This window comes from Oncorhynchus gorbuscha, linkage group LG11 (genome assembly GCF_021184085.1).
Source record: "Oncorhynchus gorbuscha isolate QuinsamMale2020 ecotype Even-year linkage group LG11, OgorEven_v1.0, whole genome shotgun sequence".
In the NCBI taxonomy this organism is placed as follows: Eukaryota; Metazoa; Chordata; class Actinopteri; order Salmoniformes; family Salmonidae; genus Oncorhynchus; species Oncorhynchus gorbuscha.
Window position 1 is genome coordinate 29,374,143 of NC_060183.1, and position 59,911 is coordinate 29,434,053.

Here is a 59,911-nt window from a genome sequence, read left to right on the forward strand (position 1 = left end):
CTTTTGTCATTTACTGGAATAAAGACTCTGTTTTCGTTAAGTCGCTTTTGTCACAATGCCCTGACCACAATCCTATAGGAAACGTGTGGGCAGAACTGAAAAAGCGCGTGCAAGCAAGGAGGCCTACAAACTTGACTCAGTTACACCAGCTCTGTCAGGAGGAATGGACCAAAATTCACCCAACTTATTGTGGGAAACTTGTGGAAGGCTACCCAAAACGTTTGGCCCAAGTTAAACAATGTAAAGGCTACCAAATTCTAATTGAGTGTATGTAAACTTCTGACCCACTGGGAATGTGATGAAAGAAATAAAAGCTGAAATAAATCATTCTCTTTACTATTATTCTGACATTTCACATTCTTAAAATAAAGTGATGATCCTAACTGACTTAAGCCAGGGAATTGTTACGAGGGTTAAATGTCAGGAATTGTGAGAAAAAAAAGTTTAACTGTATTTGGCTGAGGTGTATGTAAATTTCCGACTTCAACTGTATATCCTGTATTTTATACCATCTACCTTGCCTATGCCTCTCGGCCATCGCTCTTCCATATATTTATATGTACATATTCTCATTCCCCCCTTTAGATTTGTGTTCATTAGGAAGTTGTTGGGGAATTAGATTGCTTATTAGATATTACTGCACTGTCTGGAAACGAGAAGCACAAGCATTTCGCTACACTCGCATTAACATCTGCTCTCACCTTTTTATCTCTATAGCGGTTATCTCATCTGGGTACTACATCAACCAATTGAAGCAACTGAACATCTAATCTTCTTCGCCATCCACTCTTGTCTTGATTCTACATGAAGCTAGCCTGTTCTCCTCAAAACATTATTAGCAAGCTAGCTAACTTCAGCCATCTTGAGCAGAGATCTCAGCTTGCTAACTAGCAAAGCCAACCAACTACTTTACACACCAAATATACATAGAGCAAGCAATTATTTTCTAATCTAATGTTAGTCTTAACCAAATTAAAATACATACTACATACTTTTGCTCTGTTAAACAATGTAAGAACCACTAGATACAGGCTAGCCAGAAGGTTCTAATGCTAGCTTGTTAACCAGCCATGCAATTTTAATTGAAAAGAGGCTAGCTAGCTAGCTAGCATCAGCTTTGTAACGGTTTTGCTATGTTGGAACACTATTTTGAATTCTTCCCATCATTTTTCTCACAAACACCTTGCTGTAGTTTTCAAATTCTTTGCATATCATTTTGTAATTTTGTAACTAATTTGATACATATTAAGCGAAGTCCAAAGCATGCTTCTAGACCGGAACCCTGGACCCCTGTTTGAAAGCACATTCCAGAATGACAACACCTCAGCTGATTGGTCAGAAGAAAGAGCCCTTACCCACCAGAGCTGTCCTATTTTTCTCTGCTTCTTCTTCTTCTTCTTTGGTATTGTTATGGAAATGTTACGCATGTGACCCTCGAAGTCAATCTTAAATGAATCATTGTTTATTACGAGCAAGCTGGAGAGGTCACAATCAAACTTGGATACATAAAGTACCGGTCTGAAATCAGCTCTCCCGGGGCCGTCCAGTTAGATCTCTTATACACTGGTTACAGACACGTTACATAGTTCAGAGGGTTGGTTCCGGCACCGTCTTCTATCTCAACTTATAGAACATGTTCTGGGCATTCTGCTAGATGGTCGTCGCTCCCCCCTCATATCTTCACCTAGCACATGCAGGAACAATGGATTATTTATGACACAAAAGACAAGATGAACATTTTCAAGGCTGTCTCCCCACAAGGTAAAAGGTAAGCTTTAAATATTTGCTTATATCAAAAGGTTCTCTACTTCTATTATAGTAAGGGAAATCAACATGTAAAACCAGACACTTCATCATTTCAAACCCTTCATTCTGGGTGATACAATCAAATTAGTATGGTAATACTATCATCATAATAAAGGTTATACTTCCATTAGTGGGAGTGCATTTATCAAAAATACACACACATGCACAGCATGTTAAATAACACATAATAACACATAAACTAAGCAAAAAAAGACGCTGCAGCACATTTGGCAATTTGGGATCCCCAACTTCCAAACAGTGATTCCTACCAAGTTGAAGGCTTCCACTGGTTGTGGGGAATTATTATTAGCAACAGTGGCAATGTATTCGGTGAGATCAGTCATATTAGAAGAGTGATCTGGGACCAATGTGTAATGGGTGCGTGCTGGTGGCAGAGAAGTCAGGCGCAGGAGAACGAACTTGGTATAAAGTCGTTTAATAAGTGCTCAAAAACTCTGAAAACCAACATATACAAAATAATAAACGTGGGTACAAAACCGGTCGCACACCAGAACACCAATACATACAATGAACAATCACCGACAAGGACATGAGGGGAAACAGAGGGTTAAATACACAACAAGTAATTGATGGGATTGGAACCAGGTGTGATGGAAGACAAGACAAAACCAATGGAAAATGAAAAATGGATCAGTGATGGCGAGAAGGTCGGTGACGTCGACCGCCGATCAACGCCACGAACAAGGAGAGGGACCGACTTCGGCGGAAGTCTTGACACAATGATTGCACAAGTGCCCCCTTGACCACCCGAAAGAGAGTCAAGAGTCTCTCTGTTTTACACAGCCAATTTACGCAATTCTTTTAACATTGACAATTTTCTCTACATCTCAAGAGATCTCCCGAATTTGATCTAGGGCACATTGTTGGTCATAGTCTTAAAATGATTTTTTCATATCAATGCTATAGTAAAGTTCACCACTTAACCGGACTCAACCCAGGAGCCAGCAGGCCTCCTCTTCCACGATGACCATCTACTTCTGGGCAGCTACTCCGGGCCGGCGTTGATTCCTTTCTCTCAGGATCCCTTCTACTTTGCCTCCGGCCACAAATACATTTGCACATAAATCATTCCATCTAACCCATAACACATGAATTGCTCCACTTATATAGTTAAAAACACACTAAAAACTTGCTCAAGTCAATTAGTCAGTTTCAAAAAAATGTGTCCGTTTCCAACAATCCCTCATCTGGAACAATGATCACTCACATGTTCCACACAACCTAGAAACCATGTTGACTTTCACAGGGAAGAGAGAGAACACATGTTATAACAGTTTCACACCAACCTTGATAAGAATGAGATTGGGGCAAGGTTAGCCAAAGCTACAATCTAGTGGCTCTCCTCACATTTTGGTGCCATCTTTTTGTCTCTCGAAACCTCGCCTTTCCAAATCATTAGAACTATTGATAAGTTATCCAACCCAAATTTAGAATGACAGCCCTTAGTGCTTCACGTTGGGTCTCTCACTTCGAATTTTAAGACCCTCAATTTAGCACACACTGATACTGTCAGAATGTAGATTTACATTGATATACAGTACTTTTCTAATCACAGGCCCCATTTGCAGGGTTGGGTATGTTACTTTCGAAATGTGATCCGTTACAATTACTAGTTAATTGTCTAAAATTGGAATCAGTAACAACTTTTGGGTTGCCCGAACTAGTAACATAATCTGGTTTCCTCTTAAGAGGCATTAGAAGAAGACACAAATGTATGTTACCAATTGAACAACATCTATTGCAGGATGAATCAATGTTAAAGTTTACCATTTATGGATGTCAAATTTTACTTTATGGGTTGGTTATGAAGGCTTCTTCTAACCCATCGCTTTCTACTACATATAATATGATTCAATTATATCTTTACATTCACAAACAAAGTCTATCAGAATTCCAGTCATTCCAATAAATGTTATTTTAAGAACGTGAAATGTCAGAATAATAGTAGAGAGAATTTTTTCTTTCAGCTTTTTTTTCTTTCATCACATTCCCAGTGGGTCAGAAGTTTACATACACTCAGTTATTATTTGGTTGCATTACCTTTACATTGTTTAACTTGGGTCAAACGTTTCGGGTAGCCTTCCACAAGCTTCCCACATTAAGTTGGGTGAATTTTGGCTCATTCCTCTTGACAGAGCTGGTGTAACTGAGGCAAGTTTGTAGGCCTCCTTGCTCGCACACGCTTTTTCATTTCTGCCCACAAATTTTCTATACGTGTTTCTTCCATTTGCGAATAATCGCACCAACTGTTGTCATATCTAAATGAGAAAGCAGCAGCGTGATTCACATTATTGCGCTATGTAGATATTAATAATAAGTGATATCCATTGTCATGTTTTGTCATAGATTGTCATGTCTTGTCCCTGTGCTTTCTCTTCTATTCGTTTCCCCCTGCTGGTCTTATTAGGTTCTTTCCCTCTCTCTCTCTCTCTCTCTCTCTCTCTCTCTCTCTCTCTATCGTTCCGTTCCTGCTCCCAGCTGTTCCTCATTCTCCTAACTACCTCATTTACTCTTTCACACCTGTCCCCTATTTTGCCCTCTGATTAAGTCCCTATTTCTCTCTCTGTTTCCGCTGCTGTCCTTGTCGGATCCTTGTTTGCTGTACTGTGTTCTGGTTCCGTCCTGTCGTGTTTTTGCCTTCATCAGATGCTGCGTGTGAGCAGGTGTCTCTATCAGCTACGGCCTGCGCCTACCCGAAGCGACCTGCAGTCTGTGGCCGCTTCTCCTGTTATTCCCCTCTACAGACTAGAGGATTTCTGTTATTCCACGTTTGGACATTTCCTGTTAAGGATTCAGGATTTGTCGTTTTCTGTTTGGACTTGAATAAACTCTGTTTCTGTTAAGTCGCTTTTGGGTCCTCACTCACCTGCATAACATCCATATCGCCGTAGACATCACCACTGCTGCCATCCTTACCTCTAAGTGTTTATTCAAGTTGAATAATCTTTGGATGCCGACAGCAGTTCCACCATTGGAAGAAATAGCTTGGACTGTAGCCTAAAAAGCCTATTCTTGATCTTTTCCGGCGATACATCAAATATATTTGGTGTGTCATCATAGTTGACTTATGGTCAGACTTGCTCAGGTGGAACAAACTTAAACTTGCGCCTTTTTTCAATGCTGATTTGAATGTCCTCTCAAGCTCTGTCAGGTTGGATGGGTAGTGTCGCTGCACAACTATTTTCAGTTCTCTCCAGAGATGTTCGATCGGGTTCAAGACAGGGCTCTGTCTGGGCCACTCAAGGTTTCCTCTAGACATGACACTGGCATTAAGGCCAAAGTGTTCAATCTTGGTTTATTTAGACCAGAGAATCTTGTATCTCATGGTCTGAGAGTACTTTAGGTGCCTTCTGGCAAACTCCAAGTGGGCTGTCATGTACCTTTTACTGAGGAGTGGCTTCCGCCTCGCCACTCTACCATAAAGGCCTGATTGGTGTAGTGCTGCAGAAATGGTTGTCCTTCTGGGAGGTTCTCCCAACTCCACAGAGGAACTCTGGAGCTCTGTCAAAGTGACCATCGGGTACTTGGTCACCTCCCTGATCAAGGCCCTTCTCCCCCTATTGCTCAGTTTGGGAGGGCAGCCAGCTCTAGGAAGAGTCTTGTTGGCTCCAAACTTCTTGCATTTAAAAATCATGGACGCTACAGTGTTCTTGTGGACCTTCAATGCCGCAGAAATGTTTTGGTACCCTTCCCCAGATCTGTGCCTCGACATAATCCTGTCTCAGAGCTTTACGGACAATTCTTTCGACCTCATGGCTTGGTTTTTGCTTTGACATGCACTGTCAACTGTGGGACCTTATATAGACAGGTGTGTACTTTTCCAAGTCATTTCCAATCAATTGAATTTACCACAGGTGGACTTATCTAGTTGTAGAAACATCTCAAGGATGATCAATGGAAACAGGATGCACCTGAGCTTAAATTTGAGTCTCATAGAAAAAGGTCTGAAAACGTATGTAAATAAGGTATTTCTGTTTTTTATTGTAATACATTTGCAAACATTTGTAAAAACCTGTTATCACTTTATCATTATGGGTTATTGTTTGTAGATTGATGAGGAAAACAGGTAGAGACGATGAAGTCACCTTCTGGACAATCACTGGTACGGTTGATGAGCTGTCCTAAATAAAGTATCTAGAAAAGCTCATTTAAGTGGCACAATTCTACTACTCTATTCAAACGATTGTATTCTTCTACTCTTATCACCACTGAGAACCATCGACACGGCTGGCTAGCCTATCTTCAAATGAACGTCTTCCAGAGAGAGTGGAGGTAGAGTGAGCTCTGTAGTTCTGTTCAGGACTACACAAAAGGTCACCGGATGCCAGGCCACGGCAGAGGAGAGCAACAGTACGAGACAAGTCGGGACCACTTTTGGACAATGAGAGCCTTTACAAACATGCCGCAAACTGGCCCAACAACCTTTCCAAGAAAGCCTGGTTCCGACTGAAATCCACAAAGAACCAAGACAATTACACGTAAATACATTTATGATTTCTTATTCCAAATGGGTTCGAGTGCAAAGTATATGATTACTGTATCTAAATGTATCAAAGTATTGTAACGGTTCTCTTCTATCTCCTCCTCTGATGAAGAGGTGGAACAAGGATCGGACCAAAATGCAGCGTGGTTAGTTCGATACATCTTTAATAATGAAACCACGAACAAACAACAAACGGAACGTAAAAACCTATACAGCCTATCTGGTGACAACTAACACAGAGACAGGAACAATCACCCACGAAATACTCAAAGAATATGGCTGCCTAAATATGGTTCCCAATCAGAGACAACGAAAATCACCTGCCTCTGATAAAGAACCGCCTCAGGCAACCATAGACTTTTCTAGACAACCCTACTCAGCCACAATCCCTACTAAAACCCCAATACAAAAACACACCACAAAATAAACCCATGTCACACCCTGGCCTGACCAAATAAAGAAAGAAAACACAAAATACTAAGACCAAGAAGTGACAAGTATTATGTCTCTGTCTCTCTCACCCTCTCCTTGTCTTTTGTAACAAGCCGCCAAATTGTGTCAATCCGCTAGGGACCTGTTTCTAACGTATTAAGTGTGTATGTTTATCCTGTGTTATCATTTAAATTAAACCTATTTGTCTAGTACTGAATCGTAAGTACTCATTCAAGGTTTTTACTTTTTTTAAACTATTTTCTACATTGTAGAATAATAGTGAAGACATCAAAACTATTAAATAACACATAAGGAATCATGTAGTAACCAAAAAAGTATAGTCCATGTCTGTCGGGAGCTCTCCTGGGGCAGTCCTGTTAGATCTCTTACATGCTGGTTACACACACATTACATAGGCATAACTCATAGGGTTGGTTCCGACATGTGTCTGGCACCATCTCCTATCTTAACTTATAGAACATATTCATGGCGTTCTGCCAGATGGACCTAAGGAGTGGGTCATGTCACCCCCCCCCCCTCCATATCTTTACCAAGAACAGGCAGGAACCAAGGATTATTTATGACACGAAAGACAAGATGAACATTTTCAAGGTTGTCTCTTCACATGATAAAATTTCCTTCACAGTGTCATGGCTTTGCACATTGTTTCTGCATGCCGCTACCTACTGTGTGGTAGTGTGTGGTCGATCACGTTACATTCTGTCATACAAAAATAGAAAAGCACCACCACCAATATTTCATCAAATAAAAATATCACCACCCCATTCCACTACTTTGACCCTAACTAATCCTACACCAGGCAGACGGCCTGGGAGGACGGGACTCTTTGATTCAACACACCTTGTAACTCTCCTGCAGTAAAACCATGTACACCCAAGTACTTCTCTGCAGCTGCCACCACAACATTCTCTGTGATTTACGTTCCATTGCTGCGGTACATTTGATAACAATGGCAATGAATGAATGCTAAGAAGCCAATCTAACTGAAGCACAAATTCATATCACTCTCTATTGGCCTGAGCCTACTACTCACCATTGACCCATCATCCTCTACTCTCTTCACTGTCTCAGCATATGACCCCCTCTGTTCCACTCTGACCCTCACAACCCCAACCTGTCTCTCTCGCACCGGACAATTGTGATCCCCAGCAACATGGGCACCCCCACAATTGACACACACAGTTTTCCCCACTAATACTACACATTCCTTTGTCCCATGACCTCCTGCACACTTCTCACATCTCAGAATCTCTCATCCTACACTCTGCTGCTACACGTACATGGCCATAAGCGTGGCATCTGAAATCCCTTAAGTGGGTTTTGCACAAAAGCTCTCACGGGACAACTGACCTATCCTAACAAGACTTTATCAGGTAAAGACTTCAAAACTCAAAAGGACAGACCGTGTCTTGTCAGTTTCACCACGTTCGCCACTGGGTATGCGTCGCACCAAACGGCGTGGGTCACTTTCAATGGCACCCTGCTCCTGAGAGCAAAACAATTCGCAGGTCTTGTCCCTAGGCGAGTGACGCGAAGCACCCGCTCCCTCTGGATGGAATAATCAATAGAAATCCACTTTGAGCTACCTTCACATGATACAAAATTCACTTTTAAGTGTTTTGTTCACAGAATAGTAGCTGTTTTCATCAGAAGAGAAATGTATGCAATTTTCTTAATTTAACCTTTATTTTGACAGGGAGTCAATGTTGCAACCAAGGTCTCTTTTCCAGATGAGCCCTGTATACCACCACAATACAATAAACACATTAAACAACACATTCATAAACACAATAAAGTACACGTTAGTGTACGCAGTAATAAACTAAAAGCAAAACACAATCATAAAAAACAGACGCAATAAAATGGTCTCCTAACAACCGTTTGAAATGCTCGAGACGCACCAATTCCTCACATTTTAAAGTGTATTGTAGATCATTCCACACATAAGGTGCAAGGAAATTAAAGGCTGATTTGCTTGACTCTCTAGACACCAAAGGAGTGTTCAGAGTTAACCAACCCTGTGAACAGGTTTGATCACTTTTTTTTATATAATTTTAAATCTTAACAGTGATGTTAGGTAATCCAGAAGTTTGTGGAGCAGGGCTTCGTAAACAAAGATAACATAACTATTTGATCTACGGGATTTCAAAGAGGTCCTGCCAACCTTTTGGTAAAGAATACAGCGCTGAATAATACAACTGTCTCCTGTGATAAAACGAAGGGCACAATGAAAAACGACATTCAAGGGTTTAAGAGTAGAAGCAGCTGCACTTTGATAAATAGTATCACCATAATCAAAAACAGGTAGAAAGGTTGACTGCACAATATGCTTCCAGATCTGTCTCTGTTAAAGTGTGTTCACTGTTTCCAGCAATCAGTCAATACTATTGCACAACATTGTAAATCACCCCATCAGTGTCAAACCATGTACAATATAGGGAAAGATCACTAGGCAACGGGGACTCTTATTTTTACGTTGTTGTTGTTTTTTTTACAATATTGCAGACACGCGGAGATGCCGAGAATGAAGTTGGGTTACTTCTAAGTGACTTTGGTTTACTCCTAAGTCATCCTCTCCAACATTGTGACCTTCCATTACAATGGTGTCATGCCGATAGACGGGTTGGTTGTTTAGCAACAAACCGAGGTGTGCACCACTATGGGGCAAAACAGATTGGTTTGACTTAGATTGTTAACAACATGTAAGCTATATTTAGCCTTCAATGTTTATTGAAAACATAAATGTGAGCAATGAGCACTTGTTGTCTCTCGAATACATTGCTACAGTTGTAAGTTAGCACGCTAGAGAATTTTAGCCATATTACCATTGACATTAAATCAGTCAAAACACCTCAAAACAAGATATGGTTTCAATAACAAGATGAAATGACCCACTTACGATTCCCCACGTGGCAGTTTCTTGTCGTCCTTGCTAACAATCTGTCCATTCAGAATCACAACAACACGCTGACCTCTGCCCCATGGGCGCGCACACATTGTTTCCGTGACATTTTTAGCTAACCCATCTTTAGAGGGCACAGGGTCGCCTGCCTCCTCAGATTTGTCCTGTTTAAAAAAGAAAAAAATAATTGTTTTCTCTGCAATACTAATAACCACTTAGTAATTTTATGAAGCTGGCTTTATCTAGCCCGGATAGGTTCCCCATTTCCCAACCTCATAACTAGGTACCAAGAAGCCATTTCAGGCTATGAATCGAGTTAAAGTAGCAAGCTTGTCTAACTATCGTATCTGGCTTGCCTGCTGGCAAAGTTAGTAGACTTTAGTAAAACAATCAATAACTAAATGTACTGAATAAGACTCACATTCCCTTCGATCTTTTATCCAGATTTGAGCAAAGATGCGGACAAGCATCTTTAGTTTCTTTTCAAAAAGAACCACCAGTCAGGAGGATACAGAAAGCTCAAGAGGTATGCTTAGAAAAATATACTTAAAAAAAAATAAACTCAGAAAAAAAAAAACGTCCCGTTTTCAGAACCCTGTCTTTCAAAGATAATTCGTAAAAATCCAAATAACTTCACAGATCTTCATTGTAAAGGGTTTAAACAGTGTCTCCCATGCTTGTTCAATGAACCATAAACAATTAATGAACATGCACCTGTGGAAAGGTCGTTAAGACACCAACAGCTCACAGACGGTAGACAATTAAGGTCACAGTTATGAAAACTTAGGACACTAAAGAGACCTTTCTACTCACTCTGAAAAACACCAAAAGAAAGATGCTGTGAGATGTTACCCCACTCATCCACCAAGAACATTTCTGGAGGGAATGGCCCTAGCCCTAACCTTCCGATCCAACAGGTCAGAGACATGCTCAATGGGATTGAGATCCGGGCTCTTTGCTGGTCATGGCAGAACACTGACATTCCTGTCTTGCAGGAAATCACGCACAGAACGAGCAATATGGCTGGTGGCATTGTCATGCTGGAGGGTCATGCGGGGTAAGCCTGCAGGAAGGGTACTACATGAGGGAGGAGGATGTCTTCCCTGTAACGCACAGCGTTGAGATTGACGACAATGACAACAAGCTCAGTCCGATGATGCTGTGACACACCGCCCCAGACCATGATGGACCTTCCACCTCCAAATCGATCCCGCTCCAGAGTACAGGTCTCGGTGTAACGCTCATTCCTTCAACGATAATGCGAATCACCCCTGGTGAGACAAAACCGTGATTCGTCAGTGAAGAGCACTTCTTGCCAGTCCTGTATGGTCCAGCGACGGTGGATTTGTGCCCATAGGCGACGTTGATGCCGGTGACGTCTGGTGAGGACCTGCCTTACAACAGGCCTACAAGCCCTCAATCCAGCCTCTCTCAGCCTATTGCGGACAGTCTGAGCACTGATGGGGGGATTGTGCATTCCTGGTGTAATTCGGGCAGTTGTTGTTGCCATCCTGTACCTGTCCCACAGGTGTGATGTTTTGATGTACCGATCCTGTGCAGGTGTTAATACACATGGTCTGCCACTGCGAGGACGATCAGCTGTCCGATCTGTAGTGCTGTCTTAGGCATTTCACAGTATGAACATTGCAATTTATTGCCCTGGCCACATCTGCAGTCCTCATACCTCAGGCATGTTCACGCAGATGAGCAGGGACCATGGGCATCTTTCTTTTGGTGTTTTTCAGAGTGAGTAGAAAGGCCTCTTTAGTGTTCTAAGTTTTCATAACCGTGACCCTAATTGCCTCCGTCTGTAAGCTGTTAGTGTCTTAACGACCGTTCAACAGGTGCATGTTCATTAATTTATGGTTTATGGTTCATTGAACAAGCATGGGAAACAGTGTTAATAAACTCTTTACAATGAAGATCTGTGAAGTTATTTGGATTTGAACTATTTATCTTTGAACGACAGGGTCCTGAAAAAGAAACTTTTTTATATTTACCTAGGCAAGTCAGTTAAGAACAAATTCTTATTTACAATGACAGCCTACCCTGGCCAACTGTGCACCGCCCTACAGGACTCCCAATGACAGCCGGACATGATGCAGCCTGGATTCTACAGGATTCTACAGGGACTACAGTAACACCTCTTACACTGACTTAGACCGCTGCGCCTCTCGGGAGCCCTATGGAGCAGGGATTTCAGCAAGCATTTGATACATTTTCCCTGCGCTAGGCAATCATCATCAATCAATCATTTACCATATTTCTTCATCTATAATGATCCATTAATAAATAATGGAGAAATTAATATAATCTACTCAGGACATTGAAAGGGTAAGCACACTTGCACTCTTCATCAAAAGAGTACTGGTGCTCCTCCCTGAACTTCAGTTCCCCTCCTTTGTCCAGGCATGTCAGCAACTTGTTTGGGTCATTTGGGCTGGACATCTTTCCTGAAGATATAAAGGTCTGCAGCATCAAGTAAGATTATGACAACAATCCTGCAGACCTCCAGAGACAACTCAATGTCAAAGAGGATGACCAGCCTTAGAAGTCCTCTTTTGATGGAGACTGAAGTGTGCATTCCCTGATAATATCCTGAGCCACGTCTTCAGCCAAGATGTCTTGAGTTACCACTCATTGCCGGCTTGATGTTTCAGTGTGAGCAAAAAACATTTCTGCTGAAACATCATTACAATATTATTTAAGTAGAGTTGCGTCACCATGTCTTTCTTCAGTGTGTTCTTCTTGGCTTTAAAATGGGCCAGGTCTCCCCAGGGGCAGTGCAAGCTATTTGGAATTTGATTTGGGGCCCTCTCCCAACCTCCTCCCCTTGGTTAACACATTGGACTCAGAGAACTCTTGCAGTTGGGACTCTTTGCACAGTATGGAATCTGCTGTTGGCCTTCCCAACCATCTATCTATTTTAGGACTAGCCTCACTGATGGAGTGATTTACAGTCTCCGTTGAAATATTCCTACTATGAAATGAATTAATCTGTCCTAGAATGGCAGTAACACAGGTCACATGAATCCAGTCCACAACAGTATTTGGATGCCACTTTTTGGGGTCTTTTTTTGGCTTCCTCACATTCTTCTCTGCAGATCCTCTCAAGTTCTGTCAGGTTTCATGGGGAGCATCGCTGCACAGCCAGGCATTCATAAACTCCTCACCCGTGGAGAAAAGCATCAAAACATTATTTCCCCATGCTTCTTGCCTAGCATAGATTGGGTTCAAGTCTAGGCTCTGGCTGGGCAACTCAAAGACATTCAGAGACTCTTCCCAAAGCCACTCCTGCTTTGTCTTGGCTGTGTGCTTAGGGTCGTTGTCCTGCTGGAAAGTGAACCTTAGCTCCAGTCAGCGATCCTGAGCTCTCTGGAGCAGGTTTGCATCAAGGATCTCTCTGTATTTTGCTCCGTTCATCTTTCCCTTGATCTTGACAAGTCTCCCAGTCCCTGCCGCTGAAAAACATCCCCACAGCATGATGCTGCCATCACCATGCTTCACAGTAGGGATGGTATTGGCCAGGTGATGAGCGGTGCCTGGTTTCCTCCATACGTGCCGCTTGGCATTCAGGACAAAGGGATCAATATTGGTTTCATCAGACCAGAGAATCTTGTTTCTTATGGTCTGAGAGTCCTTTATGTGCCTTTAGGCAAAGCAAGTTGTCATGTGCTTTTTCCTGAGGATTGGCTTCCACCTGGCCACTCTACCATAAAGACCTGATTGGTGGAGTGCTCCAGAGATTGTTGTCCTTCTAGAAGGTTCTCCCATCTCCACAGAGGAACTCTGGAGCTATGTCAGAGTGACCATCGGGTTCTTGGTTGCCTCCCTGACCAAGGCCCTTCTTCCTCATTTGCTCAGTTTGGCCAGGCAACCAGCTCCAGGAAGCGTCATGGTTTTTCCAAACTTCTTCCATTTAAGAATGATGGAGGCCACTGTGTTCTTGGGGACCTTCAATGCTGTAGAAATGTTTTGGTAAACATCGCCAGATCTATGCCTTGACACAATCTTATCTCGGAGCTCTTTGGACAATTATTTTGACCATATGGCTTTGTTTTTGCTCTGACATGCACTGTCAACTGTGGGACCTTACATAGACAGGTGTGTGCTTTTCCAAATCATGTTCAATCATTTGAATTTACCACAGGTGAACTCCAAGTTGTAGAAACATCTAAAAAAAACATATCAATTTGAACAGGATGCACCTGAGCTCAATTTCAATTCTCATAGCAATGGGTCTAATTACTTACATAAATAAGGTATTTCTCTATATATTTCTCTCATAAAATAGCAAACATTCATAAAAACCTGTTTTCGCTTTGTCATTATGGGGTGTTATGTGTAGATTGATGGGGAACATTGTTTATTTAATCCATTTTAGAATAAGGCTGTAAAGTAACATGTGGGGAAAAAATGTGGAAAAAGTGAAGGGGTCTGAATCCTTTCCGAATGCACTGTATGTATGATAGAATGAAATGTGCCTTGTTAACCTTTTACTGCAATGGGCTACATCAGGGTCACACAGTGTTCCTTGGTAGTCTTAAACAAGTCTACTTTGACACAAAAATATACACCTCACACACATGGTTATGGGGTCTAAAAAAATAAGACACCAGTATCATGTCAAATCAAATCAAATCAAATTTTATTTGTCACATACACATGATTAGCAGATGTTAATGCGAGTGTAGCGAAATGCTTGTGCTTGGTCTGATATAGACTTGAACTGTATTACATTAGAATGTATGCACACATGACTGTAAGTCGCTTTGGATAAAAGCGTCTGCTAAATGGCATATATTACAATTATTACAAATTTGGAGTTTGTATCCCAGTACTACACTTTGTATACATCAAAGAAGACTGAACTATGACATAATCGTTTGAGAAAACACTGGATTATATTAAATATTAATAACATTCCACCCATGTGTCCACTGGAGGGCGATTTGGTCATTTGACTGCAGGAAGGGGCTACATAAATGTGTTTGTACAGCATAAAGTGATGTTTAGCTGATTGTTAGTTCTTATAGATGACATTATTTTAAAATAAATAGGACCGTTATCTTTTCTGCATACTTTATGTCTGGTTTTAATATATGCCATTTAGCAGACGCTTTTATCCAAAGCGACTTACAGTCATGTGTGCATACATTCTACGTATGGGTGGTCCCGGGAATCGAACCCACTACCCTGGCGTTACAAGCGCCATGCTCTACCAACTGAGCTACAGAAGGACCACAGGTTTTTACTCGTTTTAATTTTTTATTCAGAAATGTCATTGGGAAAAAAAGCTGAAAACATTTTTTTTTACACTGTTTGGACTCGGTGACCCGAAACGGCCCACCCAGGGATTTCAATGGCAGAAATATCCCTGGCTCTTTTGATGTCAAGAAATTCCTATAGAGGTAGAGCACAGCAAGGTGGATGAGGCAGTGGCTGTGCTTCAAACTCGCCAGGCTAAAGCTGCTACACAGAAATCTGTCCACAACACAGCTGGAGCTTGAACCCAAGAAAGGGACCACGATCCTTGAAACTTCCTTGAAAAAATAAGACATCAGTAAAAATGTTAGAAAACATTTTTACGTTGAAAAACATCTGGAAACACTGCAATATTGATATAGAAGCACTTCTTTACATACATGTATTTATACAGAATTAAGTGTACCATTAAGCAATATGATAATCATTCATCTGAGTGTGATAATACATGTACGATCTGTGTCCTCAGGGTTTTTTTCTGGATTAAAAAAATGGCTTGGATGGTGGGCGTGGCAGGGGGCATGGACAAAAAGTGGATACAATTTTAGAGATCCCCGCCCTTAGCGGTTTGGAGTAATTTTGGCATTTTTAAGCCAATGTCCTTCTATTCTACAAATTTCTCCTTGGAACTGAGAAACCATTTTTCCATTTTAAAATAAATTTCCTGCAATTCTACACATTTTGCCATGGAGCTGTGAAAAACTGTCTAGCTTTTACTCTCAGAGATTAAATTATTTAGAAATATATAGGTCCATTATCTTTTCTACATACTATATATATCTGGTTTTACTAGTTTATGTTTTCACTGAAAGCGTTTTTTCATTCTGAAATTTTACTGGGAAAAAAAGTTATATATATATATATATATTCTTTAAAAAAATATTACACTCTCTGGCCCAAGGATTTCAATGGCAGAAAAATCCCTAGCTCTTTTGATGTTGTCACGCCCTGACCTTAGAGATCCTTATTATTCTCTATGTTTGGTTAGGTCAGGGTGTGACTCGGGTGGGAAATTCTATGTCTTCTGTTTTTTTTGTTTTTGGCCGAGTGTGGTTCCCAATCAGAGGCAGCTGTCTATCGTTGTCTCTGATTGTGGATCATACTTAGGCAGCCCTTTTTCCCACCGTTAGGTTGTGGGATCTTGTTTTCTGTTTAGTTTCTGTAGCCTGACAGAACAGTGCGCGTTTGTTTTTTGACCTTGTTATTTTGTTTGGTGTCATCAATAAAGTTACAATGTACGCCTACCACGATGCGCCTTGGTCTTCTTCTACCAACGAGAGCTGTTACAGATGTCAAGAAATTCCTATAGAAGGAGCGCACAGCAAGCTTCTCGTTCATTACAAATGTAACTGAGGCACGCTTTGGTGTCCTTGGGAATCATTTCTTATATCTTCCCCCATCCAGGAGTACAACATTACAAAGCAACCCAATACCCACAGCTTTCCATATTCAAGTCCAGGAGCCTCTGATGGCCTCTGTGCTGGCTGCTGCTCTTCCTCCTCAGGAACAGAAGCAAATGCTGGGTGAGAATCTCTTCACCCTCATACAGAATATGCACCCCTGCCAGTCTAAGAAGATCACAGACATGCTGCTGGAGACTCTGAGTTGCTCCACATGCTGATGTTCCAAGAATCCCTGTGGTCCAATGTGGATGAGGAAGTGGCTGTGCTTCAAGCTCACCAGACTAAAGGTGCTACACAGAAATCTGTCCCCAACACAGCTGGAACTTGAACCCAAAGGAGGGACCCCAATCCTGGAAACTTTCTTAAAACTTGCTTCACTGAAACATTTCTACATTGAAAAACATCTGGAAACATTGCAATATTGATGAAGAACTACCTCTTTACTTTTTGAATGAAATGAACACTTAGAGTACGTGATTGACCAGAAAATGTGTGTGTGTGTGTGTGTGTGTGTGTGTGTGTGTGTGTGTGTGTGTGTGTGTGTGTGTGTGTGTGTGTGTGTGTGTGTGTGTGTGTGAGAGAGAGAGAGAGATGGGCAGAGACCTAGCCAATCACATTTGTTTCAAATAATGATGCAAAAGACCACTGCAAAAGACCACTTAAACTCAATATTCAGAATGTTGTAACTTCTATCATCAGAAGCCCATCTGCATTTGTTTAATCTACAGTTGCAATGATGATTTACCTAACAGGACTACAATTTAACCACAATAAAATAAAACAAAATATAGTGGATAATATTCCAGTCAACAATATCGACCTGACAGTGGAAAAGGATGTTGTGACCTTAGGTCACACTAGCCATCTCTAGGGTACTGCAAGTCTGCAGTAACTCTCTTGCCTGTCTCCAGTCGTCACTAGCTTCTATTGCCACAAAGGCATAAACCCAGCATATTCATACAATATATCTTCTTAAAATGTAATTTTAAACCTAACCCTAACCTTATATCTAACCACACTGCTAACCGTATTCCTAACCTAAACCTTAAATTAAGTTTTGTTTATTTGCCAATTTGGGCTTTGCAGCTGTGGAATCTGACTTTGTGGCTATCAAAGCTAGTGGAAAGCCCATTGCTTTCCGGGTTCGATGAGAAATCCCTACCTCATTGAAGTTTAAATGTAAAATTGTTAAAGGTAAGGGTTAAGGTTTTTGATTCACGGTATGGACGTCCCAAGGACCCCAGATAGCGCTGACTCTAGGGGAAACCCCTGTCTCCTCCCCTATCAGGACCCGTCCGCTCGCTAGACCCATAATTCCCCGCGCCAAGACAAGATGGAAGAAAGCAGGGGCCCCAAGACAACAATGTTTTGGCTATAAAACCTAAAAAGAACGAGAAAGGGAAGAAAATACTAACGTTTAATGCAAATAGCGGTCATGTGTAGGTAAATATACATTTCCATTTAATTTGGAGTATTTGTTTGAAATTTGTCGAGTTACGTGGAAATGTCAAACGCCAATCGTTTCTACCAGCGAGAGATTCACTCAAAGCCGAGCATCATTGTTTCTCTGTTGCATGGATCATAGTAATGCGGGGTTTCAGTTAGAGCGGCTAGCTCGTTAGCAAGCTGGTATGCACTCATTTGGCTCATAGCATCCGTAGTTACTATTTGCAGAATGCGGTGCAATTTAACTTTAGATCCCAAACAGTACATAATGTATTACTAAATGCAGCGGTAATTGCTAGTTATAATTAGCTACAGTTATAACTAACTAGTTAAGTAGTAGTCTGATAAATATTACTCGAACGCCGGAGATGACTAGAATGTATTTCTCCAGCCTGGTCCCAACCAAGGACAAGCAAACAAATCGTTTTTCATAAATTGGTTAATAAAAACCTGAGCTAATGTCAGTATTTGAGTTTTTATTAAGGTCGAGCTGTAAAGCCATTGAATCCCAGGGTAATGTTTTGTCAGTTTGAGATTAACGTTACTTGGATTTAGCTAGCACAACGAGCGAACGTTCACCACTATTTATTGAGCCGTCGCCATCTAGGTTCTATTTTCATAATGTATGAGTCGATTTGTTGTCCTGTGTTATTGTGTTTTAATAGTATTGCATTTGTGTGACAGAAGTGTGTTTTGTATCAGCAAAGCTGGCGAGGACATCTAGGTAGGTAGCTAACGTAAATCGTTTCATTGTAGCCAGCTAGCTAGCTATGCATCACAAAAGCCCATCCGCTTTCCGTATAATTCGATGTCGCGTAGACAAATGGTAGGCTAGACTAAACAATACAATTGCGCCTGAGCCGTTCAGGATCCAGCTGGAATAGTCAGCCAAATAGTAGTTTTAACGTTATACTACATTGTTACAGAATTCAAGGTGAAATATGGTTTGTTTTAGACTAGTGGACCGTGTAATTTGATGTGTTTATCACAGGTAGTGACTGAAGCCTGTGGTTCTTCTTATAAATTGTCAAGGGCAGCAAATTCAAGGTGTTCACATCCCGGGTAATACATTTTAATCGATTGTCAACCAGACGGTGTAATTTGAAATGGAGAACATGAAAGTGCACATTTTTACATTGCACCAACGAATTTTGTTTGGCTGCATGTGATATACAAAATGTCGCACGTAACACGTGATTTGGATAATGTTTCAGAAGTAGCTAGCCTACATTTGATTGGTGATGGCTGGCTACACTGTTCTTCACGGACCTAATGTTATGGTGATGTCTAATTGGCAATGGGCGAGCACAAGGTCATTTGAGAGGGTTAGAATCTTGGGCAACGTTTTATTATGATGCATTTAGGACCACAATAAGGAAAATATCATCAATAAGGGGCTGCTAGCGCATCGAAGGAAAACAACTTCCGTCATGGAATATTTTCTATAGAACACATAGAGCCCTGAGCTGATTATTAGGCAATAATACACGAGGGGTGTGTTATATTGACCATATACCACAAACCTCCAAGATGCCTTATTGCTATTATAAACTGGTTACCAACGTAATTGGAGCAGTAAGAATTCATGTTTTGTTAAACCTGTGGTATAGTGCCTGATATACCACGGGTTTCAGCCAATCAGCATTCAGGGCTCGAATCACCCAGTTTATAATCCCTTTTATACCAATGGTATAATTCTTAATTTGTCTGTAGAAATGTGTTCAACATCCACTCAAGTAGTTAGCAAGTTTACAAGATAGATATAGTAGTTGCCTGGGTAACCAAACAGACTCGCTAGTTTAGCTAACCAAACCATCAGCTTGCTATTATGAAAATCCAATTCAGCAATGCCAGTAATGTTTTTAATTTGACTTTTGCTATCAAAAGCAGGTCAAACATAGAACAAGTAAGCATGAACTATAGCCTTTGAATTCTACTGTCAGGGTATACCTTTCATGCATGCTCTATAAAAGCCCTTCCAGCCAATCAGAAATAGGCCTAGGAGGTGTACCTCATAGTGTTTGGAAATAGCCACAGGATTAGTTTTCAATAATATCAATACTGTGAAGTTTAAAAAATATATATAATATTTGTCGCTACTTTAAGTAAATACCTACAGGCAACTTGTGTAATGCGTTAGATGAAGCAGATTGTGTTCTTATTTCACCTGTCACGTTATTTTACATTTTGAATTACTTAGTTACTTACTTAGTTCCCAAGCACAGTTGAGCCACATCTTTGTTTGTAATTATGAGCTGGGTGGTTCGAGCCATGAATGCTGCTCTTATTACATTGGTAACCAGTTTATAATAGCAATAATGCACCTCAGGGTTTTGTGGTATATGGTCAATATACCACGGCTAAGGGCTGTATCTAGGCACTACGTGTTGGGTCTAATGTTGATTGGTTAAAACCGCATTTCAGCCGATGTCTATTTCACAACTTACTACCAGGCTAAATCTATAATGTTAAAATGCCTATTTACTGTGTTCCATCTGACTGTGCAATCCACTCTCATACTCCAATATAAAAAGCATCTAGACATTATCTCTCATTTCTTTTAGTTTTCAACTGCTAAGATTTTTATAAACCTTGCTATCTGTGTTTGACATTTGTAACATTGTTAGACAGTCGAAACCATGAATCGGCTGGCGTAATTTTTATGGATATATATATACAAAGTCATGTAAACTAGTGCAGCTAGTTTGCAGTCATTCCAGCTTCAGTTTGAGGTGATTGTGTTAGCTGTGTTGTAGGCTAGCTCCTCTGACCACCGGTTCTCTGACGAGAGAACACATTTTCTATGCCAGGTATAATCGCGCCTCATTAGACTGTATCTTGTGGAAGGATGAACTAGTAAGAATAAATTCCTCAACATAACGTTTTTGTGAAAATATGTCAATCATACATTTACATTTACATTTAAGTCATTTAGCAGACGCTCTTATCCAGAGCGACTTACAATTATTTGAATATGTTAACCCGTTGAATAAAAGTGATAATGCCATTGATGCCGACGTTTGGAAGATAAATCGGCACTGTTTGCCAGCCCTTGGCTTCGTCTCGGGCCTGACACCCGTGCCAATATATCCTCCAAACCCCGGCTTCTCGGCATTATCACTTAAATAGCACAACAGGAGAAAGCGGGAGCAGATGATTCCAGCTGTGTATTGACAGGGGGTCAAGATTTATATTGAAAGTAGTGTTTTATTGCTTCACTGGGGTAATCAGGGATGTGCAACTATCGTTTTCCATCACAGAAAATACATTAGTGCAACACATTCGACATAAAATGGCTTCCATTTTCATCAGATGACAACACTATTTGGCTGGCAGCCACACAAGTAAATGAGCTTACAATAAATAAATAAAACTATGCATGGTCATCATATTTCTAATGTTTGAAAAACACTGAATTATGCGTAAACACGACCCCTGTTTTTTTGCTATCTAAAAGTGGCTGAATTAATAAGGTGACAGGGAATCATATTGTGTTAGCTTTCTGCCGTGTTTAAGATGGTAAGCCCTTTTGGATGAGTTATTTGTACAGCTGCCATTGCTATCTTGATTTCCTTGTATTTTCTCTTCTCTGTTCTCAGCCCGTCTGCTCCTCCCCCCTCATCTTAGAGCAGGCAGGCCAGTTACCCTAGCGACTCCAGACTCCACACATCTTGTTGACATGCTGCTGGAGCGCCAGTGCTGCAATTCGTCAAAATTTTGTTAATTTGCACAATGTCTCATTCACATTCGCTTGTAATGTCCAAACTCAACAAAAAATTACATTCGGTAGCTCCTACCTAGATATGTAGTACTTTTTGAGCTTGATTACCCGTCTTTGCATATTGTTTGCATATTTAGCTAGCAGCCCCCATGCAGCTTCGCTATATATAGACGCCAAATTGGCTTTTTCGTGTTTTTTGGTGCCCACTTGTGTACTAAACCGCTTATACCAGAAATCACGGTGTGAGAGAAGAACGGTATGACGATATGACAATCTAGATACTGCAACATAGGGACCGGAGAAATTCTAGTTCATCACTCACCACTTTAGGCTATCAAATACAAAAAAAACACATCTTTGCTGAAACATCAATACTAGCTAGCTAAGGTTTTCCTCAATGGATCTGCATTTACAATGTAGTGTGGTTGTTGGTTTAGCTTTCTGTAACTTTGTATTTAGTATGGTCTGCATGTGTAGGTGCATATTGCGTCAAGATTGCAAGGTGTCCCAATATCTTTTACAAGTGTCCCGTTACCTGGTTTTAATGTCCATTTCAGAATGCCCTTCTAACCAATCAGAAATTAGTATTCTACAATGCTGTGGTATAAACATTTGTAACATTTGCGTAGACCATGGATAAACAAGTAGTCGTTGCCAAATGACTCAATTCCTCGACTCCTTACCCATCGTAGTTAACGTCGGCTACTTCCATGACAAACTTTTTTGTCTTTCTCAGCAAATAAGGAGCTGGGGAAGGGGCATAGATAAGCAAGTCGACAACCAGGCAGACAGTCCTAACCATGCGTCGGTATTCAAATTCTGTTTCTTGCAATGCTGTATCTGTCAATTTCTTGACTTGAAATGTCTCAAGTTCACAAAAGTAGGCGTTATCAATGAGTAAGCTAAGGTATTCTAGACGCAACAGACCGAAGACTGAACACACACTTGCATCTTTCATAGCTAAGATAAAGAGCAGACAAGGGGGAGATAGTCAGTCGTAACTGTGCGCGTAGGCTATATCTTTAATTTGTATCTCGCAATGTCTTATCTTGCAATGCCATGTACATTTACCAAGAGTATATTACGTATAGATTATGCTATTAATGATTATGGATAAGCTATTCTACAATGCTCAAGTGGAATTGAAGTTCATCATCGCCAAATGCGTCAATTGAATTAGGCCAAAATGGGCAAAAAGTGCTGTGCCTACATATCTTCTTTAATGAATTCCTGGCTGTTGATGTCCTAGGCAATAGATCGCAACGCAGAGCATCCCCGATTCCCCGCTGTGCAAAATTTATTGAAAAGCGCAATTTCACTTTCTCATCCATAAATGCGGCTCATGTGCAAATACTGTTCAGCAGGATGGGAAGCATTTTTATTAGGGGGAGGGCATATACCATGAATTGCTAAAATAATGGTTATCACAGTTCCTTAATTTAAATATTATGGGGACATGTATACGTTTGGCAGTCAAGCATGAGTTATCAGTGTAGCCTATTATTGTTCTTTCGACCAATCGATTGGTCAATTTTTTTTGCCGTGTACAGTGCCTTTGTAAAGCATTCAGACCCCTTCACTTTTTTACGCATTTTGTTACATTACAGCCTTATGCTAAAATGGATCAAATACAACATTTTTTTACAACCCCCCCCCCCCACCTTATTTACATAAGTATTCAGACCCTTTGCTATGAGACTCGAAATTTAGCTCAGGTGCATCCTGTCTCCATTGATCATCCTTGATGTTTCTACAACTTGATTGTAGTCCACCTGTGGTAAATTCAATTGATTGGACATTACATTTACATTTACATTTAAGTCATTTAGCAGACGCTCTTATCCAGAGCGACTTACAAATTGGTGCATTCACCTTATGACATCCAGTGGAACAACCACTTTACAATAGTGCATCTAAATATTTTAAGGGGGGGGGGGATGAACGCAGTGCCCTTATTTGGGTGTAGGGCCTGATCAGAGCCTGGAGGTACTGAGGTGCCGTTCCCCTCACAGCTCCGTAGGCAAGCACCATGGTCTTGTAGCGGATGCGAGCTTCAACTGGAAGCCAGTGGAGAGAGCGGAGGAGCGGGGTGACGTGAGAGAACTTGGGAAGGTTGAACACTAGACGGGCTGCGGCGTTCTGGATGAGTTGTAGGGGTTTAATGGCACAGGCAGGGAGCCCAGCCAACAGCGAGTTGCAGTAATCCAGACGGGAGATGACAAGTGCCTGGATTAGGACCTGCGCTGCTTCCTGTGTGAGGCAGGGTCGTACTCTGCGGATGTTGTAGAGCATGAACCTACAGGAACGGGCCACCGCCTTGATGTTAGTTGAGAACGACAGTTTGTTGTCCAGGATCACGCCAAGGTTCTTAGCGCTCTGGGAGAAGGACACAATGGAGTTGTCAACCGTGATGGCGAGATCATGGAACGGGCAGTCCTTCCCCGGGAGGAAGAGCAGCTCCGTCTTGCCGAAGTTCAGCTTGAGGTGGTGATCCGTCATCCACACTGATATGTCTGCCAGACATGCAGAGATGCGATTCGCCACCTGGTCATCAGAAGGGGGAAAGGAGAAGATTAATTGTGTGTCGTCTGCATAGCAATGATAGGAGAGACCATGTGAGGTTATGACAGAGCCAAGTGACTTGGTGTATAGCGAGAATAGGAGAGGGCCTAGAACAGAGCCCTGGGGGACACCAGTGGTGAGAGCGCGTGGTGAGGAGACAGATTCTCGCCACGCCACCTGGTAGGAGCGACCTGTCAGGTAGGACGCAATCCAAGCGTGGGCCGCGCCGGAGATGCCCAACTCGGAGAGGGTGGAGAGGAGGATCTGATGGTTCACAGTATCGAAGGCAGCCGATAGGTCTAGAAGGATGAGAGCAGAGGAGAGAGAGTTAGCTTTAGCGGTGCGGAGCGCCTCCGTGATACAGAGAAGAGCAGTCTCAGTTGAATGACTAGTCTTGAAACCTGACTGATTTGGATCAAGAAGGTCATTCTGAGAGAGATAGCGGGAGAGCTGACCAAGGACGGCACGTTCAAGAGTTTTGGAGAGAAAAGAAAGAAGGGATACTGGTCTGTAGTTGTTGACATCGGAGGGATCGAGTGTAGTTTTTTTCAGAAGGGGTGCAACTCTCGCTCTCTTGAAGACGGAAGGGACGTAGCCAGCGGTCAGGGATAAGTTGATGAGCGAGGTGAGGTAAGGGAGAAGGTCTCCGGAAATGGTCTGGAGAAGAGAGGAGGGGATAGGGTCGAGCGGGCAGGTTGTTGGGCGGCCGGCCGTCACAAGACGCGAGATTTCATCTGGAAAGAGAGGGGAGAAAGAGGTCAGAGCACAGGGTAGGGCAGTGTGAGCAGAACCAGCGGTGTTGTTTGACTTAGCAAACGAGGATCGGATGTCGTCGATCTTCTTTTCAAAATGGTTGACGAAGTCATCTGCAGAGAGGGAGGAGGGGGGAGGGGGAGGAGGATTCAGGAGGGAGGAGAATGTGGCAAAGAGCTTCCTAGGGTTAGAGGCAGATGCTTGGAATTTAGAGTGGTAGAAAGTGGCTTTAGCAGCAGAGACAGAGGAGGAAAATGTAGAGAGGAGGGAGTGAAAGGATGCCAGGTCCGCAGGGAGGCGAGTTTTCCTCCATTTCCGCTCGGCCTTCCGGAGCCCTGTTCTGTGAGCTCGCATTGAGTCGTCAAGCCACGGAGCGGGAGGGGAGGACCGAGCCGGCCTGGAAGATAGGGGACATAGAGAGTCAAAGGATGCAGAAAGGGAGGAGAGGAGGGTTGAGGAGGCAGAATCAGGAGATAGGTTGGAGAAGGTTTGAGCAGAGGGAAGAGATGATAGGATGGAAGAGGAGAGAGTAGCGGGGGAGAGAGAGCGAAGGTTGGGACGGCGCGATACCATCCGAATAGGGGCAGTGTGGGAAGTGTTGGATGAGAGCGAGAGGGAAAAGGATACAAGGTAGTGGTCGGAGACTTGGAGGGGAGTTGCAATGAGGTTAGTGGAAGAACAGCATCTAGTAAAGATGAGGTCGAGCGTATTGCCTGCCTTGTGAGTAGGGGGAAGGTGAGAGGGTGAGGTCAAAAGAGGAGAGGAGTGGAAAGAAGGAGGCAGAGAGGAATGAGTCAAAGGTAGACGTGGGGAGGTTAAAGTCGCCCAGAACTGTGAGAGGTGAGCCGTCCTCAGGAAAGGAGCTTATCAAGGCATCAAGCTCATTGATGAACTCTCCGAGGGGACCTGGAGGGCGATAAATGATAAGGATGTTAAGCTTGAAAGGGCTGGTAACTGTGACAGCATGAAATTCAAAGGAGGCGATAGACAGATGGGTAAGGGGAGAAAGAGAGAATGACCACATGGGAGAGATAAGGATCCCTATGCCACCACCCCGCTGACCAGAAGCTCTCGGGGTGTGCGAGAACACGTGGGCGGACGAAGAGAGAGCAGTAGGAGTAGCAGTGTTATCTGTGGTGATCCATGTTTCTGTCAGTGCCAAGAAGTCGAGGGACTGGAGGGAGGCATAGGCTGAGATGAACTCTGCCTTGTTGGCTGCAGATCGGCAGTTCCAGAGGCTACCGGAGACCTGGAACTCCACGTGGGTCGTGCGCGCTGGGACCACCAGATTAGGGTGGCAGCGGCCACGCGGTGTGGAGCGTTTGTATGGTCTGTGCAGAGAGGAGAGAACAGGGATAGACAGACACATAGTTGACAGGCTACAGAAGAGGCTACGCTAATGCAAGGAGATTGGAATGACAAGTGGACTACACGTCTCGAATGTTCAGAAAGTTAAGCTTACGTAGCAAGAATCTTATTGACTAAAATTATTAAAAATGATACAGTACTGCTGAAGTAGGCTAGCTGGCAGTGGCTGCGTTGTTGACTTTGTAGGCTAGCTGACAGTGGCTGCGTTGTTGACACTACACTAATCAAGTCGTTCCGTTGAGTGTAGTAGTTTCTACAGTGCTGCTATTCGGGGCTAGCTGGCTAGCTAGCAGTGTTGATTACGTTACGTTGCGTTAAAAGAACGACAATAGCTGGCTAGCTAACCTAGAAAATCGCTCTAGACTACACAATTATCTTTGATACACAGACGGCTATGTAGCTAGCTATGTAGCTAGCTATGATCAAACAAATCAAACCGTTGTGCTGTAATGAAATGAAATGAAAAATGTGATACTACCTGTGGAGCGAAGCGGAATGCGACCGGGTTGTTGAGTGCGGAAGTTCTATTCAGTAGACGTTGGCTAGCTGTTGGCTAGCTAGCAGTGTCTCCTACGTTAAGGACGACAAATAGCTGGCTAGCTAACCTCGGTAAATTAAGATAATCACTCTAAGACTACACGCTCTAAACTACACAATTATCTTGGATACGAAGACAGCAAAGACAACTATGTCGCTAGCTAACACTACACTAATCAAGTCGTTCAGTTGAGTGTAATAGTTTCTACAGTGCTGCTATTTGGTAGACGGTGGACGTTTGCTAGCTGGCTAGCTGCTGGGCAGATAGCAGTGTAGACTACGTTAGGACGACGAAATACGAAGTTGCAATAGAAGTGCTGACTGTTTCACTTTGTTGTCCTCTTTCTTTTCCTTTTTCTTCTGTCCTTCTTTTGTCCTTATTTTGTCTTCCTTTCTTCTGTTAACTAGATATTTTTTGTTGTTATTCTTTGTAAGCTAGCTAGCTTCTTCCAGGAGAGTCCCTAGCAACTGCTTAGCAACAAGTAAACAATTCTGCTAGCAATTCACCTAGCTAAGATAACTGTACAATTTTATGAAAAAAAATAGTTAATTTTTCAAAAGCCTGTCTTGTTTAGTTTGTTCCTTGTTTTGTCTTCTATTGAATCTTGCAGTTTTCTCTTGATTTTTTCGATGTACTTCACTCTAAAAAAACATTTAAATCTCAATAAATACAGGAGCTCATTATTCAGCAGCTGCTCAATTTAGAACTCCCATGATTTGGAAAGGCGCCTAACACCTAGGGTCCCACAGTTGACCGTGCTCGTCAGAGCAAAAACCAAGCCATAAGGTTGAAGGAATTGTCTGTCGAGCTCCGAGACCGGATTGTGTCGAGTCACAGATCTGGGGAAGGTGTACCAAATTCTGCAGCATTGACGGTCCCCAAGAACACAGAGGCCTCCATCATTCTTAAATGGAAGACGTTTGGAACCAACATGACTCTTCCTGGAGCTGGCTGCCCAACCAAACTGAACAATCAGGGGAGAAGGGCCTTGGTCAGGGAGGTGACCAAGAACCCAATGGTCACTCTGACAACACTCCAGAGTTCCTCTGTGGAGATGGGAGAACCTTCCAGAAGGACAGCCATCTCTGCAACACTCCACCAATCAGGCCTTTATGGTAGTAGACAGAGGAAAAGGAAAGGCGGATACCTAGTCAGTTGTACAACTGAATGCTTTCAACTGAAATGTGTCTTCCGCATTTAACCCAACCCCTCTGAATCTGAGAGGTTTGGGGGGCTGCCTTAATCGACATCCACGTCTTCGGCACCCAGGGAATAGTGGCTTAACTGCTTTGCTCGGGCAGAACGACACATTTTTACCTAGTCAGCTGAGGGATTCGATCCAACAACCTTTCGGTTACTGGCCCAACGCTCAAATGGAAGCCACTCCTCCCTCAGTAAAAGGCACATGAAATCCCGCTTGGAGTTCGCCAAAAGATTCTCTGGTCTGATGAAACCAAGATAAAACTATTTGAAATTAATGCTAAGCGTCACGTCTGGAGGAAACCAGGCAGCACTCATCAACTGGCCGATAGCATCCCTACGGTGAAGCATGGTCGTGACAGCATCATGCTGTGGGGATGTTTTTCAGCAACGGACTGGGAGACTATTCACGTTAAAGGGACAGATGAACGGAGCAAAGTACAGTGAGATCCTTCATTTAACACCTGCTCCAGAGCACTCAGGATCTCAGACTGGGGCGGAGATTCACCTTCCAACGGGAGAACGACCTTAAGCACACAGCCAAGACAAAGCAGGAGTGGTTTCAGGACAAGTCTCTGAATGTCCTTGAGCTAAAGCCCGGACTTGAACCCAATCCAACATCTCTGGAGAGACCTGAAAATAGCTGTACAAATTTCTACAGTCCTGTTTTTGCCTTGTCATTATAGGGTATTGTGTGTAGATTGATGTAAGGGAAAACAATTGAATCCATTTTAGAATAAGGCTGTAATAAAATGTAGAGAAAGTCAAGGGGTCTAAATACTTCCCGAATGCAATGTACACTGCTCAAAAAAATAAAGGGAACCCTAAAATAACACATCCTAGATCTGAATGAATGAAATAAACTTATTGAATACTTTTTTCATTACATAGTTGAATGTGCTGACAACAATCACGCAAAAATGATCAATGGAAATCAAATTTATCAACCCATGGAGGTCTGGATTTGGAGTCACACTCAAAATTTAAGTGGAAAACCACACTACAGGCTCATCCAACTTTGTAATGTCCTTAAAACAAGTCAAAATGAGGCTCAGTAGTGTGTGTGTGGCCTCCACGTGCCTGTATGACCTCCCTACAACGCCTGGTTCATGCTCCTGATGAGGTGGCGCATGGCCTCCAGAGCGATCTCCTCCCAGACCTGGACTAAAGCATCCGCCAACTCCTGGACAGTCTGTGGTGCAACGTGGCGTTGGTGGATGAAGCGAAACATGATGTCCCAGATGTGCTCAATTGGATTCAGGTCTGGGGAACGAGCGGGCCAGACCATAGCATCAATGCCTTCCTCTTGCAGGAACTGCTGACACACTCCAGCCACATTTACATTTACATTACATTTAAGTCATTTAGCAGACGCTCTTATCCAGAGCGACTTACAAATTGGTGCATTCACCTTATGATATCCAGTGGAGCAGCCACTTTACAATAGTGCATCTAAATCTTTTAAGGGGGGGGGTGAGAAGGATTACTTTATCCTATCCTAGGTATTCCTTAAAGAGGTGGGGTTTCAGGTGTCTCCGGAAGGTGGTGATTGACTCCGATGTCCTGGCGTTGTGAGGGAGTTTGTTCCACCATTGGGGGGCCAGAGCAGCGAACAGTTTTGACTGGGCTGAGCGGGAACTGTACTTCCTCAGTGGTAGGGAGGCGAGCAGGCCAGAGGTGGATGAACGCAGTGCCCTTGTTTGGGTGTACCACATGAGGTCTAGCATTGTCTTGCATTAGGAGGAACCCAGGGGTCTGAGGATCTCAGGGGTCTGAGGATCTCATCTCGGTACCTAATGGCAGTCAGGCTACCTCTGGCGAGGCCCCCCAAAGAAATGCCACCCCACACCATGAATGACCCACTGCCAAACCGGTCATGCTGGAGAATGTTGCAGGCAGAAGAATGTTCTCCACGGCGTCTCCAGGCTCTGTCACGTCTGTCACGTGCTCAGTGTGAACCTGCTTTCATCTGTGAAGAGCACAGGGCACCAGTGGCAAATTTGCCAATCTTGGTGTTCTCTGGCAAATGCCAAACGTCCTGCACGGTGTTGGGCTGTAAGCACAACCCCCACCTGTGGACGTCGGGCCCTCATACCACCCTCATGTTTCTGACCGTTTGAGCAGACACATGCACATTTGTGGCCTGCTGGAGGTCATTTTGCAGGGCTCTGGCGTTGCTCCTCCTTGCACAAAGGCGGAGGTAGCAGTCCTGCTGCTGGGTTGTTGCCCTCCTACGGCCTCCTCCACGTCTCCTGATGTACTGGCCTGTCTCCTGGTAGCGCCTCCATGCTCTGGACACTACGCTGACAGACACAGCAAACCTTCTTGCCACAGCTCGCATTGATGTGCCATCCTGGATGAGCTGCACTACCTGAGCCACTTGTGTGGGTTGTAGACTCCGTCTCATGCTACCACTAGAGTGAAAGCACCGCCAGCATTCAAAAGTGACCAAAACATCAGCCAGGAAGCATAGGAACTGAGAAGTGGTCTGTGGTCCTGCACAACAGCATGTGAAATTTATTGTCAATCAGTGTTGCTTCCTAAGTGGACAGTTTGATTTCACAGAAGTGTGATTGAATTGGAGTTACATTGTGTTGTTTTAAGTGTTCCCTTTGTTTTTTTGAGCAGTGTATAAGAAGCATACAAATGACATGACGTATTATGATGATCATAATAATTGTAATAACAATTAGTTAAAGAAAAAGGAGGGTGTAGGAGAAAGAGCTGCGTGCATATAATCGACCTGTTGACTCGAATGGCGTCAGCCCAAGTCGCATACTCCTTTTAAAGACCTTCGCTTGAAAAACTTGAGAAAACCCACAATAGCACGGTTTATGTCTCTTGAGACACCAGTGCCAGTATACACTTCCCCAAAAAAGTCCAAATTAATCTAAGATAACTCAAGAAATCTGTCATTACTTTTGATGTTTTTTGCAGAGGAGATCTTAGTCGCACAATTTTACATCTATGATGCAGTTTTTCTGAAGTGGACACATTTGCATGAAAATGAGTATCGTTGAATTACAAACACTTAATTGAAGAATGCCTACTGTTGACCAATGAACCAACAAAGGGCCGCAGACTTCAGCTCCCGAACTTGGGCTTGCCTCGAGAAAAATGTTTGTGCACAAAATCCTTGCCAAAGACCAAAATGTTGTCATAATAATTGCACAAAATGTTTGGATGGGAGCATGCAGACAACTTAAAGAATCCTCCGAAACCATTAATTCCTATAACTTAGTGTTACACTAATATGTGAGAACAATATTTTTTGTGAAATGTTTCATTTTGTTAAGGTTGGAAGCAACATGAACATTTGTTGTGGAAGTCTGTTGCAGCTCAAGTTGACTACAAAACCCACAATGCTCTCTCTATTGGCTGGCTAGCTAGCTAGCAAATGTTGCGGCTCACAGTAATACCAAAGTCAATATCACCATGTGACGTGGCTAGTTAGCTGTAAAATCACCTGAACAAACTGCACTATTAATTTAGGAGTCTACAATCTCACCATGTTCAACCTGGAGATCGATGTGCCTCAGAGTGGAGTCTGACATTCGCAACAACAACAAGCAATGCACCCTGGACTGAAAAGGCATACACATGAAATGACCCAGGGAATCAATAGTTTCACTCAGATTCACAAAAACAATATAACTTTCAAACTGGGTGAATCTTTTTCGTAAGTCTCTATCAATCTACATTCCTATTTGATATGAAGGTCCGGCTGCAGGGGATGTCCACTGTTTGGGAGTCTAGTGGCTGAAAATTGGTGTGCAGGTCGTATGGCAAGCGCTGATTTATTGACGTTTCTAAACATTAAAACAGAGCGTTAGGATTGTATTTCGCATGGCCCCACCGGTAAGCAGTGCTTATAGCTGAGAACCCATGGGATAAGGCAGAATGCCTTTTTAATGTGTTGGGTTTTCGAGAACAAAATCTTCAGCACCATTTATTAGGCAGATATTCCATTCAGACTGCCACAGCTGCTGGCCTTGGTCCATTGTTGGGTGTATGCTGCCTGCAGTCAAGGGGTTAAGCTTTGCTTTAGCTTAAGTCATTTCTTTAATCTTTGTTGACCCGGTGAGAGAGACTTAGCATGGTTAGTAATGGCCTTGATTTTGCTGCGGTGCTGTGAACCTTATGTGACATTGATATAACGCATGTCGCTCCGCTAGTGCTTTGCATGATAGCCCTGGACTAGGCAAATTAGTCCCTGCTTTAACAGCATAGTTATTTTGCCTCCTTTAATCATGGCCATTTGATTTAGCCATTGCCGCCTGGCATTTGGAAATGTGAGCTATCCTACATCGAACATTAGACCATTACATTGCTTCAAGTGAACAAGAGGCAGGATGTTTAAAATGTCTTCAAAGGAGCCACAGAAGGTTTGCTTGATAACCATAACCCAGCCACTATATCATAGCCTCACTCCATAGAAATAGAATTGCTCATATGCATCCTGTTCCAGATAGGCAAAGCCCAATAAATCCAATCAAGTAATTAATGGATGACTGGGGAAATGGAGGACACACTGACTCCACCTGGGACCAGTCTAGCCCTGAGGTCAGGGTTACAAGATTACTTTACAAGATTGCAGGCTTGCAGCCTATATCTTCCTCGGAATAACTGTCCTGTTTTTTTTTTCTTGCGCAAAAAAGCCAAAGGAGAAAACAACTTTTCTATTATATTCTCTCAACTCAAGATATAGAAAAATCTGTCAACGTGTTCTCAAGCAAGGCATTTAAAGGGAAATTTCACCAGCACCACCCCAACATCAACATGTGCTAATAATACATTTCTAATTTCTGTAGTCAAAAAGATAGAAGAGAAGGGTTTCCAATGACGTCGACCAATTAGTAGGCAATGCCTATTCATTGGTTAAAGTCAATGAGGTCATTGGAAACATCCCTGCTGGAGATGATGAATATGAAGTTGAACAATTGTGAAATGCCCCTTTAACCCTAATTAATCCTTTGACCCTTTTAGGACAAACCCCCTCGACAACATTCCGCTGAAAAGGCAGCACGCAAAATTCAAAAATATATATTTTTAGAAATGTGTAACTTTCACACATTAACAAGTCCAATAGAGCAAATGAAAGAAACATCTTGTTAATCTACCCATCGTGTCCGATTTAAATAAATAAATAATAATAATAATAATATTTTTTTTAATGCTTTACAGCGAAAACACAACATATGATTATGTTAGATCACCACCCAGTCAAAAAAACACAGCCATTTTCCCAGCCAAAGATATGAGTTACAAAAAACAGAGGGAGAGATTAACTTAATCACTGACCTTTGATCTTCATCAGATGACACTCATAGGACATCATGTTACACAATACATGTATGTTTTGTTCGATAATGTGCATGTTTATATCCAAAAATCCTTTTACATTGGCGTCATGTTCAGAAATGCCTCCAAAATATTGCAGAGAGCCACATCAAATAACAGAAATACTCACCATAAACTTTGATGAAAGATACATGTTTTACATAGAATTAAAGATACACTTGTTCTTAATGCAACCGCTGTGTCAGATAAAAAACTTTACGGAAAAAGCAAACCATGCAATAATCAGAGACGGCGCTCAGATAGAAACAACATTTCTCCGCCATGTTGGAGTCAACAGAAATATGAAATTACATTATAAATATTCCCTTACCTTTGATGATCTTCATCAGAATGCACTCCCGGGAATCCTAGTTCCACAATAAATTGTTGTTTTGTTCGATAATGTCCATTATTTTATGTCCAAGTAGCTACTTTTGTTAGCACGTTTAGTACACATATCCAAACGCTCGTGCAGGTCCAGGGGAACGTCGGACGAAAACTTCAAAAAGTCATATTACAGGTCGAATAAACTTGTCAAACTAAGTGTAGAATCAATGTTTAGGATGTTGTTATCATAAATATTCAATAACGTTCCAACCAGAGAATTCCTTTGTCTATAGAAGTAATGGAACTGCAAGTTGATATCATGTGGAAGGGGCCTGACCAGGACCTGGCTCTGTGCCAGACCACTGACTCATTCGCCTCTCATCCGGCCCCACATCAGAGTAGAAGCTTCATTCAAGGTCCTATAGACTGTTGACATCTAGTGGAAGCTGTAGGAAGTGCAAACAGATCCATATCCCACTGGGATTTCAATAGGCGATGAGTTGAACCTCAGATATCGACCAACCTCCAATATCCCACTTCCTGGTTGGATTTCTCTCAGGTATTCGCCTGCCATATGAGTTCTGTTATACTCACAGACATCATTCAAACAGTTTTAGAAACTTCAGAGTTTTCTATCCAATAGTAATAATAATATGCATATATTCTCATCTGGGACAGAGTAGGAGGCAATTCACTCTGGGCACGCTATTCATCCAAAGTGAAAATGCTGCCCCCTATCCCTAAAGTTAAGTTGCTCTGTATAAGAGTGTGTACTAAATAACAATTGTAAACTGTAAAACTGATAATGTGGTTCTATACTTAGCCTCTTCTCCTCCCTTCTCTTCCAGGACATCCCCACCTGGCCCCATTTAGTGTTTCCCCTTTCTACACGTGCTGACCAACCATGAGTATTATCCAAGACAAGCTAGGCAACGAGTTTCTGCGAGGCAATGGGGGCATGGACCCAAACTTTGCCCCCGGCATGCTCATGTTCAGCCACCTGCCGCCCGTCACCAGCTTCACCCGCCTGACCTCGCAGTCGGTCATGGGGGGCGACCTGCCACAAGAGATGATCCTGAAGAAGGAGCGCGACTCGCCACCCAACGCCCACGGCTTCCTCCACGGCATGGGCATCAAGCAAGAGCGGATGAGCGAGCTGGACTACCGCATGCCCCTTTATAGCGGAGCTGGCGGGGGAGGAGGAGGGCTGGGTGGCAGCTGTGGCGGAGGGAGCGTGGGGAAGGGAAACGAGATGCTGGAGATGCAGTTTGGTGGAGGCCACCACCACAACCATCAGAACATGCTTCTGCACGACCTCAGCCTCGGCAATGTCCGAATGGGAGAGCCGGTGAGGGACCCATGTTTATTTGTAGCGTTGTAGTTTTAGTGGCTGAAAGGGGGCCTCACTGAATAGATATTTTCTGTAGAGTTATCATGTGTGCTTTGATATTTTTGTCTTTGGTACTGTAATCTCTCTGTGAAGATCAAAATTAGTTATCAGTATAGCACCTATCGCTCCTTTGAGGATATTCACACTGTGTGTGTGTAAGCACGTATCTGTCTACATGGCCAACCTCCTCTGCTTTGTCCTCAGATGTCTGGAAGACCAGAGAAAGGGCCGAAAGAGACGTCGGGAAGAAGACGGAAGAGCAACAGTGATGGGGAGGGGAAAGCCAGAAGAAAACGTGGAGAACCCAAGGTAGAGCACATCTCTAGCATTTTCATTAATAAGCCTTTTTAGAATCAAAGCTACCAAAAAGTCGCACAGCAGATCAGTTTTTCTGTGGTCAGGTCATGTTAACAGCAGTTTGTCCCCTAAAACAACATGTTTACACTTTGACGCAAAATTGTATTCGGGTTATACTGACCTTTCATTCTGTCCCGCGCCCCGCACAGGCCATGATGTTGGACGGCGAGGGGACCGGCCTCTCTCCCAACTCCAAACCGCACATCTGCGAGCACTGCAACGCTGCCTTCCGCAGCTCCTACCACCTCCGCAGACACGTGCTCATCCACACAGGTGAGAGGCTTTCAGTGCTTTCTGCATGGGAATTATTTTGGGGTGGCTGGAGTGTGCACTTTGTTTTAGTTCATTCTATTGATCCTAAAGTGAAATCCTCACCCACCCAAAGCACAGGGTGAGCTAAAACGAACACACCCAATATCACTGACATGAGTAGCATGGATGACATTTGTTTGATGCTACAAATGTCCTGTAAATGTTGAGGTAATCTAAATGACAAACATTTCTTGCAGGTTTGACTCATTGTCTCCACGGTGATGAATTCTGTTTTTATGCTGTTTCTTTTTATGCTGTTTCTTTCAAGCGAATGTTCAGCCAAATTACAAATGTCTGTGTGTGTATATATACATTTCTTTACCTTGAAAGTAGTCTATGGACAAGGAGAAAATGCGATCCACATTGGTTTCGGCAAAACAAGACACTGTTCCCGCAAAGTGTTTTATTGCTGATTCTGTCCAGAGATTGCTTTCAAGTTAAGGGAACAAATATAAATGTGTTATTTGGCTGAACTATCCCCTTTAGGTTTTCACTCTAACTTACCCTAGCGTGTTTGCTTCATCTGCAGTGTTTATCCAAAAAGTTTAATTTAATGAATTGAGACTTGAATAAAGCCAACTTCTGCTTTCCCCCACTGATAGTCAATTAATGTGGAGAGTGGGTGATTGTATTTTTGATCGCACAGGTGAGAGGCCTTTCCGGTGCAGTCAGTGTAACATGAGCTTTATCCAGAAGTACCTGCTGCAGCGGCACGAAAAGATCCACAGTGGTGAGTCTTGACCTATGACAGCCAGCGCTGTGGTCAATTCCATTTCAATTTAGTCAATACAGGATGTAAATGGAAATTCAGAGACATTTTGAATTTGAAATTCAGTTTACTTCCTGACTGGAAATTAACCCAACCCTCATGCCTGAATGCCATTTTTTTGTATGTATGTACAGTACAAGCCAAAAGTTTAGACCTACTCATTCAAGGGGTTTTCTTTATTTTTATATTTCCTACGTTGTAGAATAATCATGAAGACATCACAACTATGACATATCACAAATGGAATCATGTATTAACCAAAAAAGTGTTAAACAAATCTAAATATATTTTATATTCTTCGAAGTAGCCACCCTTTGCCTTGATGACCGCTTTGCACACTCTTGGCATTCTCTCAGCTTCATAAGGAATGTTTTTCCAACTGTCTTGAAGGAGTTCCCATATGCTGAGCACTTGTTGGCTGCTTTTCCTTCACTCTGCAGTCCATCTCATCCAAAACCATCTCAATTGGGTTGCGATCGGGTGATTGTGGAGGCCAGCTCATCTGATGCAGGACTTCATCACTGTCCTTGGTCAAATAGCCCTTACACAGCCTGGAGGTGTGTTTTGGGTCATTATCCTGTTTATAAACAAATGATAGTCCCACTAGGCCCAAACCAGATTGGATGGTGTATCACTGCAGAATGCTGTGGTAGCCATGCTGGTTAAGTGTCCCTTTAATTCTAAATAAATCACTGATCGTGTCACCGGCAAAGCAACCCACACCATCACACCACCTTCATGCTTCATGGTGGGAACCACACATGTGAATATCATCCGTTCACCTACTCTGCGTCTCACAAAGACACAGTGGTTGGAACCAAAAATCTCCAATTGAACTAATCAGACCAACGAACAGATTTCCACCGGTCTAATGACCATTGCCCATGTTTCTTGGCCCAAGCAAGTCTTTTCTTCTTATTGGTGTCTTTTAGTAGTGGTTTCTTTGCAGAAGTTCGACCATGAAGGCCTGATTCATGCAGTCTCCTCTGAACAGTTGATGTTGAGATGTGTCTGTTACTTGAACTCTGTGAAGCATTTATTTGGGCTGCAATCTGAGGTTGGTAACTCTAATGAACTTATCATCTGCAGCAGAGGTAACTCTGGGTCTTTCTTTCCTGTGGCGGTCCTCGCGAGAGCCAGTTTCATCATAGCGCATGATGGTTTTTGCTACTGCACCTGAAGAAACTTGCAAAGTTCCTCATATTTTCCAGATTATCTGATCTTCTTATCTTAAACTAATGGACTGTTTCTCTTTGCTTGTTTGAGCTGTCTTGCCATACTACGGTCTTTTACCAAATAAGGCAATCTTCTGTATATCAACCCTACCATGTCACAACACAACTGATTGGCTCAAACGCGTTAAGAAGGCAAGAAATTCCACAAATGAACTTTTAACAAGGCACACCTGTTAATTGAAATGCATTCAAGGTGACAACCTCATGAAGCTGGTTGAGCGAATGCCAAGAGTGTGCCAAGCTGTAATCAATGCAAAGGGTTGGCTACTTTGAAGAATCTCAAAATATAAAATAGATTTTGTTTTGTTTAACACCTTTCTGGTTACTACATAACATATATTAAATTATTTCATAGTTTTGATGTCTTTACTATTATTCTACAATGTAGAAAATGGTACAAATTTAAGAAAATCCCTTGAATGAGTAGGTGCATCCAAACTTGACTGGTAGTGTGTGTGTATCTACACACACACACACACACACACACACACACACACACACACACACACACACACACACACACACACACACACACACACACACACACACACACACACACACACACACACACACACACACACACACACACACACACACACACACACACACGCACACGCAGTGCATTTGGAAAGTATTCAGACCCCTTAACTTTTTCCTTATTTTGTTATTTTACAGCCTTATTCTAAAATTGATTAAATTGTTTTTTTTCCACTCATCAATCTACACACAATTATCCCATAATGACAAATAATATTTAGCAAATGTATTAAAAATAAACAACTGAAATCACATTTCCGTTAGTATTCAGACCCTTTACGCCTTACTTTGGCAGTGATTACATCTAGTCTTCTTGGGTATGACGCTACAGGCTTGGCACACTTGTATTTGGAGAGTTTCTCCTGTTCTTGTCTGCCGATCCTCTCAAGCTCTGTAAGCTTGGTTGGGGAATGTCGCAGCACCGCTATTTTCACGTCTCTCCAGAAATGTTGGATCAGTTTCAAGTCCAAACTCTGGCTGTGCCTCTCAAGGACATTGAGACTTGCGTTGTCTTGGCTGTGTGCTTACGTTCATTGTCCTTTTGGAAGCTGAACCTTCGCCCCATTCTGAGGTCCTGGAGCAGCTTATCATCAAAGATCTCTCTCTGTACTTTGCTCCTTTCATCTTTCCCTTAATCCTGACTAGTCTCCCAGTCCCTGCCCTTGTAAAAAAATCCCCACCGCATGATGCTGCCACCATCATGCTTCACCTTAGGTATGGTGCCTGGTTTCTTCCAGGTGTGACACTTGGCATTCAGGCCAAAGAGTTCAATCTTGGTTTCATCAGACCAGAGAATCTTGTTTCTCATGGTCTTAGTCCTTTGGGTGCCCTTTGGCAAACTCCAAGCGGCCTGTGCCTTTTACTGAGGAGTGGCTTCTGACATGTTGGTTTCAAACTTCCATTTAATAATGATGGAGGCCACTCTGTTCTTGGAGACCTTCAATGTTGCAGAAATGTTTTGGTACCCTTCCCCAGATCTGTGCCTCGACACAATCCTGTCTCGAAGCTCTACGGACAATTCCTTCGACCTCATAGCTTGGTTTTTGCTCTGACATGCACTGTCAACTGTGGGACCTTTTATATAGACAGGTGTGCTTTTCCAAATCATGTCCAATTGAATTTACCACATGTGGACTCCCAAGGACACCACATCACTATAGTACCCTCCAAGTTCATCATTAAGCTTAAGTCCCTGGGTCTGTACCCTGCCTTGTGCAATTGGGTCCTGGACTTTCTGACGGGCCGCCCCCAGGTGGTGAAGGTAGGAAACATTGAGTCGAGACAGCCTACAGGGAGGAGGTGGGGGTGCTCGGAGTGTGGTGTCAGGAAAACAACCTCTCACTCAAACCTCAACAAAACAAAGGAGATGATTGTGAACTTCAGGAAACCACAGAGGGAGCATACTCTATCCACATCGACGGGACATTAGTGAAGGTGGAAAGCTTCAAGTTCCTCGGCGTACACATCACGGACAAACTGAAATGGTCCACCCACACAGACAGCGTGGTGAAGGAGGCGAAACAGCGCCTCTTCAACCTCAGGAGGCTGAAGAAATTTTACTTGGCACCTAAAACCTCACGCTTTTACAGATGCACAACTGAGAGCATCCTATCGGGCTGTATCACCGCCTGGTAGGCAACTGCACCGCCATCAACCGCAGGGCTCTCCTGAGGGTTTTGAAGTCTGCACAATGCATCACAGAGGGCAAACTACCTGCCCTCCAGGACACCTACAGCACCCAATGTCACAGGAAGGCCAAAAGGATCATAATGGACAACAACCACCCGAGCCACTGCCTGTTCACCCCTCTGTCATCCAGAAGGCGAGGCCAGTACAGGTGCATCAAAGCTGGGACCGGGAGACTGGAAAAACAGCTTCTATCTCAAGGCCATCAGACTGTTAAACAGCCATCACTAACACAGAGGCTGCTGCCTAAATAGACTCGATCATTGGCCACTAATAAATGGATCACTAGTCACTTTAAATAATGCAACTTTAATGTTTATATATCTTACATTACTCATCTATTATGTTTGTACTTTATTTTATACTATCACATCTTGCCTATTCCGCTCGGCCATCGCTCATCCATGTATTTATATGTACATATTCTTATTCCATCCATTTACAGTTGTGAGTATGGATGGATGGATGGATGGATGGATGGATGGATGGATGGATGGATGGATGGATGGATGGATGGATGGATGGATGGATGGATGGATGGATGGATGGATGGATGGAGTAGTTGTGGAATTGTTAGATCCGACAGTGCAGTACTATTTGCACAAGCATTTCGCTACACTCACATTATTAACATCTGCTAATCAAGTTGTAGGAACATCTCAAGGATGATCAAAGGAAACAGGATGCACCTGAGCTCAATTTTGATTCTCATAGCAAAGAATCTGAATACTTGTGGAAATAAGGTATTTCGTTTTTTAAATTTATTATATATATATATAAATTGGCCAAATATACCCTGCTTTTGCTTTGTCCGTATGGGGTATTGTGTGTAGATTGAGGAAAAATGCATTTCATCCAATTTAGAATAAGGCTGTAATGTTACAAAATGTGGGAAGTCAAGGGGTCTGAATAATTTCTGTGTGTGTGTGTGTGTGTGTGTGCACGCACAAAAGTTTGGACAACTACTCATTCAAGTGTTTTCTTTTCTTTTTGCTATTTTCTACCTTGTAGAATACTGGTGAAGACTTCAAAAACTATGAAATAATACACATGGAATCATGTAGTAATCAAAATATATTTGATATTCTTCAAAGTAGCCACACTTTGCCTTGATGACAGCTTTGCACACTCTTGACATTCTTTCAACCAGCTTCATGAGTTAGTCACCTTCAATGCATTTCAGTTAATAAGTGTGCCTTGTTCATTTGTGGAATTTCTTTCTTTCCTTAATGCTTTTGAGCCAGTCAGTTGTGTTGTGACAAGGTAGGGGTGGTATACAGAAGATTTGGTAAATTTGGTAAAATACCAAGTTCATATTATTGGAAGAACAGCTCAAATAAGCAAAGAGAAACAACAATTTGGTTATGTGTCAATGTTGTCCCATTCTTTCCTTAGGAGAGAAGCCCTTCAGCTGTGACCAGTGTAACATGTGCTTCATCCAGAAGTACCACATGGAGCGACACAAGAGGACCCACAGCGGAGAGAAGCCATACAGATGTGACACCTGCCAACAGGTCAGTCTGTCAGTCAGTCACAAGGGTAACTCTGTTTTACTCTCAAAGCAGAACAGATTGAAATTTAGTATTTCAATTACTTTCAAACACATTTCGAGGTAAGTATTTTTTTTAATGTAGTTGAATGTATTTTGAAATACTTGGAATGTGTTGTGTATTTATTTAAGTATTTTCAAGTACAAATATGTAGCCTTTAACACTCACAACAAATGTGGTTACTGATAAGCTCCTAAAATGGAACGCAGTACCTGTACAGTAAGATGTACATGAAGTCAGACTTCGGGGTCTCCGCCTTTTCAGCTCTGTATGGGATTCAACTGACAGCCTTTCTAAACCTGAGCACTACTCGCAACAAGAATATGCCCCCAACCCTCCCGCTAATTGGGCTCCTTTTACAAATGTTTTGTCTGAGTGAGGGCAATGCTGTAAATCAATGTGTTCTGAGACGTTGAGAATTATTTAAAAAATACCGCTTTGACGTCATGAAAGCAAACCACACGTCCAAATGTGCATTTCACATTTCCATATGATAAAACTTGTCATTTGTATATCAACATTTATGATCGCTTTGTTTGATGTACAGTTACGAGGATGACATGGCGTCATACCCTGGGTTCTTCTGAACAGAATGAGCCTGTGTTGGTCATATTGTAAAGAGAATGATCATGAGAACAAGCACCCAAATGCACTCATGACTCTATTCTATGCCCAACAGAAATACGATGTGCCTCCTGAAGTTCTTTGTGAAAGTCTAGCACTGTAAGATCATATTTTCTAACTTCGCTAGTAGCGATGGGCATTTGACATTTGGGGGGGGGGTCTAATTATCTATATGCCAACAGTGCGCAACAACGCCTCATTTATTACCATTACAGATAACGAATCCTAATTGCTAAATTGCCTCAGACTCTGAGTGTACAAAGATTTAGGAACACCTGCTCTTTCCATGAGACTGACCAGGTGAAAGCTATGATCCCTTATTGATGTAATTAATTAAATCCACTTCAATCAGTGTACATGAAGGGGAGGAGATGTTAAATAAGGATTTTTAATCCTTGAGACAATTGAGACATGGATTGTGTGTGTGTCATTCAGAGGGTGAATAGGCAAGACAAAAAACATTTTTGCCTGTTAACGGGTATGGTAGTAGGTGCCAATCACACTGGTTTGAGAGTTTTAAGAACCACAACACTCCCGGGTTTTTCACGCTCAACAGTTTCCTGTGTGTATCAAGAATGGTCCACCACCCAAAGAACATCCAGCCAACTTGACACAACTGTGGGAAACATTGGAGTCAACATTGGCCAAAATCCCCGTGGAACGCTTTCGACACCATGTAGTGATGCCCCAACGAATTGAGGTTAAAGGGGTGCAACTCTATATATAGGTGTTCCTAATGTTTTGTACAGCCAAGAAAAGAAAAGTGCCATTTAAGATTCCCTTATTCAAACCGTAATATCAACTGGTTATATAATGCAACACGATCTTCACAAAGGTAGTCCCCTCAGTGGCGCTTGCTTGTAGAAGCCTATGGCTGTGCAATGGCATAGTCTTGTTTTGTTAATTTAGTAGACAATACCCTCTTATTTCCCGAGCCCATATTGCAGTCTAGACGCATCTGTTTTATAGTATAAAAAACATGATATAATATAACAGAATGAAATAGAACGGAATAGTGCGAGGTGACGCGCATCTCCTGTCTGGAACAGTTATTCTCAGAGTTAATTTGAAACGGGTTGAAAGACCAAGTCTTTCAGGGTTACAAACAAATGTCTTTTTCAATATACCGTTGTTCGATTTGGCCTGTTCTTTTGGAATTTTCTAAATGGAATAACAATTCCACTTTGAACTGGGGGGGATGAAATATGCTGGAGTAGGCCTAGGGATAATGATTCTGATGAATATATGCTCTTTGTCAAACTAATGTTTTTGTATAGGGGGTTAAAGCTTAGGCTAACCAATTCTAAATGGCACTAGCAGTTCGCAAAGTAGGGTCCCTGGCTTTTTGAACCCAGGGACCCTACTTTTTAAACCCTGGCTTTTTGTACGATTTCTCTTAAAAGCTGATTTTAAATCTAAGTTTAACCACATTGTTAAATTTATGCCTAATCCGAACCTTAAATGAAGAGCAAAAATGTAATTTTTGTTTCTGTATAATTGAAATAGGCCATTTAGACTTTGTGGCTGTGGTAACTAGTGACAATTTCAATTATTCCAAAAAATGCAGCTCATTGTTGAAACACATTTCCTTACTTCAGTCAACCAGTCCATTTGTGTGTGGCTACATGGAGACACTAGTTAGACCTCTCACTCAAACCCTTGTCATTTTTTTTGTTTGATGCACCTAACCCCAAGTCTCATGAATATTCTTACCATGTTACTGAATGTAACCAGTGTTATTTCAGATTTCTTTCATTGACAAATGCTGCAAAAAGTACAGTAAATGGAAAATGCACATAAAATCAAGTGTAATGTTTGGATTCAGTCTTGAAGTCCGGTAATGTGAACTGTTGTGGATTTCCAAAGTGTTCTCTTTCATTTGCTACCATGATTATACATATGCTCTTCATATTACTTCTGTTAACGTTTCTATTTGCATATTTCTTCCGGTAAAACATTGTGCCCCTATCCATATAGGCCAATGGAAAAAGGTTTAAGTACTAAATGCACTTGAACCAAGGTCTGCTTGGTCCTAGGTGTATTTGATATAATATATTTGGAATTAAGTATTTGAAAATAGTTTTGTCCATTTTATAGGAATTTATTTGAAAATACTACATAATATGTCAAATAGAAGTAGCTGATTTGGCCACATTATTTGAAAATACTTAAATACACATGTTCTATGTATTTTAGTAACATACTTGAATACGCATTTATTTGAACCCAGGTCCGATTGACAATAGTTATTGATGTCAGTTCTTGATGTTTGCAGTTTCTCTCAATCTAGCATGTGTTTGCTCAAAATGTCATGGGTGTTCCACACTGTTGGACGCTTGCTATGTGCTCTGTTATCAGACATTTCAAGCCATAACACTTGGTCAAGAGCCAAATCCAATTTGATTTGTCACATACACATGGTTAGCAGATGCTAATGCGAGGGTAGCGAAATGCTTGTGCTTCTAGTTCCGACAATGCAGTAATAACCAACGAGTAATCTAACCTAACAATTCCACAACTACTACCTTATACACACAAGTGTAAAGGGATGAAGAATATGTACATAAAGATATATGAATGAGTGATGGTACAGAACGGCATAGGCAAGATGCAGTAGATGGTATAGAGTAGAGTATATACATTTGAGATGAGTAATGTATGGTATGGTATATAAACATAAAGTGGCATAGTTTAAAGTGGCCAGTGATACATGTATTACATAAAGCACTTTGGGTGCATCTAACAGTGGGCCGATGCATCTTGCTGTCGTTGAGCCATTGGCTCAATCCAGTGACTAGAAAGTTTTCAAATACTCTGCACCCCCCCCCTGTTCCCCTGTAGTTTTTCTCGAGGACAGACCGGTTACTGAAGCACAAGCGGACCTGCGGAGAAGCCATAAAGAAGGGCCCGGACCCCAGCATGTTGGAGCTTGCCCACGGGGACATGGGCCAGGGCAACTACTCACTCACTCAGGGAAACGCTACCGCCACCTCTGCATGCAAGAGGGGCAAGTCCAAAAACGCAGGCGAGGGCGGTGATCGTAAGCGTAAGAAGGCTGCTGCCACCACCGTGTCGTCCGGGGGCCTGCAGGACTACGGAATGGAGTGTTCTGACCCCAGCCTGCAGGGCCGCACACCCAAGCTGGTGTTCAAGAAGGCTAAGAAGGGCCTCGTCCCCATGGAGGACGGGGGGCAGAAGCTGCTGTCTCAGAAGCAGGGCTCCATGGAGCTGGCGGGGGGCTCAGGGCTAGATGCCATGGTCCTCCTCCAGGGCTCCTCCAGTGGAGGGGCAAAACGAGGCCCATCAGCCACAAGCAACAACTACGATGACGCCATGCAGTTTGTGAAGAAGCGGCGCTACCTCCAACACGTGGCCAGCAACGACTATGCGGCGCCCTCCCACCACATGGGCCAGACCCATGCCAGCAGCGTGATCCAAGGCTCGCTGGGACACCACAACGAGCCCACCCTCACCATGCTGGACACTTCACCCCTGGACCTCAAGCACCACGACAAGTCGGTCATCCCGGACGAAGTGCTCCAGAGCCTGCTGGACCACTACAGCCACAAGTCGGATGGCACGCACCACCACCACGACGTGACCTTTGACCTCTCGGACCACAGCGTCCCGCACCACGTGACCCTGCAGCCAGCGGCCCCTGTCACCCCAGAGCTGGACGACGACTCGCCCAGCGGCGGCGACAAGCAGGTGGTCATGAGTGAGTACTCCAAGTTCCTTCTGCAGGCCCTGGAGCGCACCAGCCACAGCGGGCCCTTCTCCACGCTGGGTCCCAGCGGGCCCTTCCCTTTGCTCTCCAGCCCTACGGGTCCCCTCTTCTCCGATAAGCATGTCTACACTACGTCTCCGCTGGAGTGTGGCTACCCGCCCGCCGACTCCTCGCCACTGCCCATCCCCTCCATCTCTTCTTCTTCCTCCTCCTTGTCTTCCTCTAAGTCTCACTACAGCATGGTGGTGGGCTCCCCCTCCCAGCCGGCCTTCCACCTCAGTGGCCTGGAGGCGGCTGGCCACCAGCAGCTCATCCCCTCTCAGGAGCTCACAGAGCAGCTGGAGAAGCAGCACCACTCCCCTGCGTTCCAGCTTACGCCCCAGGAGCTGACGGCCGCCGGTGGAGCCCCCAAGGAGCAGGGGGCCAAGGGCAACGGGAGAAACGGCAGCTACTCCGACCTGGACACGCCCAAGGAAATGGACCTGCGGGCCACCTACCAGATCGAGAACTTCGCCCAGGCCTTTGGTTCCCAATTTAAGTCGGGCCGCCGCACCCCGCTGGGCTACGGCACTGGGGCCGAGGTCGACCACCGAATACGAACTCCCGTGTCAGAATTCTCAGGGTATACCAGTTTGTTAGCTGACGTCAGCGAGCCAGTAAGTACAGGATCGAAAACCCCAACAAGCCAAAGTTTCAGGTAAGGGTTCAAACGAGGTGAACCTAGTTGCGGGTCTTGTGTTTTTCTTTGTGTCCCTATACCCTTCTACATTTTGTTCTTGTAGCGAGGTCAATTTATTTTTTAAACACTGCCATTAAATGTTGATAACGAGAACTCTACCAGGGGAAGGTCTTCAAGGCCTCAAATGCAATTTTTTATATTCATTTTCTTTTTAAATCTGTATTTTGTCTTTTATTTTGTCAGCGTAGTTGGTATGATATGAACGTAAACGTAGATTTTAATGTAATTTAAACTGAAAAATTAGGGGTTAGCTAAGCTTGATGATTTTTCTTTGAACTCTTGTTTTACCAATCATCATACAGTTGTAAAGTAATGATGAATGATGTTAATAATTTCAATAATATTACGTTTGTGGCAGGGAAAGGCCCAGAATTCAAATGGCAAAAAAAGTTCTATATTCTCTGTTACTAGAATCGTATTACTCAGGTATTAAGGCAAAATTGTGTAATAATAATAAAAACTTTGTATTATGAGATGCAATTAGCACACTTTTTTAAGTGTGCTTTGAGACTACAAAGCTTTGTTACTATTTATCCCTCGAGGAGCGTGGGAACAAAAAGACAAAACAAATTCAGCGGATCTTCCTGTTCAGTTTTCTTCGCCATTGAACAACCCTGTCCTCTACGTGTAGCTGTGTAGAGATTACGGTACTTCTGTGTCAATGTGAAAATGACCGTTCCCATTTCCTCCCCGTAAAGGGCCACATGTAAAACACACGCCGACGCGGACATTTATACACTCAAGAACTCGTAGTGCACACAGTCCAGGCTCAACGGAGAGAGGTTTCAATCCGCAAACCTTTTTTGTTTATAAACAGTGTCAAGTGATGTTTGTCTAGGCCATGCACCTTTTGGATGGCCCCTTCAGTGGCCCGTGACAAGGAAATGTGCTGGCGACGTTTCAACAACTGTTGTCGCTCATTTTTACTGGGTTCCACTCCACTCCTGGCTGTTAATTTCTTCTCTTTTTTTTGTCAGTGGAAATCAAACAAGCACTTTGAAAAACAAAATTGTCATTGAAAACTGAAAACATCCCAACTCAATTAAGGATGTGCAAAACCAAGTGATTATTATTTTTTATTTTATTAGAGGAGAGAACTGTGAACGGGGGTGGGTGGGATAGGGTGGTTTGTTGTTCTGTAGGGAGGGTTAGACTGGGATTGAATAGATGTATTTTTGTTTGTGTTTTTTTGACGGTTTGGTCAAGGGGGAAGGGTTGTACAAATGGTTTTTGTTACAATCATTACTGTATGTAACCCAATGGTCTGAGAAGATCTCTGTATTGATACCGAACAAAAATATAAACAACATGCAACAATTTCAAAGATTTGACTGAGTTACAGTTCATATAAGGAAATAAGTCAATTGAAATGTATTCATTAGGCCCTAATCTATAGATTTCACATGACTGGGCAGGGGTACAGTTATGGGTGGGCATAGGCCCACTTACTGGGGAACCAGGCCCAGCCAATCAGAATGAGTTTTTCCCCACAGAAGGGCTTTATTATTTTCGATTCCTGAGTGGCGCAGTGGTCTAAGAAATTGCATCCTAGTGCAAGAGGTGTCACTGCAGTGCCTGGTGATTGGGAGTCTCATAGGGCGGCGCACAATTGGCCCAGCGTCATTCAGGGTAGGCCGTCATTTTAAATAAGAATTTGTTCTTAACTGACTTTCCTAGTTAAAGGTGAAATAAATATTACATTACATACCAAAATACTGCTCAGCGCAAATTAAAGAATTAAGCTTTTTGAGCGTATGGAACATTTCTGGGATTTATTATTTCAGGTCATGAAATGTGGGACCAACACGTTACATGTTGCGTTTTATATTTTTGTTCGGTGTAAGTTGTTTCGAGAGGGGGCAGATAATATGCTGCAACACTTCCCACTGATGTACTAAGACTCTACTGGATGCAAAAATCTTAACTATTTTCCCTTTATTTATTTGTAACCTAGCAAGAGTTTTTTTTTTTTTTTTTTGCAGGGTGTTTTTGAAGTGCAAGTACTCACTGTACATCAATCTGTCTGTACCTTATGAAATCAGGCCTGATACATAAAAATTACCTCACTCATACAGGCTCAACGTTATGGTGTATGTGTATATATATATATATATCCCCCAAAAAGGCAGTCCTTTAAACTTTGCAAGAATAAACAATGGCCTTCTTTGTCTTCCGCAGCTCAAGCCATTCTCTCCTGGCAGTCAGGGTTGATATTTAGTTAATTTCCTGTGTGCCCCCCTCCCCACCCCCACCACAACTGATAGACTTTAAAGCTGCTCAGATCACAGGGAACAAAATCATGACTGACTGGCCACTTCACTCCAAAACACACACTATGCTTTTAAAGAAAAGAGGGAGAGCGAGAGACAGATGAGGAAATAAAAAATAGGATTGACCTAAATATACAGTGGGGTCCAAAATTGACAACCTTGATAAAGATCAATAAAAGTAACTGTAAAATACTGAGCTATATTGTATTCTCAAACAAATGGGGGAAATATATTAGATTATGCTTCAGTGCCATTATCCTCTGAAGGTGAGGTATTGAAAAGAGGTATCAATAATTTTGACCCCCACCTTCGTTCTCTGAGCAATTGTATTAGTATTCAAGATTGTATTTTCCCCAGCATGCAATATAGCTCAGTATTGGAATTATTTTATACAGCAATTTTTGCTCATTTTTGTCAAGTGTGTCTTTCAGAGATCAATGTACCTCATATCACTGAAGCGTCAGAAAACAGGGACACGTTTCATGTATGTAGTGGAAATACTTGTAGTATAGGTTAAACATTTGTATAATCATGTAACAATGCCTGTGTTTACAATTATAGAAGAGCAATTGACTCGTTGAATTGCAAAATGTATTTGTTTTGTCTAAAGCCTTCACGCCAAGCAGTGTTGCATTCTAGATGCCTCATAGAAACTTTCATTTCTCATGTTATATCCCTTATTTTTGTTACTCGCCATAAATGTGTTGATATGATCTCTAGAAGGATATTGTTTACAAAAATGTACAAACACTAAAAATGTATGTTGATTTTTATGTTTTTGTTTCTACCGATATGCATGATATGTTTTTATGGCTTTTTTTCTGATCGTCACCACAACACCAAATTTTGTAGCAGATGCCTCCCCATCCCTGTTTTTTTTTTTTTTTTGTTCAAGACCCTTGTGATATGATTTCCAAGGCTGTACCTGTTATTGAATTTATAAAACGATTTAGAGAAGCCAATAAAAACATTTTTTGGTAATAAAAAAAAATGCCTGTGCCGACTGGACTTGATTGTGATAGTGAAGTCCTCAACACGTCAGCAATGATTTTTGTACGGGTTTGAACCACAGTAAAGACGGGCAAGAGCTCACCTTTTAGATTTTTGGATTGACTCACAATTCTATTGTGAGATTTGAGTTACAGGGGGGTACGGGAGCAAAATAATGGAAATATCAATGTTAGTGTAATTTGGACCATGATATGTTCTATTGTAATCCTTAAATCTTCCTGATATGATTATTCTTTCAAATCATATTTTAAGATTCTTTATCAATGCTCTCAATTCAAAGCGGACGCTGACATCGGTACTGACTGGTAAGTGACCTGGCATAGGGAGAATCTCAATTGCATATCCTCTTCTGCTCGCTCTCCTCCTTCTCAAAACCCTTTAGAGGAGAATGTTGGAGAGGTACATCTGGCTTTCTCATCCAATGGGTTTTGAGAAAGAGGCGAGGAGTATGCTATTGAGATTCTACCACACTCGGCCATTCATTTAGTTACCATTTTGTTCCTCAACACAGACAACTGTGTGTACCCAACCTTAAGTTGGTCGAGGTAGCCTAGCGGTTAAGTGTTGGACAAGTAACCAAAAGGTTGCTGGTTTGAATCCCTGAGGAAACTAGGTGAAAAATCTGTGCCCTTGAGCAAGGCACTTAACATCTGCTAAATGACAATACATTTTTTTTCCATGTCTTGTGTTTTGGTAATACTTTACATTAAGGTTCCCTTTAAATGTGTAAATGGTTAATAAGTAGTTAGACAGTTAAATATCAATTAATATGAATTAGGACTTAATGTCAAACTATCTAATGTTAACCCTTTACCATCTCTCATTACAGGGTACACATTTTCCCCCTCTGTAAGGAATCATCTTTATCCTAAAGCTTCATGTTCAGATATTCCAAGTTCTTTTTTGCGTATGTTCTCAGCGTATGTTCTCAGCTTGACAGTTACTGCAACCATGTATCCCACTGATGTGTTCATGTTTGCTGTCTTGATACATTCTTTACATTTTATTTCACCTTTATTTGAACCAGGTAGGCCAGTTGAGAACAAGTTTTCATTTACAACTCCGACCTGGCCAAGATAAAGCAAAGCAGTGCGACAAAAACAACAGACTTACACATAAACAAACGTACAGTCAATAAGAAAATAAAAATAGAAAAATCTATGTACACTGTGTGCAAATGTAGGGAGGTAGGCAATAAATAGGCCCTAGAGATTAAAATAATTACAATTTAGCATTAATACTGAAATGATGTGCAAGTAGAGATACTGGGGTGCAAAAGAGCAAGAGGGTAAGTAATAATATGGGGATGAGGTAGTTGGGTGTTCAATTTACAGATTGGCTGTGTACAGTGATCGGTAAGCTGCTCAGACAGCTGTTGTTAAAGGCCTAATAAAGTTTAATACAAAAGTATAATTTACAAAAAGAAATTGTTGTAGTGATTTTCACTAGTCTTTATCTTATCCCACCTTTTGGTTTTGCTTTATTTCTCCCCACTGGCAGTGGGAGGGGTGTAGGAGAAAATGGCATTCCCTTTAACCAATTGCAAAAGCCACCTGAACTATCTGATAAAATGGTCCCAGGAACGGTCCAAAAGGCTCAAATTCTAGATTTCACAGCTTAAAATTATAACCCTAACCCACATGGTGTAAAGAGAGTGGGGAGAACCTTGGGTCGGCTCTAGGCATAAGCGAAAATAAGCGACTGCTTATGGCCATGTGGCCAGTAGGGGTTCCTGACCATTTAAAAATTAATAATTGTGTGTAATTATTTATTTGTGTGTATATATATATATGCAATGATTTTTACTGAGTTGCGATTCATATAAGGAAATCGGTCAACTAAAATAAATGAATTTGTCTGTAATCTATGGATTTCACATGACTGGGCAGGATTACACTGATGGGTGGAGACTAGAGGTCGACCGATTTTGATTTTTCAACACCGATACCGATTATTGGAGGACCAAAAAAGCAGATACCGATTAATTGGGCGGGTTTTTTGGGGGGAGGGGGGGTATAAAAAAAAATGTAATAATGACAATTACAACAACACTGAATGAACACTTAACTTAATATAATACATCAATAAAAACAATTTCACCTCAAATAAATAATGAAACGTGTTCAATTGTATTTAAATAATGCAAAAACAAAGTGTTGGAGAAGAAAGTAAAAGTGCAATATGTACTATGTAAGAAAGCTAACATTTCAGTTCCTTGCTCAGAACATGAGAACATATGAAAGCTGGTGGTTCCTTTTAACATGGGTCTTCAATATTCCCAGGTAAGAAGTTTTAGGTTGTAGTTATTATAGGACTATTTCCCTCTATACCATTTGTATTTCATTAACCTTTGACTATTGGATGTTCTTATAGGCACTAGTATTGCCATTGTAACAGTATAGCCTCCGTCCCTCTCCTCGCTCCTCCCTGGGCTCGAACCAGCAACACAACAGCCACCATCGAAGCAGCGTTACCCATGCAGAGCAAGGGGAACAACTACTAGAAGGCACAGAGCGAGTGACGTTTGAAACGCTATTAGCTAGCGCTAACTAGCTAGGCATTTCACTTCGGTTACACCAGCCTCATCTCACGAGTTGATAGGCTTGAAGTCATTAACAGCGCAATGCTTGAAGCACAAGGAAGAGCTGCTGGCAAAACACACAAGTGCTGTTTGAATTCATGTTTACGCCCCTGCTTCTGCCTACCACCGCTCAGTCAGATACTTAGATACTTGTATGCTCAGTCAGATTATATGCAACGTAGGACACTCTAGATAATATCTAGTAATAGCATCAACCATGTGTAGTTAACTAGTGATTATGATTATGCTTGATGTTTGGGGTTTTAGGCTGGGTTTCTGTACAGCACTTTGAGATATCAGCTGATGTACGAAGGGCTATATAAATACATTTGATTTGATTTATGATTGTTTTTTATAAGATAAGTTTAATGCTAACTAGCAATTTATCTTGGCTTACTGCATTCGCGTAACAGGCAGTCTCCTTGTGGAGTGCAACGAGAGAGAGGTAGGTCGTTATTGCGTTGGACTATTTAACTATAAGGTTGCAAGATTGGGTCCCCCGAGCTGACAAGGTGAAAATCTGTCGTTTTTTTCCCTAAACGAGGCATTTTACCCACCGTTCCTAGGCAGTCATTGAAAATAAGAATGTGTTATTAACTGTCTTGCCTAGTTAAATAAAGGTATATTAAAAAATAGAATAATAAAAATGTAAAAAAATCAGCGTTCAAAATACAGATTTCCGATTGTTATGAAAACTTGAAATCGGGCCCTAATTAATTGGCCATTCCGATTAATCGGTCGACCTCTAGTGGAGACATTGGGAGCTAGGCAAAGTTTTTCCCCACAAAAGGGCTTTATTACCGACCAAAATACTCCTCAGTTTCATCAGCTGTCTGGGTGGCTGGTCTCAGATGATCCTGCAGATGAAGAAACCGGATGGCATGGTTACACGTGGTCTGCAGTTGAGGCTGGTTGGACGTACTGCCGAATTCTCTAAAACGATGTTGGAGGTGGCTTATGGTATAGAAATTAACATTAAATTATCTGGCAACAGTTCTGTTTGACACATTCCTGCAGTCAGCATGCTAATTGCACGCTCCCTCAACTTGAGACATGTGGCATTGTTACAAAACTGCACATTTTAGAGTTGTCTTTTGTCTCTAGCACAAGGTGCACCTGTGTAATGATCATGCTGTTTAATCAGCTTCTTGATATTCCACATGTCAGGTGGATGGATTATCTTGGCAAAGGAAAAATGCTTTTTAACAGGAATGGAAAGAAATTTGTGCGCAAAATTTGAGAGATATAAGCTGGACAATTTCTGGGATCTTTTATTTCAGCTCATGGGACACTTTACATGATGCATTTATATATATATATATATGAGGCATCTGTTTCTCAAACTAGACACTCTTAATGTACCGGGGCCTCCCACTCTTTCCATTCTGGTTAGGGCCCGTTTGCGATGTTCTGTGAAGGGATTAGAGATCTTCAGTTTCTTGGTAAATTCTTGCATGGAATAGCCTTCATTTCTCAGGACAAGAATATACTGATGAGTATCAGAAGAAAGTATTCAGACACCTTGACACACCTATATTTGGGAGAGTTTCTCCCATTCTGGGCCACTCAAGGACATTCAGAGACTTGTCTGAAGCCAAGACAACAAAGGAGTGGCTGTGTGCTTAGGGTCGTTGTCATGTTGGAAGGTGAACCTTCGCCCCAGTCTGAGGTCCTGAGTGCTCTGGAGCAGGTTTTTATCAAGGATCTCTCTGTACTTTGCTCCACTCCTTTCCCTCGATCCTGACTAGTCTCCCAGTCACTGCCGCTGAAATACTTCCCCACAGCATGATGCTGCCACCACCATGCTTCACCCTAGGGATGGTGCCAGGTTTCCTCCATATGTGACGCTTGTCATTCAGGCCAAATGGTTCAGTCTTTGTTTCATCAGACCAGATAATCTTCTTTCTCATGGTCTGAGAGTCCTTTAGGTGCCTTTTGGCAATATCCCAAGCGGGCTGTCGTGTGTGTGTGTGTGTGTGTGTGTGTGTGTGCTCACTCACTCACTCACTCACACACTCACACACTCACTCAGAGGGAGAGAGAGTGCATTCTGACAGTATTCAGACCCCATTGATTGAGGGGGGAAATTATTTAAACATTTTAGAGTAAGGCTATAAAGTCACAAGTGAAGGGGTCTGAATACTTTCCAAGTGGTGTAGAGAGAGAGAGAGATTCCGATATAGTAGGAAGTCAGTCGGTGTCTCAACTTACTGTTGAGAATTAGAATAGTAGAAGACACAAGGTGGAATATCGAAATTTGGTTGTGCATCAGAATAATTGGAATCTATGCTTCAAGATTTTTTTGATCACATGGACTGGGAAATGTTCCGTGTTGCCTCTGAGAAGAGTATCAAATGACTCTTCATCAAGAAGTGCATCGAGGATGTTGTTCCCATTGTGATGTTTAGAATTGACCCAAACCTAGAACATGGATAGATGGCAGCATTCGTGCAAAACGGAATGTGCAAACCGCTGCAAGGTAACTGGGAACATGGATCTGTACTAGCAGACCACCTATGTCCTCCATAAGAATATCAGAGGCAGAACGACAGTACAGGGACAAAGTGAAGTCGCAATTCAACGGCTCAGACACAACGAATGTGGCAGGGACTTCAGACAGTCACGGATTATAAAGGGAAACCCCTTCTTTGCCTGCTTCATATTCAATCTCTCCATATCCTAGTCTGTTGTCCCCACTTGTTCCTGTACCCAAGAAAGCAAAGGTAACTGAACTAAATGACTATTGCCTCGCAGCACTCACTTCTGTCATCTAATTTAGGATCATATCACCTTAACGGACACCCTAGACCCACTACAATTTGCATACCGCCCCAACAGAAAGTGGTCCTTCTGTAGCTCAGTTGGTAGAGCATGGCGCTTGTAACGCCAGGGTAGTGGGTTCGATCCCCGGGACCACCCATACGTAGAATGTATGCACACATGACTGTAAGTCGCTTTGGATAAAAGCGTCTGCTAAATGGCATATATTATTATTATTAACCCCACCCTGTGCAACTGCATCCTGGACTTCCGGACGGGCCACTCAGGCCCCAGTGTTGAGGATCACACAGGGGTGTGTGCTCGGCCCCCTCCTGTACTCCCTGTTCCCCCATGACTTTGGGGCCACACACTTCTGCAACTCAGTCGTCAAGTTTGCTGCTGACACAACAGTGGTAGGCCTGATTTCTAACAACGACGAAAATGCCAGGGTGGTGCCTGGAAAATAACCTCTCCCTGAGCGTCAACAAAACAAAGGAGCTGATCGTGGACTACAGAAGACAGCAGAGAGAGCACACCCCCATCCACATAGATGGGCCGCAGTGGACAGGGTCAAAAGATCCCTACCCTCACAAACTTCTACAGATACACCATCGATCATTCTGTCGGGCTGGCACTCTGTCTGCCCTCCAGGACAACTACATTACCCAGTGTCACAGGAAGGCTACAAACATCATCAAGGACCTCAGCAACCTGAGCCACGGATTGCTCACTGTGTCTTATGACCGAAAATAACTTCTGGATATCAGGACAGCGATTACTCGCCCTGTACTGGAGGAATACCTTTTCTTTACGAGTCGGATGGGAAGGATTTACTTCAGACGCCCAACAAGGCTATCATCCCCGTCATTCGCAAGAGAAAGCGACAGAGATATCGGGGACGAAGGTCTGGGTTCCTTGTAAGGATCTGACGACGAGTGGTTCATCTGCCTTTACTATTGGTCCTATTAGCCAATGTACAATCATTGGATAATAAATTAGACGAGCTACGAGCACATATCCTACCAACGGGACATTAAAAACGGTAAAATCTTATGTTTCACCAAGTTGTGGCTGAACGACGACATGACTAACATATAGCTGAAGGGTTTTAAGCTTTTTCGGCAGCATAGAACAACGGCCTCTGGTAGGACAAGGGGTGACTGCCTATGTATATTTGTAAACAACAGCGGGTGTACGAAATCTAGGGAAGTCTCAAGGTTTTGCTCCCCTGAGGTAGAGTATCTCATGATAAGCTTTAGACCACACTATTTACCAAGAGTTTTCATCTATATTTTTCGTAGCTGTCCATTTACCACCACAAACTGATGATGGCACTAAGACTGCACTCAATGAGCTGTATGCGGCCGTACGCAAACAGGAAAACGCTCATCTAGAGGCGGCGCTCCTAATGCCCGGGGACTTTAATGCATGGAAACTTAAATCCGTTTTACATAATTTCTACCAGCATGTTATATGTGCAACTAGAGGGGGAAAAAACTCTAGACCACCTTTACTCCACACACAGAGACGTGTACAAATCTCTCCCTCACCCTCCTTTTGGCAAATCTGACCTGATTCCTACTTACAAGCAGATGGAGCAGATGCTAAGCTACAGGACTGATTTGCAAGCACAGACTGGAATATGTTCCAGGATTCTTTGAGGAGTTCACCACATCAGTCACTGGCTTCATCAATAAGTGCATCGATAACATTTTCCCCAGAGTAACCTTACGTACATACCCCAACCAGAAACCATGGATTACAGGCAACATCCCCACTGAGCTGACCCCTCCTGTCTCAGCCTCCAGTATTTATGCTGCAGTAGTTTATGTGTCGGGGGGCTAGGGTCAGTTTGTTATATCTGGAGTACTTCTCCTGTCCTATTCGGTGTCCTGTGTGAATCTAATTGTGCCTTCTCTAATTCTCTCCTTCTCTCTTTCTTTCTCTCTCTCGGAGGACCTGAGCCCTAGGACCATGCCCCAGGACTACCTGACATGATGACTCCTTGCTGTCCCCAATCCACCTGGCCATGCTGCTGCTCCAGTTTCAACTGTTCTGCCTTACTATTATTCAACCATGCTGGTCATTTATGAACATTTGAACATCTTGGCCACGTTCTGTCATAATCTCCACCCGGCACAGCCAGAAGAGCACTGGCCACCCCACATATGCTCTCTCTAATTCTCTCTTTCTTTCTCTCTCTCGGAGGACCTGAGCCCTAGGACCGTGCCCCAGGACTACCTGACATGATGGCTCCTTGCTGTCCCCAGTCCACCTGACTGTGCTGCTGCTCCAGTTTCAACTGTTCTGCCTTATTATTATTCGACCATGCTAGTCATTTATGAACATTTGAACATCTTGGTCATGTTCTGTTATAATCTCTACCCGGCACAGCCAGAAGAGGACTGGCCACCCCACATAGCCTGGTTCCTCTCTAGGTTTCTTCCTAGGTTTTGGCCTTTCTAGGGAGTTTTTCCTAGCCACCGTGCTTTTACACCTGCATTGTTTGCTGTTTGGGGTTTTAAGCTGGGTTTCTGTACAGCACTTTGAGATATCAGCTGATGTACGAAGGGCTATATAAATAAATTTGATTTGATTTGAGCAAAATGGTAGAGCTGCCGCATTCAAGGAGCAGGCCTCGAACCCAGATGCTTATAAGAAATCCTGCTATGCCGTGTTGCTGTGTGTTTTGTTTGCCAACCTTACTTTGCTACCTGACAACTTTACGGTTTTTACTTTTTAATTACCGTTTATATATATATTTTTTTTCCCTCAACTTTTTTTTTTCATCCAACTTTTTCACTCCGGACGCTTTACCTGGACATGGTTCGTAAGGACCTCCAACAGCCGAAGCTAAGTAGTAACATGAACATGATGCCTTCTAATTACAGTCGCTGTACTCATAATATACAGGAGAACGATCGCCTTACGGCGAGGATAGCTGTGGTACAAGCCCAGCTTCAGACGCAATCGTTAGGCAAGGGTCATTTCAGTGTAGGAAAGGATGAAACAGCGTCTGTGCCACCAGTGTGCCACCAGTAAGTACAGATAGTTAGTACGTTAGTATAAACGTTAGTATAAATCCCCTCGCACGGTCCCCGCAGCCGGACAACTTCTCACGGTTTCTGGAGGGAAATGCTGTAGGAATGCTCAACCGGTGTCGCTCATTCAGCCGACAGAAACTTTCAACCGGTTTTCCCCATTAAGCAATGAGATTGGAGTTAGAGGCCAAGCCTTCTCTTGTCTCTACTCCTCCCGTTACAGGGTCTGAGACGCCAAAGCTTCCCACCATTAGCTCTGACAAATTGAAAACTCTAGTCATTGGTGACTCCATTACCTTCAGGATTGGACTTAAAACGATCATACACTGTTTACCAGGGAGCATGGCTATCGACGTTAAGGCTAATCTGAAGATTGTGCTGGCTAAAGCTAATACTGGTGAGTGTAGAGAGTATAGATATATTGTTATCCACGTCGGCACCAACGATGTTAGGATGAAACAGTCAGAGATCACCAAGCGCAACATTGCTTCAGTGTGTAAATCAGCTAAAAAAGATGTGTCTGCATCGAGTAATTGTCTCTGGCCCCCTCCCAGTTTGGGGGAGTGATAAGCTCTACAACAGAGTCTCACAACTCAATCGCTGGTTGAAAACTGTTTTCTGCCCCTCCCAAAAGATAGAATTTGTAGATAATTGGCCCTCTTTCTGGGACTCGCCCACAAACAGGACCAAGCCTGGCCTGCTGAGGAGTGACAGACTCCATCCTAGCTGGAGGGGTGCTCTCATCTTATCTACCAACATAGACAGGGCTCTAACTCCTCTAGCTCCACAATGAAATAGGGTGCAGGCCAGGCAGCAGGCAGTTAGCCAGCCTGCCAGCATAGTGGAGTCTGCCACTAGCACAGTGAGTGTAGTCAGCTCAGCTATCCCCATTGAGACCGTGTCTGTGCCTCGACCTAGGTTGGGCAAAACTAAACATGGCGGTGTTCGCCTTAGCAATCTCACTAGGATAAAGACCTCCTCCATTCCTGTCATTATTGAAAGATATCATGATACCTCACATCTCAAAATAGGGCTACTTAATGTTAGATCCCTTACTTCAAAGGCAATTAGTCAATGAACTAATCACTGATTTTTTTATTTTTTTATTTTATTTCACCTTTATTTAACCAGGTAGGCTAGTTGAGAACAAGTTCTCATTTGCAACTGCGACCTGGCCAAGATAAAGCATAGCAGTGTGAACAGACAACACAGAGTTACACATGGAGTAAACAATTAACAAGTCAATAACACAGTAGAAAAAAAATGGGCAGTCTATATACAATGTGTGCAAAAGGCATGAGGAGGTAGGCGAATAATACAATTTTGCAGATTAACACTGGAGTGATAAATGATCAGAAGGTCATGTACAGGTAGAGATATTGGTGTGCAAAAGAGCAGAAAAGTAAATAAATAAAAACAGTATAAAAACAGTGTGGGAATGAGGTAGGTGAAAATGGGTGGGCTATTTACCAATAGACTATGTACAGCTGCAGCGATCGGTTAGCTGCTCGGATAGGTGATGTTTGAAGTTGGTGAGGGAGATAAAATTCTCCAACTTCAGCGATTTTTGCAGTTCGTTCCAGTCACAGGCAGCAGAGTACTGGAGCGTAAGGCGGCCAAATGAGGTGTTGGCTTTAGGGATGATCAGTGAGATACACCTGCTGGAGCGCGTGCTACGGATGGGTGTTGCCATCGTGACCAGTGAACTGAGATAAGGCGGAGCTTTACCTAGCA

At 42.7% G+C, this 59,911-nt stretch overlaps 1 protein-coding gene across 3 annotated transcripts; it reads left to right on the plus strand.

The window, feature by feature from the left end:
• The first annotated feature begins 17,642 nt into the window (after positions 1–17,642).
• Positions 17,643–49,775, plus strand: znf281b (zinc finger protein 281b). Of its 3 annotated transcripts, none has more exons than XM_046369291.1 (7): positions 17,643–17,776; positions 34,437–34,936; positions 35,183–35,287; positions 35,485–35,608; positions 36,285–36,377; positions 41,270–41,388; positions 44,890–49,775. In XM_046369291.1, exons 2-7 carry the CDS (start codon positions 34,493–34,495, stop codon positions 46,474–46,476), a joined length of 2,472 nt encoding a protein of 823 aa, XP_046225247.1. In that variant the 5' UTR covers positions 17,643–17,776; positions 34,437–34,492; the 3' UTR covers positions 46,477–49,775. The 3 variants fall into 3 exon arrangements, with proteins under 3 accessions (XP_046225247.1, XP_046225249.1, XP_046225248.1); XM_046369293.1 differs by having other exon boundaries at positions 36,294–36,377; XM_046369292.1 differs by having other exon boundaries at positions 17,643–17,772.
• The last annotated feature ends 10,136 nt before the right edge of the window (positions 49,776–59,911 follow it).

What these genes read in the sequence shown, in the direction of transcription:
- znf281b (XM_046369291.1), top strand. Translation starts at nt 34,493, where the DNA reads ATGAGTATTATCCAAGACAAGCTAGGCAACGAGTTTCTGCGAGGCAAT. An exon ending in GAAAACGTGGAGAACCCAAG is followed by an intron (nt 35,288 to 35,484) that starts GTAGAGCACATC and finishes CGCCCCGCACAG; the next exon opens with GCCATGATGTTGGACGGCGA. An exon ending in GCACGAAAAGATCCACAGTG is followed by an intron (nt 36,378 to 41,269) that starts GTGAGTCTTGAC and finishes TTCTTTCCTTAG; the next exon opens with GAGAGAAGCCCTTCAGCTGT.